The following is a 72,089-nucleotide window of genomic DNA, read 5'->3' on the forward strand; positions in this document are numbered from 1 at the left end:
TAACACAATAATATTCTCACGACGTTTCAGCCACAACACAAGCGGCCTTCATCAGGTGAAGGGACGAGACTGTCTGGAGGACAGCGCTGGAGTGAAAAAGCCGCGTTCAGATCACGACCTTCAAGCTTCGAGTTGGGGCATCTCTTCAGAAAGGTGAGAGACTCGATTAGTTGAGTCTTCTTATCCCGGTGTCTGTTGAATGGTCTTAAGGATGTGTGGAATCCCTCTCCGTAGAGGCAGATAAATTTTGATTTAAAGCTTTCGTGACTGCAGGTATTCATGTTCTTTGGTTCTTTCGGTAAAGTCACGAAGAATGAGAATGAAATATTAAATTGATAAAATAAAATAACACAATAATATTCTCACGACGTTTCAGCCACAACACAAGCGGCCTTCATCAGGTGAAGGGACGAGACTGTATGGAGGACAGCGCTGGAGTGAAAAAGCTACGTTCAGATCACGACCTTTAAGCATAGAGTCGCGGCATCTCTTCAGAAAGGTGAGAGACTCGATTAGTTGAGCCTTCTTATCCCGGAGTCTGTTGAATGATCTTAAGGTTGTGTGGAATCCCTCTCCGTAGAGGCGGTTAAATTTCGATTTAAAGATTGCGTGACTGCATGGATTCATCTTCTTTGGTTCTTTCGGTAAAGTCACGTAGAATGAGAATAAAATAATAAATTTATAAAATAAAATAACACAATAATATTCTCACGACGTTTCAGCCACAACACAAGCGGCCTTCATCAGGTGAAGGGATGAGACTGTATGGAGGACAGCGCTGGAGTGAAAAAACCACGTTCAGATCACGACCTTTAAGCATAGAGTCGCGGCATCTCTTCAGAAAGGTGAGAGACTCGATTAGTTGAGCCTTCTTATCCCGGAGTCTGTTGAATGATCTTAAGGTTGTGTGGAATCCCTCTCCGTAGAGGCAGTTAAATTTCGATTTAAAGCTTGCGTGAGAGCAAGGATTCATCTTCTTTGGTTCAATCGGTAAAGTCACATAGAATGGGAATAAAATAATAAATTTATAAAATAAAATAACACAATAATATTCTCACGACGTTTCAGCCACAACACAAGCGGCCTTCATCAGGTGAAGGGACGAGACTGTCTGGAGGACAGCGCTGGAGTGAAAAAGCCACGTTCAGATCACGACCTTCAAGCTTCGAGTTGGGGCATCTCTTCAGAAAGGTGAGAGACTCGATTAGTTGAGTCTTCTTATCCCGGTGTCTGTTGAATGGTCTTAAGGATGTGTGGAATCCCTCTCCGTAGAGGCAGTTAAATTTTGATTTAAAGCTTTCGTGACTGCAGGTATTCATGTTCTTTGGTTCTTTCGGTAAAGTCACGAAGAATGAGAATAAAATAATAAATTGATAAAATAAAATAACACAATAATAATCTCACGACGTTTAGGCCACAACACAAGCGGCCTTCATCAGGTGAAGGGACGAGACTGTCTGGAGGACAGCGCTGGAGTGAAAAAGCCACGTTCACATCACGACCTTTAAGCTTAGAGTCGCGGCATGTCTTCAGAAAGGTGAGAGACAAGATTAGTTTAGCCGTCTTATCCCGGAGTCTGTTGAATGATCTTAAGGTTGTGTGGAATCCCTCTCCGTAGAGGCGGTTAAATTTCGATTTAAAGATTGTGTGACTGCATGGATTCATCTTCTTTGGTTCTTTCGGTAAAGTCACGTAGAATGAGAATAAAATAATAAATTTATAAAATAAAATAACACAATAATATTCTCACGACATTTCGGCCACAACACAAGCGGCCTTCATCAGGTGAAGGGACGAGACTGTCTGGAGGACAGCGCTGGAGTGAAAAAGCCACGTTCAGATCACGACCTTTAAGCATAGAGTCGCGGCATCTCTTCAGAAAGCTGAGAGACACGATTAGTTGAGCCTTCTTATCCCGGAGTCTGTTGAATGATCCTAAGGTTGTGTGGAATCCCTCTCCGTAGAGGCAGTTAAATTTTCGATTTAAAGCTTGCGTGAGTGCAAGGATTCATCTTCTTTGGTTCTTTCGGTAAAGTCACATAGAATGAGAATGAAATAATAAATTGATAAAATAAAATAACACAATAATATTCTCACGACGTTTCAGCCACAACACAAGCGGCCTTCATCAGGTGAAGGGACGAGACTGTATGGAGGACAGCGCTGGAGTGAAAAAGCCACGTTCAGATCACGACCTTTAAGCATAGAGTCGCGGCATCTCTTCAGAAAGGTGAGAGACTTGATTAGTTGAGCCTTCTTATCCCGGAGTCTGTTGAATGATCTTAAGGTTGTGTGGAATCCCTCTCCGTAGAGGCAGTTAAATTTCGATTTAAAGCTTGCGTGATAGCAAGGATTCATCTTCTTTGGTTCAATCGGTAAAGTCACATAGAATGGGAATAAAATAATAAATTGATAAAATAAAATAACACAATAATATTCTCACGACGTTTCAGCCACAACACAAGCGGCCTTCATCAGGTGAAGGGACGAGACTGTCTGGAGGACAGCGCTGGAGTGAAAAAGCCACGTTCAGATCACGACCTTCAAGCTTCGAGTTGGGGCATCTCTTCAGAAAGGTGAGAGACTCGATTAGTTGAGTCTTCTTATCCCGGAGTCTGTTGAATGGTCTTAAGGATGTGTGGAATCCCTCTCCGTAGAGGCAGTTAAATTTTGATTTAAAGCTTTCGTGACTGCAGGTATTCATGTTCTTTGGTTCTTTCGGTAAAGTCACGAAGAATGAGAATAAAATAATAAATTGATAAAATAAAATAACACAATAATAATCTCACGACGTTTAGGCCACAACACAAGCGGCCTTCATCAGGTGAAGGGACGAGACTGTCTGGAGGACAGCGCTGGAGTGAAAAAGCCACGTTCACATCACGACCTTTAAGCTTAGAGTCGCGGCATCTCTTCAGAAAGGTGAGAGACAAGATTAGTTTAGCCGTCTTATCCCGGAGTCTGTTGAATGATCTTAAGGTTGTGTGGAATCCCTCTCCGTAGAGGCGGTTAAATTTCGATTTAAAGATTGCGTGACTGCATGGATTCATCTTCTTTGGTTCTTTCGGTAAAGTCACGTAGAATGAGAATAAAATAATAAATTGATAAAATAAAATAACACAATAATATTCTCACGACGTTTCAGCCACAACACAAGCGGCCTTCATCAGGTGAAGGGACGAGACTGTCTGGAGGACAGCGCTGGAGTGAAAAAGCCACGTTCAGATCACGACCTTCAAGCTTCGAGTTGGGGCATCTCTTCAGAAAGGTGAGAGACTCGATTAGTTGAGTCTTCTTATCCCGGAGTCTGTTGAATGGTCTTAAGGATGTGTGGAATCCCTCTCCGTAGAGGCAGTTAAATTTTGATTTAAAGCTTTCGTGACTGCAGGTATTCATGTTCTTTGGTTCTTTCGGTAAAGTCACGAAGAATGAGAATAAAATAATAAATTGATAAAATAAAATAACACAATAATAATCTCACGACGTTTAGGCCACAACACAAGCGGCCTTCATCAGGTGAAGGGACGAGACTGTCTGGAGGACAGCGCTGGAGTGAAAAAGCCACGTTCACATCACGACCTTTAAGCTTAGAGTCGCGGCATCTCTTCAGAAAGGTGAGAGACAAGATTAGTTTAGCCGTCTTATCCCGGAGTCTGTTGAATGATCTTAAGGTTGTGTGGAATCCCTCTCCGTAGAGGCGGTTAAATTTCGATTTAAAGATTGCGTGACTGCATGGATTCATCTTCTTTGGTTCTTTCGGTAAAGTCACGTAGAATGAGAATAAAATAATAAATTTATAAAATAAAATAACACAATAATATTCTCACGACGTTTCGGCCACAACACAAGCGGCCTTCATCTGGTGAAGGGACGAGACTGTCTGGAGGACAGCGCTGGAGTGAAAAAGCCACGTTCAGATCCCGACCTTTAAGCATAGAGTCGCGGCATCTCTTCAGAAAGGTGAGAGACACGATTAGTTGAGCCTTCTTATCCCGGAGTCTGTTGAATGATCCTAAGGTTGTGTGGAATCCCTCTCCGTAGAGGCAGTTAAATTTCGATTTAAAGCTTGCGTGAGTGCAAGGATTCATCTTCTTTGGTTCTTTGGGTAAAGTCACATAGAATGAGAATGAAATAATAAATTGATAAAATAAAATAACACAATAATATTCTCACGACGTTTCAGCCACAACACAAGCGGCCTTCATCAGGTGAAGGGACGAGACTGTATGGAGGACAGCGCTGGAGTGAAAAAGCCACGTTCAGATCACGACCTTTAAGCATAGAGTCGCGGCATCTCTTCAGAAAGGTGAGAGACTCGATTACTTGAGCCTTCTTATCCCGGAGTCTGTTGAATGATCTTAAGGTTGTGTGGAATCCCTCTCCGTAGAGGCAGTTAAATTTCGATTTAAAGCTTGCGTGAGTGCAAGGATTCATCTTCTTTGGTTCTTTCGGTAAAGTCACATAGAATGAGAATAAAATAATAAATTGATAAAATAAAATAACACAATAATATTATCACGACGTTTCAGCCACAAAACAAGCGGCCTTCATCAGGTGAAGGGACGAGACTGTCTGGAGGACAGCGCTGGAGTGAAAAAGCCACGTTCAGATCACGACCTTCAAGCTTCGAGTCGGGGCATCTCTTCAGAAAGGTGAGAGACTCGATTAGTTGAGTATTCTTATCCCGGAGTCTGTTGAATGGTCTTAAGGATGTGTGGAATCCCTCTCCGTAGAGGCAGTTAAATTTTGATTTAAAGCTTTCGTGACTGCAGGTATTCATCTTCTTTGGTTCAATCGGTAAAGTCACATAGAATGGGAATAAAATAATAAATTGATAAAATAAAATAACACAATAATATTCTCACGACGTTTCAGCCACAACACAAGCGGCCTTCATCAGGTGAAGGGACGAGACTGTCTGGAGGACAGCGCTGGAGTGAAAAAGCCGCGTTCAGATCACGACCTTCAAGCTTCGAGTTGGGGCATCTCTTCAGAAAGGTGAGAGACTCGATTAGTTGAGTCTTCTTATCCCGGTGTCTGTTGAATGGTCTTAAGGATGTGTGGAATCCCTCTCCGTAGAGGCAGATAAATTTTGATTTAAAGCTTTCGTGACTGCAGGTATTCATGTTCTTTGGTTCTTTCGGTAAAGTCACGAAGAATGAGAATGAAATATTAAATTGATAAAATAAAATAACACAATAATATTCTCACGACGTTTCAGCCACAACACAAGCGGCCTTCATCAGGTGAAGGGACGAGACTGTATGGAGGACAGCGCTGGAGTGAAAAAGCTACGTTCAGATCACGACCTTTAAGCATAGAGTCGCGGCATCTCTTCAGAAAGGTGAGAGACTCGATTAGTTGAGCCTTCTTATCCCGGAGTCTGTTGAATGATCTTAAGGTTGTGTGGAATCCCTCTCCGTAGAGGCGGTTAAATTTCGATTTAAAGATTGCGTGACTGCATGGATTCATCTTCTTTGGTTCTTTCGGTAAAGTCACGTAGAATGAGAATAAAATAATAAATTTATAAAATAAAATAACACAATAATATTCTCACGACGTTTCAGCCACAACACAAGCGGCCTTCATCAGGTGAAGGGATGAGACTGTATGGAGGACAGCGCTGGAGTGAAAAAACCACGTTCAGATCACGACCTTTAAGCATAGAGTCGCGGCATCTCTTCAGAAAGGTGAGAGACTCGATTAGTTGAGCCTTCTTATCCCGGAGTCTGTTGAATGATCTTAAGGTTGTGTGGAATCCCTCTCCGTAGAGGCAGTTAAATTTCGATTTAAAGCTTGCGTGAGAGCAAGGATTCATCTTCTTTGGTTCAATCGGTAAAGTCACATAGAATGGGAATAAAATAATAAATTTATAAAATAAAATAACACAATAATATTCTCACGACGTTTCAGCCACAACACAAGCGGCCTTCATCAGGTGAAGGGACGAGACTGTCTGGAGGACAGCGCTGGAGTGAAAAAGCCACGTTCAGATCACGACCTTCAAGCTTCGAGTTGGGGCATCTCTTCAGAAAGGTGAGAGACTCGATTAGTTGAGTCTTCTTATCCCGGTGTCTGTTGAATGGTCTTAAGGATGTGTGGAATCCCTCTCCGTAGAGGCAGTTAAATTTTGATTTAAAGCTTTCGTGACTGCAGGTATTCATGTTCTTTGGTTCTTTCGGTAAAGTCACGAAGAATGAGAATAAAATAATAAATTGATAAAATAAAATAACACAATAATAATCTCACGACGTTTAGGCCACAACACAAGCGGCCTTCATCAGGTGAAGGGACGAGACTGTCTGGAGGACAGCGCTGGAGTGAAAAAGCCACGTTCACATCACGACCTTTAAGCTTAGAGTCGCGGCATGTCTTCAGAAAGGTGAGAGACAAGATTAGTTTAGCCGTCTTATCCCGGAGTCTGTTGAATGATCTTAAGGTTGTGTGGAATCCCTCTCCGTAGAGGCGGTTAAATTTCGATTTAAAGATTGTGTGACTGCATGGATTCATCTTCTTTGGTTCTTTCGGTAAAGTCACGTAGAATGAGAATAAAATAATAAATTTATAAAATAAAATAACACAATAATATTCTCACGACATTTCGGCCACAACACAAGCGGCCTTCATCAGGTGAAGGGACGAGACTGTCTGGAGGACAGCGCTGGAGTGAAAAAGCCACGTTCAGATCACGACCTTTAAGCATAGAGTCGCGGCATCTCTTCAGAAAGCTGAGAGACACGATTAGTTGAGCCTTCTTATCCCGGAGTCTGTTGAATGATCCTAAGGTTGTGTGGAATCCCTCTCCGTAGAGGCAGTTAAATTTTCGATTTAAAGCTTGCGTGAGTGCAAGGATTCATCTTCTTTGGTTCTTTCGGTAAAGTCACATAGAATGAGAATGAAATAATAAATTGATAAAATAAAATAACACAATAATATTCTCACGACGTTTCAGCCACAACACAAGCGGCCTTCATCAGGTGAAGGGACGAGACTGTATGGAGGACAGCGCTGGAGTGAAAAAGCCACGTTCAGATCACGACCTTTAAGCATAGAGTCGCGGCATCTCTTCAGAAAGGTGAGAGACTTGATTAGTTGAGCCTTCTTATCCCGGAGTCTGTTGAATGATCTTAAGGTTGTGTGGAATCCCTCTCCGTAGAGGCAGTTAAATTTCGATTTAAAGCTTGCGTGATAGCAAGGATTCATCTTCTTTGGTTCAATCGGTAAAGTCACATAGAATGGGAATAAAATAATAAATTGATAAAATAAAATAACACAATAATATTCTCACGACGTTTCAGCCACAACACAAGCGGCCTTCATCAGGTGAAGGGACGAGACTGTCTGGAGGACAGCGCTGGAGTGAAAAAGCCACGTTCAGATCACGACCTTCAAGCTTCGAGTTGGGGCATCTCTTCAGAAAGGTGAGAGACTCGATTAGTTGAGTCTTCTTATCCCGGAGTCTGTTGAATGGTCTTAAGGATGTGTGGAATCCCTCTCCGTAGAGGCAGTTAAATTTTGATTTAAAGCTTTCGTGACTGCAGGTATTCATGTTCTTTGGTTCTTTCGGTAAAGTCACGAAGAATGAGAATAAAATAATAAATTGATAAAATAAAATAACACAATAATAATCTCACGACGTTTAGGCCACAACACAAGCGGCCTTCATCAGGTGAAGGGACGAGACTGTCTGGAGGACAGCGCTGGAGTGAAAAAGCCACGTTCACATCACGACCTTTAAGCTTAGAGTCGCGGCATCTCTTCAGAAAGGTGAGAGACAAGATTAGTTTAGCCGTCTTATCCCGGAGTCTGTTGAATGATCTTAAGGTTGTGTGGAATCCCTCTCCGTAGAGGCGGTTAAATTTCGATTTAAAGATTGCGTGACTGCATGGATTCATCTTCTTTGGTTCTTTCGGTAAAGTCACGTAGAATGAGAATAAAATAATAAATTTATAAAATAAAATAACACAATAATATTCTCACGACGTTTCGGCCACAACACAAGCGGCCTTCATCTGGTGAAGGGACGAGACTGTCTGGAGGACAGCGCTGGAGTGAAAAAGCCACGTTCAGATCCCGACCTTTAAGCATAGAGTCGCGGCATCTCTTCAGAAAGGTGAGAGACACGATTAGTTGAGCCTTCTTATCCCGGAGTCTGTTGAATGATCCTAAGGTTGTGTGGAATCCCTCTCCGTAGAGGCAGTTAAATTTCGATTTAAAGCTTGCGTGAGTGCAAGGATTCATCTTCTTTGGTTCTTTCGGTAAAGTCACATAGAATGAGAATGAAATAATAAATTGATAAAATAAAATAACACAATAATATTCTCACGACGTTTCAGCCACAACACAAGCGGCCTTCATCAGGTGAAGGGACGAGACTGTATGGAGGACAACGCTGGAGTGAAAAAGCCACGTTCAGATCACGACCTTTAAGCATAGAGTCGCGGCATCTCTTCAGAAAGGTGAGAGACTTGATTAGTTGAGCCTTCTTATCCCGGAGTCTGTTGAATGATCTTAAGGTTGTGTGGAATCCCTCTCCGTAGAGGCAGTTAAATTTCGATTTAAAGCTTGCGTGATAGCAAGGATTCATCTTCTTTGGTTCAATCGGTAAAGTCACATAGAATGGGAATAAAATAATAAATTGATAAAATAAAATAACACAATAATATTCTCACGACGTTTCAGCCACAACACAAGCGGCCTTCATCAGGTGAAGGGACGAGACTGTCTGGAGGACAGCGCTGGAGTGAAAAAGCCACGTTCAGATCACGACCTTCAAGCTTCGAGTTGGGGCATCTCTTCAGAAAGGTGAGAGACTCGATTAGTTGAGTCTTCTTATCCCGGAGTCTGTTGAATGGTCTTAAGGATGTGTGGAATCCCTCTCCGTAGAGGCAGTTAAATTTTGATTTAAAGCTTTCGTGACTGCAGGTATTCATGTTCTTTGGTTCTTTCGGTAAAGTCACGAAGAATGAGAATAAAATAATAAATTGATAAAATAAAATAACACAATAATAATCTCACGACGTTTAGGCCACAACACAAGCGGCCTTCATCAGGTGAAGGGACGAGACTGTCTGGAGGACAGCGCTGGAGTGAAAAAGCCACGTTCACATCACGACCTTTAAGCTTAGAGTCGCGGCATCTCTTCAGATAGGTGAGAGACAAGATTAGTTTAGCCGTCTTATCCCGGAGTCTGTTGAATGATCTTAAGGTTGTGTGGAATCCCTCTCCGTAGAGGCGGTTAAATTTCGATTTAAAGATTGCGTGACTGCATGGATTCATCTTCTTTGGTTCTTTCGGTAAAGTCACGTAGAATGAGAATAAAATAATAAATTTATAAAATAAAATAACACAATAATATTCTCACGACGTTTCGGCCACAACACAAGCGGCCTTAATCTGGTGAAGGGACGAGACTGTCTGGAGGACAGCGCTGGAGTGAAAAAGCCACGTTCAGATCCCGACCTTTAAGCATAGAGTCGCGGCATCTCTTCAGAAAGGTGAGAGACACGATTAGTTGAGCCTTCTTATCCCGGAGTCTGTTGAATGATCCTAAGGTTGTGTGGAATCCCTCTCCGTAGAGGCAGTTAAATTTCGATTTAAAGCTTGCGTGAGTGCAAGGATTCATCTTCTTTGGTTCTTTCGGTAAAGTCACATAGAATGAGAATGAAATAATAAATTGATAAAATAAAATAACACAATAATATTCTCACGACGTTTCAGCCACAACACAAGCGGCCTTCATCAGGTGAAGGGACGAGACTGTATGGAGGACAGCGCTGGAGTGAAAAAGCCACGTTCAGATCACGACCTTTAAGCATAGAGTCGCGGCATCTCTTCAGAAAGGTGAGAGACTCGATTACTTGAGCCTTCTTATCCCGGAGGCTGTTGAATGATCTTAAGGTTGTGTGGAATCCCTCTCCGTAGAGGCAGTTAAATTTTGATTTAAAGCTTGCGTGAGTGCAAGGATTCATCTTCTTTGGTTCTTTCGGTAAAGTCACATAGAATGAGAATAAAATAATAAATTGATAAAATAAAATAACACAATAATATTATCACGACGTTTCAGCCACAAAACAAGCGGCCTTCATCAGGTGAAGGGACGAGACTGTCTGGAGGACAGCGCTGGAGTGAAAAAGCCACGTTCAGATCACGACCTTCAAGCTTCGAGTCGGGGCATCTCTTCAGAAAGGTGAGAGACTCGATTAGTTGAGTATTCTTATCCCGGAGTCTGTTGAATGGTCTTAAGGATGTGTGGAATCCCTCTCCGTAGAGGCAGTTAAATTTTGATTTAAAGCTTTCGTGACTGCAGGTATTCATCTTCTTTGGTTCAATCGGTAAAGTCACATAGAATGGGAATAAAATAATAAATTGATAAAATAAAATAACACAATAATATTCTCACGACGTTTCAGCCACAACACAAGCGGCCTTCATCAGGTGAAGGGACGAGACTGTCTGGAGGACAGCGCTGGAGTGAAAAAGCCACGTTCAGATCACGACCTTCAAGCTTCGAGTTGGGGCATCTCTTCAGAAAGGTGAGAGACTCGATTAGTTGAGTCTTCTTATCCCGGTGTCTGTTGAATGGTCTTAAGGATGTGTGGAATCCCTCTCCGTAGAGGCAGATAAATTTTGATTTAAAGCTTTCGTGACTGCAGGTATTCATGTTCTTTGGTTCTTTCGGTAAAGTCACGAAGAATGAGAATAAAATAATAAATTGATAAAATAAAATAACACAATAATAATCTCACGACGTTTAGGCCACAACACAAGCGGCCTTCATCAGGTGAAGGGACGAGACTGTCTGGAGGACAGCGCTGGAGTGAAAAAGCCACGTTCACATCACGACCTTTAAGCTTAGAGTCACGGCATGTCTTCAGAAAGGTGAGAGACAAGATTAGTTTAGCCGTCTTATCCCGGAGTCTGTTGAATGATCTTAAGGTTGTGTGGAATCCCTCTCCGTAGAGGCGGTTAAATTTCGATTTAAAGATTGCGTGACTGCATGGATTCATCTTCCTTGGTTCTTTCGGTAAAGTCACGTAGAATGAGAATAAAATAATAAATTTATAAAATAAAATAACACAATAATATTCTCACGACGTTTCGGCCACAACACAAGCGGCCTTCATCAGGTGAAGGGACGAGACTGTCTGGAGGACAGCGCTGGAGTGAAAAAGCCACGTTCAGATCACGACCTTTAAGCATAGAGTCGCGGCATCTCTTCAGAAAGGTGAGAGACACGATTAGTTGAGCCTTCTTATCCCGGAGTCTGTTGAATGATCCTAAGGTTGTGTGGAATCCCTCTCCGTAGAGGCAGTTAAATTTTCGATTTAAAGCTTGCGTGAGTGCAAGGATTCATCTTCTTTGGTTCAATCGGTAAAGTCACATAGAATGGGAATAAAATAATAAATTGATAAAATAAAATAACACAATAATATTCTCACGACGTTTCAGCCACAACACAAGCGGCCTTCATCAGGTAAAGGGACGAGACTGTCTGGAGGACAGCGCTGGAGTGAAAAAGCCACGTTCAGATCACGACCTTCAAGCTTCGAGTTGGGGCATCTCTTCAGAAAGGTGAGAGACTCGATTAGTTGAGTCTTCTTATCCCGGAGTCTGTTGAATGGTCTTAAGGATGTGTGGAATCCCTCTCCGTAGAGGCAGTTAAATTTTGATGTAAAGCTTTCGTGACTGCAGGTATTCATGTTCTTTGGTTCTTTCGGTAAAGTCACGAAGAATGAGAATAAAATAATAAATTGATAAAATAAAATAACACAATAATAATCTCACGACGTTTAGGCCACAACACAAGCGGCCTTCATCAGGTGAAGGGACGAGACTGTCTGGAGGACAGCGCTGGAGTGAAAAAGCCACGTTCACATCACGACCTTTAAGCTTAGAGTCGCGGCATCTCTTCAGAAAGGTGAGAGACAAGATTAGTTTAGCCGTCTTATCCCGGAGTCTGTTGAATGATCTTAAGGTTGTGTGGAATCCCTCTCCGTAGAGGCGGTTAAATTTCGATTTAAAGATTGCGTGACTGCATGGATTCATCTTCTTTGGTTCTTTCGGTAAAGTCACGTAGAATGAGAATAAAATAATACATTTATAAAATAAAATAACACAATAATATTCTCACGACGTTTCGGCCACAACACAAGCGGCCTTCATCTGGTGAAGGGACGAGACTGTCTGGAGGACAGCGCTGGAGTGAAAAAGCCACGTTCAGATCACGACCTTTAAGCATAGAGTCGCGGCATCTCTTCAGAAAGGTGAGAGACACGATTAGTTGAGCCTTCTTATCCCGGAGTCTGTTGAATGATCCTAAGGTTGTGTGGAATCCCTCTCCGTAGAGGCAGTTAAATTTCGATTTAAAGCTTGCGTGAGTGCAAGGATTCATATTCTTTGGTTCTTTCGGTAAAGTCACATAGAATGAGAATGAAATAATAAATTGATAAAATAAAATAACACAATAATATTCTCACGACGTTTCAGCCACAACACAAGCGGCCTTCATCAGGTGAAGGGACGAGACTGTATGGAGGACAGCGCTGGAGTGAAAAAGCCACGTTCAGATCACGACCTTTAAGCATAGAGTCGCGGCATCTCTTCAGAAAGGTGAGAGACTCGTTTACTTGAGCCTTCTTATCCCGGAGTCTGTTGAATGATCTTAAGGTTGTGTGGAATCCCTCTCCGTAGAGGCAGTTAAATTTCGATTTAAAGCTTGCGTGAGTGCAAGGATTCATCTTCTTTGGTTCTTTCGGTAAAGTCACATAGAATGAGAATAAAATAATAAATTGATAAAATAAAATAACACAATAATATTATCACGACGTTTCAGCCACAAAACAAGCGGCCTTCATCAGGTGAAGGGACGAGACTGTCTGGAGGACAGTGCTGGAGTGAAAAAGCCACGTTCAGATCACGACCTTCAAGCTTCGAGTCGGGGCATCTCTTCAGAAAGGTGAGAGACTCGATTAGTTGAGTATTCTTATCCCGGAGTCTGTTGAATGGTCTTAAGGATGTGTGGAATCCCTCTCCGTAGAGGCAGTTAAATTTTGATTTAAAGCTTTCGTGACTGCAGGTATTCATCTTCTTTGGTTCAATCGGTAAAGTCACATAGAATGGGAATAAAATAATAAATTGATAAAATAAAATAACACAATAATATTCTCACGACGTTTCAGCCACAACACAAGCGGCCTTCATCAGGTGAAGGGACGAGACTGTCTGGAGGACAGCGCTGGAGTGAAAAAGGCACGTTCAGATCACGACCTTCAAGCTTCGAGTTGGGGCATCTCTTCAGAAAGGTGAGAGACTCGTTTACTTGAGCCTTCTTATCCCGGAGTCTGTTGAATGATCTTAAGGTTGTGTGGAATCCCTCTCCGTAGAGGCAGTTAAATTTCGATTTAAAGCTTGCGTGAGTGCAAGGATTCATCTTCTTTGGTTCTTTCGGTAAAGTCACATAGAATGAGAATAAAATAATAAATTGATAAAATAAAATAACACAATAATATTATCACGACGTTTCAGCCACAAAACAAGCGGCCTTCATCAGGTGAAGGGACGAGACTGTCTGGAGGACAGTGCTGGAGTGAAAAAGCCACGTTCAGATCACGACCTTCAAGCTTCGAGTCGGGGCATCTCTTCAGAAAGGTGAGAGACTCGATTAGTTGAGTATTCTTATCCCGGAGTCTGTTGAATGGTCTTAAGGATGTGTGGAATCCCTCTCCGTAGAGGCAGTTAAATTTTGATTTAAAGCTTTCGTGACTGCAGGTATTCATCTTCTTTGGTTCAATCGGTAAAGTCACATAGAATGGGAATAAAATAATAAATTGATAAAATAAAATAACACAATAATATTCTCACGACGTTTCAGCCACAACACAAGCGGCCTTCATCAGGTGAAGGGACGAGACTGTCTGGAGGACAGCGCTGGAGTGAAAAAGGCACGTTCAGATCACGACCTTCAAGCTTCGAGTTGGGGCATCTCTTCAGAAAGGTGAGAGACTCGATTAGTTGAGTCTTCTTATCCCGGAGTCTGTTGAATGGTCTTAAGGATGTGTGGAATCCCTCTCCGTAGAGGCAGTTAAATTTTGATTTAAAGCTTTCGTGACTGCAGGTATTCATGTTCTTTGGTTCTTTCGGTAAAGTCACGAAGAATGAGAATAAAATAATAAATTGATAAAATAAAATAACACAATAATAATCTCACGACGTTTAGGCCACAACACAAGCGGCCTTCATCAGGTGAAGGGACGAGACTGTCTGGAGGACAGCGCTGGAGTGAAAAAGCCATGTTCACATCACGACCTTTAAGCTTAGAGTCGTGGCATCTCTTCAGAAAGGTGAGAGACAAGATTAGTTTAGCCGTCTTATCCCGGAGTCTGTTGAATGATCTTAAGGTTGTGTGGAATCCCTCTCCATAGAGGCGGTTAAATTTCAATTTAAAGATTTCGTGACTGCATGTATTCATCTTCTTTGGTTCTTTCGGTAAAGTCACGTAGAATGAGAATAAAATAATAAATTTATAAAATAAAATAACACAATAATATTCTCACGACGTTTCGGCCACAACACAAGCGGCCTTCATCAGGTGAAGGGACGAGACTGTCTGGAGGACAGCGCTGGAGTGAAAAAGCCACGTTCAGATCACGACCTTTAAGCATAGAGTCGCGGCATCTCTTCAGAAAGGTGAGAGACACGATTAGTTGAGCCTTCTTATCCTGGAGTCTGTTGAATGATCCTAAGGTTGTGTGGAATCCCTCTCCGTAGAGGCAGTTAAATTTCGATTTAAAGCTTGCGTGAGTGCAAGGATTCATCTTCTTTGGTTCTTTCGGTAAAGTCACATAGAATGAGAATGAAATAATAAATTGATAAAATAAAATAACACAATAATATTCTCACGACGTTTCAGCCACAACACAAGCGGCCTTCATCAGGTGAAGGGACGAGACTGTCTGGAGGACAGCGCTGGAGTGAAAAAGCCACGTTCAGATCACGACCTTCAAGCTTCGAGTTGAGGCATCTCTTCAGAAAGGTGAGAGACTCGATTAGTTGAGCCTTCTTATCCTGGAGTCTGTTGAATGATCCTAAGGTTGTGTGGAATCCCTCTCCGTAGAGGCAGTTCAATTTCGATTTAAAGCTTGCGTGAGTGCAAGGATTCATCTTCTTTGGTTCTTTCGGTAAAGTCACATAGAATGAGAATGAAATAATAAATTGATAAAATAAAATAACACAATAATATTCTCACGACGTTTCAGCCACAACACAAGCGGCCTTCATCAGGTGAAGGGACGAGACTGTCTGGAGGACAGCGCTGGAGTGAAAAAGCCACGTTCAGATCACGACCTTCAAGCTTCGAGTCGGGGCATCTCTTCAGAAAGGTGAGAGACTCGATTAGTTGAGTATTCTTATCCCGGAGTCTGTTGAATGGTCTTAAGGATGTGTGGAATCCCTCTCCGTAGAGGCAGTTAAATTTTGATTTAAAGCTTTCGTGACTGCAGGTATTCATCTTCTTTGGTTCAATCGGTAAAGTCACATAGAATGGGAATAAAATAATAAATTGATAAAATAAAATAACACAATAATATTCTCACGACGTTTCAGCCACAACACAAGCGGCCTTCATCAGGTGAAGGGACGAGACTGTCTGGAGGACAGCGCTGGAGTGAAAGAGCCACGTTCAGATCACGACCTTCAAGCTTCGAGTTGGGCATCTCTTCAGAAAGGTGAAAGACTCGATTAGTTGAGTCTTCTTATCCCGGAGTCTGTTGAATGGTCTTAAGGATGTGTGGAATCCCTCTCCGTAGAGGCAGTTAAATTTTGATTTAAAGCTTTCGTGACTGCAGGTATTCATGTTCTTTGGTTCTTTCGGTAAAGTCACGAAGAATGAGAATAAAATAATACATTGATAAAATAAAATAACACAATAATAATCTCACGACGTTTAGGCCACAACACAAGCGGCCTTCATCAGGTGAAGGGACGAGACTGTCTGGAGGACAGCGCTGGAGTGAAAAAGCCACGTTCACATCACGACCTTTAAGCTTAGAGTCGCGGCATCTCTTCAGAAAGGTGAGAGACAAGATTAGTTTAGCCGTCTTATCCCGGAGTCTGTTGAATGATCTTAAGGTTGTGTGGAATCCCTCTCCATAGAGGCGGTTAAATTTCAATTTAAAGATTGCGTGACTGCATGTATTCATCTTCTTTGGTTCTTTCGGTAAAGTCACGTAGAATGAGAATAAAATAATAAATTTATAAAATAAAATAACACAATAATATTCTCACGACGTTTCGGCCACAACACAAGCAGCCTTCATCAGGTGAAGGGACGAGACTCTCTGGAGGACAGCGCTGGAGTGAAAAAGCCACGTTCAGATCACGACCTTTAGGCATAGAGTCGCGGCATCTCTTCAGAAAGGTGAGAGACACGATTAGTTGAGCCTTCTTATCCTGGAGTCTGTTGAATGATCCTAAGGTTGTGTGGAATCCCTCTCCGTAGAGGCAGTTAAATTTCGATTTAAAGCTTGCGTGAGTGCAAGGATTCATCTTCTTTGGTTCTTTCGGTAAAGTCACATAGAATGAGAATGAAATAATGAATTGATAAAATAAAATAACACAATAATATTCTCACGACGTTTCAGCCACAACACAAGCGGCCTTCATCAGGTGAAGGGACGAGACTGTATGGAGGACAGCGCTGGAGTGAAAAAGCCACGTTCAGATCACGACCTTTAAGCATAGAGTCGCGGCATCTCTTCAGAAAGGTGAGAGACTCGATTAGTTGAGTATTTTTATCCCGGAGTCTGTTGAATGGTCTTAAGGATGTGTGGAATCCCTCTCCGTAGAGGCAGTTAAATTTTGATTTAAAGCTTTCGTGACTGCAGGTATTCATTTTCTTTGGTTCAATAGGTAAAGTCACATAGAATGGGAATAAAATAATAAATTGATAAAATAAAATAACACAATAATATTCTCACGACGTTTCAGCCACAACACAAGCGGCCTTCATCAGGTGAAGGGACGAGACTGTCTGGAGGACAGCGCTGGAGTGAAAAAGCCACGTTCAGAGCACGACCTTCAAGCTTCGAGTTGGGGCAACTCTTCAGAAAGGTGAGAGACTCGATTAGTTGAGCCTTCTTATCCTGGAGTCTGTTGAATGATCCTAAGGTTGTGTGGAATCCCTCTCCGTAGAGGCAGTTAAATTTCGATTTAAAGCTTGCGTGAGTGCAAGGATTCATCTTCTTTGGTTCTTTCGGTAAAGTCACATAGAATGAGAATGAAATAATAAATTGATAAAATAAAATAACACAATAATATTCTCACGACGTTTCAGCCACAACACAAGCTGCCTTCATCAGGTGAAGGGACGAGACTGTCTGGAGGACAGCGCTGGAGTGAAAAAGCCACGTTCAGATCACGACCTTCAAGCTTCGAGTCGGGGCATCTCTTCAGAAAGGTGAGAGACTCGATTAGTTGAGTATTCTTATCCCGGAGTCTGTTGAATGGTCTTAAGGATGTGTGGAATCCCTCTCCGTAGAGGCAGTTAAATTTTGATTTAAAGCTTTCGTGACTGCAGGTATTCATCTTTTTTGGTTCAATCGGTAAAGTCACATAGAATGGGAATAAAATAATAAATTGATAAAATAAAATAACACAATAATATTCTCACGACGTTTCAGCCACAACACAAGCGGCCTTCATCAGGTGAAGGGACGAGACTGTCTGGAGGACAGCGCTGGAGTGAAAGAGCCACGTTCAGATCACGACCTTCAAGCTTCGAGTTGGGGCATCTCTTCAGAAAGGTGAGAGACTCGATTAGTTGAGTCTTCTTATCCCGGAGTCTGTTGAATGGTCTTAAGGATGTGTGGAATCCCTCTCCGTAGAGGCAGTTAAATTTTGATTTAAAGCTTTCGTGACTGCAGGTATTCATGTTCTTTGGTTCTTTCGGTAAAGTCACGAAGAATGAGAATAAAATAATACATTGATAAAATAAAATAACACAATAATAATCTCACGACGTTTAGGCCACAACACAAGCAGCCTTCATCAGGTGAAGGGACGAGACTGTCTGGAGGACAGCGCTGGAGTGAAAAAGCCACGTTCACATCACGACCTTTAAGCTTAGAGTCGCGGCATCTCTTCAGAAAGGTGAGAGACAAGATTAGTTTAGCCGTCTTATCCCGGAGTCTGTTGAATGATCTTAAGGTTGTGTGGAATCCCTCTCCATAGAGGCGGTTAAATTTCAATTTAAAGATTGCGTGACTGCATGTATTCATCTTCTTTGGTTCTTTCGGTAAAGTCACGTAGAATGAGAATAAAATAATAAATTTATAAAATAAAATAACACAATAATATTCTCACGACGTTTCGGCCACAACACAAGCAGCCTTCATCAGGTGAAGGGACGAGACTGTCTGGAGGACAGCGCTGGAGTGAAAAAGCCACGTTCAGATCACGACCTTTAAGCATAGAGTCGCGGCATCTCTTCAGAAAGGTGAGAGACACGATTAGTTGAGCCTTCTTATCCTGGAGTCTGTTGAATGATCCTAAGGTTGTGTGGAATCCCTCTCCGTAGAGGCAGTTAAATTTCGATTTAAAGCTTGCGTGAGTGCAAGGATTCATCTTCTTTGGTTCTTTCGGTAAAGTCACATAGAATGAGAATGAAATAATGAATTGATAAAATAAAATAACACAATAATATTCTCACGACGTTTCAGCCACAACACAAGCGGCCTTCATTAGGTGAAGGGACGAAACTGTATGGAGGACAGCGCTGGAGTGAAAAAGCCACGTTCAGATCACGACCTTTAAGCATAGAGTCGCGGCATCTCTTCAGAAAGGTGAGAGACTCGATTACTTGAGCCTTCTTATCCCGGAGTCTGTTGAATGATCTTAAGGTTGTGTGGAATCCCTCTCCGTAGAGGCATTTAAATTTCGATTTAAAGCTTGCGTGAGTGCAAGGATTCATCTTCTTTGGTTCTTTCGATAAAGTCACATAGAATGAGAATAAAATAATAAATTGATAAAATAAAATAACACAATAATATTATCACGCCGTTTCAGCCACAAAACAAGCGGCCTTCATCAGGTGAAGGGAAGAGACTGTCTGGAGGACAGCGCTGGAGTGAAAAAGCCACGTTCAGATCACGACCTTCAAGCTTCGAGTCGGGGCATCTCTTCAGAAAAGTGAGAGACTCGATTAGTTGAGTATTCTTATCCCGGAGTCTGTTGAATGGTCTTAAGGATGTGTGGAATCCCTCTCCATAGAGGCAGTTAAATTTTGATTTAAAGCTTTCGTGACTGCAGGTATTCATGTTCTTTGGTTCTTTCGGTAAAGTCACGTAGAATGAGAATAAAAAAATAAATTGATAAAATAAAATAACACAATAATATTCTCACGACGTTTAGGCCACAACACAAGCGGCCTTCATCAGGTGAAGGGACGAGACTGTCTGGAGGACAGCGCTGGAGTGAAAAAGCCACGTTCAGATCACGACCTTTAAGCTTCGAGTCGCGGCATCTCTGCAGAAAGGTGAGAAACTCGATTAGTTGAGCCTTCGTATCCCTGAGTCTGTTGAATGGTCTTAAGGTTGTGTGGAATCCCTCTCAGTAGAGGCGGTTAAATTTCGATTTAAATCTTTCGTGACTGCAAGGATTCATGTTCTTTGGTTCTTTCGGTAAAGTCACGTAGAATGAGAATAAAATAATAAATTGATAAAATAAAATAACACAATAATAGTCTCACGACGTCAACGCCACAACACAAGCGGCCTTCATCAGGTGAAGGGACGAGACTGTCTGGAGTACAGCGCTGGAGTGAAAAAGCCACGTTCAGATCACGACCTTTAAGATTAGAGTCGCGGCATCTCTACAGAAAGGTAAGAGACACGATTAGTTGAGCCTTTTTATCCCAGAGTCTGTTGAATGATCTTAAGGTTGTGTGGAATCCCTCTCCGTATATGTGGTTAAATTTCGATTTAAAGCTTTCGTGACTGCAAGGATTCATCTTCTTTGGTTCTTTCGGTAAAGTCACGTAGAATGAGAATAAAAAAATAAATTGATAAAATAAAATTACGCAATAATATTCTCACGACGTTTCGGCCACAACACAAGCGGCCTTCAACAGGTGAAGGGACGAGACTGTCTGGAGGACAGCCCTGGAGTGAAAAAGCCACGTTCAGATCACGACCTTTAAGCTTCGAGTCGCGGCATCTCTGCAGAAAGGTGAGAAACTCAATTAGTTGAGCCTTCGTATCCCGGAGTCTGTTGAATGGTCTTAAGGTTGTGTGGAATCCCTCTCAGTAGAGGCGGTTAAATTTCGATTTAAATCTTTCGTGACTGCAAGGATTCATGTTCTTTGGTTCTTTCAGGTAAAGTCACGTAGAATGAGAATAAAATAATAAATTGATAAAATAAAATAACACAATAATAGTCTCACGACATCAACGCCACAACACAAGCGGCCTTCATCAGGTGAAGGGACGAGACTGTCTGGAGTACAGCGCTGGAGTGAAAAAGCCACGTTCAGATCACGACCTTTAAGATTAGAGTCGCGGCATCTCTTCAGAAAGGTAAGAGACACGATTAGTTGAGCCTTTTTATCCCAGAGTCTGTTGAATGATCTTAAGGTTGTGTGGAATCCCTCTCCGTATATGCGGTTAAATTTCGATTTAAAGCTTTCGTGACTGCAAGGATTCATCTTCTTTGGTTCTTTCGGTAAAGTCACATAGAATGAGAATAAAATAATAAATTCATAAAATAAAATTACGCAATAATATTCTCACGACGTTTCGGCCACAACACAAGCGGCCTTCAACAGGTGAAGGGACGAGACTGTCTGGAGGACAGCGCTGGAGTGAAAAAGCCACGTTCAGATCACGACCTTTAAGCATAGAGTCGCGACATCTCTTCAGAAAGGTGAGAGACACGATTAGTTGAGCCTTCTTATCCCGGAGTCTGTTGAATGATCCTAAGGTTGTGTGGAATCCCTCTCAGTAGAGGCGGTTAAATTTCGACTTAAATCTTTCGTGACTGCAAGGATTCATGTTCTTTGGTTCTTTCGGTAAAGTCACGTAGAATGAGAATAAAAAAATAAATTGATAAAATAAAATTACGCAATAATATTCTCACGACGTTTCGGCCACAACACAAGCGGCCTTCAACAGGTGAAGGGACGAGACTGTCTGGAGGACAGCGCTGGAGTGAAAAAGCCACGTTCAGATCACGACCTTTATGCTTCGAGTCGCGGCATCTCTGCAGAAAGGTGAGAAACTCGATTAGTTGAGCCTTCGTATCCCGGAGTCTGTTGAATGGTCTTAAGGTTGTGTGGAATCCCTCTCAGTAGAGGCGGTTAAATTTCGATTTAAATCTTTCGTGACTGCAAGGATTCATGTTCTTTGGTTCTTTCGGTAAAGTCACGTAGAATGAGAATAAAATAATAAATTGATAAAATAAAATAACACAATAATAGTCTCACGACGTCAACGCCACAACACAAGCGGCCTTCATCAGGTGAAGGGACGAGACTGTCTGGAGTACAGCGCTGGAGTGAAAAAGCCACGTTCAGATCACGACCTTTAAGATTAGAGTCGCGGCATCTCTTCAGAAAGGTAAGAGACACGATTAGTTGAGCCTTTTTATCCCAGAGTCTGTTGAATGATCTTAAGGTTGTGTGGAATCCCTCTCCGTATATGCGGTTAAATTTCGATTTAAAGCTTTTGTGACTGCAAGGATTCATCTTCTTTGGTTCTTTCGGTAAAGTCACATAGAATGAGAATAAAATAATAAATTCATAAAATAAAATTACGCAATAATATTCTCACGACGTTTCGGCCACAACACAAGCGGCCTTCAACAGGTGAAGGGACGAGACTGTCTGGAGGACAGCGCTGGAGTGAAAAAGCCACGTTCAGATCACGACCTTTAAGCATAGAGTCGCGGCATCTCTTCAGAAAGGTGAGAGACACGATTAGTTGAGCCTTCTTATCCCGGAGTCTGTTGAATGATCCTAAGGTTGTGTGGAATCCCTCTCAGTAGAGGCGGTTAAATTTCGATTTAAATCTTTCGTGACTGCAAGGATTCATGTTCTTTGGTTCTTTAGGTAAAGTCACGTAGAATGAGAATAAAATAATAAATTGATAAAATAAAATAACACAATAATAGTCTCACGACGTCAACGCCACAACACAAGCGGCCTTCATCAGGTGAAGGGACGAGACTGTCTGGAGTACAGCACTGGAGTGAAAAAGCCACGTTCAGATCACGACCTTTAAGATTAGAGTCGCGGCATCTCTTCAGAAAGGTAAGAGACACGATTAGTTGAGCCTTTTTATCCCAGAGTCTGTTGAATGATCTTAAGGTTGTGTGGAATCCCTCTCCTTATATGCGGTTAAATTTCGATTTAAAGCTTTCGTGACTGCAAGGATTCATCTTCTTTGGTTCTTTCGGTAAAGTCACGTAGAATGAGAATAAAAAAATAAATTGATAAAATAAAATAACACAATAATATTCTCACGACGATTCGGCCAAAACACAAGCGGCCTTCATCAGGTGAAGGGACGAGGCTGTCTGGAGGACAGCGCTGGAGTGAAAAAGCCTCGTTCATATCACGACCTTTAAGCTTAGAGTCGCGGCATCTCTTCAGAAAGGTGAGAGACTCGATTAGTTGAGCCTTCTTATCCCGGAGTCTGTTGAATGATCTTAAGGTTGTGTGGAATCCCTCTCCATAGAGGCAGTTAAATTTCGATTTAAAGCTTGCGTGAGTGCAAGGATTCATCTTCTTTGGTTCTTTCGGTAAAGTCACATAGAATGAGAATGAAATAATAAATTGATAAAATAAAATAACACAATAAAAGTCTCACGACGTCAATGCCACAACACAAGCGGCCTTCATCAGGTGAAGGGACGAGACTGTCTGGAGTACAGTGCTGGAGTGAAAAAGCCACGTTCAGATCAAGACCTTTAAGATTAGAGTCGCGGCATCTCTTCAGAAAGGTAAGAGACACAATTAGTTGAGCCTTTTTATCCCAGAGTCTGTTGAATGATCTTAAGGTTGTGTGGAATCCCTCTCCGTATATGCGGTTAAATTTCGATTTAAAGCTTTCGTGACTGCAAGGATTAATCTTCTTTGGTTTTTCGGGTAAAGTCACGTAGAATGAGAATAAAAAAATAAATTGATAAAATAAAATAACACAATAATATTCTCACGACGATTCGGCCAAAACACAAGCGGCCTTCATCAGGTGAAGGGACGAGGCTGTCTGGAGGACAGCGCTGGAGTGAAAAAGCCTCGTTCATATCACGACCTTTAAGCATAGAGTCGCGGCATCTCTTCAGAAAGGTGAGAGACTCGATTAGTTGAGTATTTTTATCCCGGAGTCTGTTGAATGGTCTTAAGGATGTGTGGAATCCCTCTCCGTAGAGGCAGTTAAATTTTGATTTAAAGCTTTCGTGACTGCAGGTATTCATTTTCTTTGGTTCAATCGGTAAAGTCACATAGAATGGGAATAAAATAATAAATTGATAAAATAAAATAACACAATAATATTCTCACGACGTTTCAGCCACAACACAAGCGGCCTTCATCAGGTGAAGGGACGAGACTGTCTGGAGGACAGCGCTGGAGTGAAAAAGCCACGTTCAGAGCACGACCTTCAAGCTTCGAGTTGGGGCAACTCTTCAGAAAGGTGAGAGACTCGATTAGTTGAGCCTTCTTATCCTGGAGTCTGTTGAATGATCCTAAGGTTGTGTGGAATCCCTCTCCGTAGAGGCAGTTAAATTTCGATTTAAAGCTTGCGTGAGTGCAAGGATTCATCTTCTTTGGTTCTTTCGGTAAAGTCACATAGAATGAGAATGAAATAATAAATTGATAAAATAAAATAACACAATAATATTCTCACGACGTTTCAGCCACAACACAAGCTGCCTTCATCAGGTGAAGGGACGAGACTGTCTGGAGGACAGCGCTGGAGTGAAAAAGCCACGTTCAGATCACGACCTTCAAGCTTCGAGTCGGGGCATCTCTTCAGAAAGGTGAGAGACTCGATTAGTTGAGTATTCTTATCCCGGAGTCTGTTGAATGGTCTTAAGGATGTGTGGAATCCCTCTCCGTAGAGGCAGTTAAATTTTGATTTAAAGCTTTCGTGACTGCAGGTATTCATCTTTTTTGGTTCAATCGGTAAAGTCACATAGAATGGGAATAAAATAATAAATTGATAAAATAAAATAACACAATAATATTCTCACGACGTTTCAGCCACAACACAAGCGGCCTTCATCAGGTGAAGGGACGAGACTGTCTGGAGGACAGCGCTGGAGTGAAAGAGCCACGTTCAGATCACGACCTTCAAGCTTCGAGTTGGGGCATCTCTTCAGAAAGGTGAGAGACTCGATTAGTTGAGTCTTCTTATCCCGGAGTCTGTTGAATGGTCTTAAGGATGTGTGGAATCCCTCTCCGTAGAGGCAGTTAAATTTTGATTTAAAGCTTTCGTGACTGCAGGTATTCATGTTCTTTGGTTCTTTCGGTAAAGTCACGAAGAATGAGAATAAAATAATACATTGATAAAATAAAATAACACAATAATAATCTCACGACGTTTAGGCCACAACACAAGCAGCCTTCATCAGGTGAAGGGACGAGACTGTCTGGAGGACAGCGCTGGAGTGAAAAAGCCACGTTCACATCACGACCTTTAAGCTTAGAGTCGCGGCATCTCTTCAGAAAGGTGAGAGACAAGATTAGTTTAGCCGTCTTATCCCGGAGTCTGTTGAATGATCTTAAGGTTGTGTGGAATCCCTCTCCATAGAGGCGGTTAAATTTCAATTTAAAGATTGCGTGACTGCATGTATTCATCTTCTTTGGTTCTTTCGGTAAAGTCACGTAGAATGAGAATAAAATAATAAATTTATAAAATAAAATAACACAATAATATTCTCACGACGTTTCGGCCACAACACAAGCAGCCTTCATCAGGTGAAGGGACGAGACTGTCTGGAGGACAGCGCTGGAGTGAAAAAGCCACGTTCAGATCACGACCTTTAAGCATAGAGTCGCGGCATCTCTTCAGAAAGGTGAGAGACACGATTAGTTGAGCCTTCTTATCCTGGAGTCTGTTGAATGATCCTAAGGTTGTGTGGAATCCCTCTCCGTAGAGGCAGTTAAATTTCGATTTAAAGCTTGCGTGAGTGCAAGGATTCATCTTCTTTGGTTCTTTCGGTAAAGTCACATAGAATGAGAATGAAATAATGAATTGATAAAATAAAATAACACAATAATATTCTCACGACGTTTCAGCCACAACACAAGCGGCCTTCATTAGGTGAAGGGACGAAACTGTATGGAGGACAGCGCTGGAGTGAAAAAGCCACGTTCAGATCACGACCTTTAAGCATAGAGTCGCGGCATCTCTTCAGAAAGGTGAGAGACTCGATTACTTGAGCCTTCTTATCCCGGAGTCTGTTGAATGATCTTAAGGTTGTGTGGAATCCCTCTCCGTAGAGGCATTTAAATTTCGATTTAAAGCTTGCGTGAGTGCAAGGATTCATCTTCTTTGGTTCTTTCGATAAAGTCACATAGAATGAGAATAAAATAATAAATTGATAAAATAAAATAACACAATAATATTATCACGCCGTTTCAGCCACAAAACAAGCGGCCTTCATCAGGTGAAGGGAAGAGACTGTCTGGAGGACAGCGCTGGAGTGAAAAAGCCACGTTCAGATCACGACCTTCAAGCTTCGAGTCGGGGCATCTCTTCAGAAAGGTGAGAGACTCGATTAGTTGAGTATTCTTATCCCGGAGTCTGTTGAATGGTCTTAAGGATGTGTGGAATCCCTCTCCATAGAGGCAGTTAAATTTTGATTTAAAGCTTTCGTGACTGCAGGTATTCATGTTCTTTGGTTCTTTCGGTAAAGTCACGTAGAATGAGAATAAAAAAATAAATTGATAAAATAAAATAACACAATAATATTCTCACGACGTTTAGGCCACAACACAAGCGGCCTTCATCAGGTGAAGGGACGAGACTGTCTGGAGGAGAGCGCTGGAGTGAAAAAGCCACGTTCAGATCACGACCTTTAAGCTTCGAGTCGCGGCATCTCTGCAGAAAGGTGAGAAACTCGATTAGTTGAGCCTTCGTATCCCTGAGTCTGTTGAATGGTCTTAAGGTTGTGTGGAATCCCTCTCAGTAGAGGCGGTTAAATTTCGATTTAAATCTTTCGTGACTGCAAGGATTCATGTTCTTTGGTTCTTTCGGTAAAGTCACGTAGAATGAGAATAAAATAATAAATTGATAAAATAAAATAACACAATAATAGTCTCACGACGTCAACGCCACAACACAAGCGGCCTTCATCAGGTGAAGGGACGAGACTGTCTGGAGTACAGCGCTGGAGTGAAAAAGCCACGTTCAGATCACGACCTTTAAGATTAGAGTCGCGGCATCTCTACAGAAAGGTAAGAGACACGATTAGTTGAGCCTTTTTATCCCAGAGTCTGTTGAATGATCTTAAGGTTGTGTGGAATCCCTCTCCGTATATGTGGTTAAATTTCGATTTAAAGCTTTCGTGACTGCAAGGATTCATCTTCTTTGGTTCTTTCGGTAAAGTCACGTAGAATGAGAATAAAAAAATAAATTGATAAAATAAAATTACGCAATAATATTCTCACGACGTTTCGGCCACAACACAAGCGGCCTTCAACAGGTGAAGGGACGAGACTGTCTGGAGGACAGCCCTGGAGTGAAAAAGCCACGTTCAGATCACGACCTTTAAGCTTCGAGTCGCGGCATCTCTGCAGAAAGGTGAGAAACTCAATTAGTTGAGCCTTCGTATCCCGGAGTCTGTTGAATGGTCTTAAGGTTGTGTGGAATCCCTCTCAGTAGAGGCGGTTAAATTTCGATTTAAATCTTTCGTGACTGCAAGGATTCATGTTCTTTGGTTCTTTCAGGTAAAGTCACGTAGAATGAGAATAAAATAATAAATTGATAAAATAAAATAACACAATAATAGTCTCACGACATCAACGCCACAACACAAGCGGCCTTCATCAGGTGAAGGGACGAGACTGTCTGGAGTACAGCGCTGGAGTGAAAAAGCCACGTTCAGATCACGACCTTTAAGATTAGAGTCGCGGCATCTCTTCAGAAAGGTAAGAGACACGATTAGTTGAGCCTTTTTATCCCAGAGTCTGTTGAATGATCTTAAGGTTGTGTGGAATCCCTCTCCGTATATGCGGTTAAATTTCGATTTAAAGCTTTCGTGACTGCAAGGATTCATCTTCTTTGGTTCTTTCGGTAAAGTCACATAGAATGAGAATAAAATAATAAATTCATAAAATAAAATTACGCAATAATATTCTCACGACGTTTCGGCCACAACACAAGCGGCCTTCAACAGGTGAAGGGACGAGACTGTCTGGAGGACAGCGCTGGAGTGAAAAAGCCACGTTCAGATCACGACCTTTAAGCATAGAGTCGCGACATCTCTTCAGAAAGGTGAGAGACACGATTAGTTGAGCCTTCTTATCCCGGAGTCTGTTGAATGATCCTAAGGTTGTGTGGAATCCCTCTCAGTAGAGGCGGTTAAATTTCGACTTAAATCTTTCGTGACTGCAAGGATTCATGTTCTTTGGTTCTTTCGGTAAAGTCACGTAGAATGAGAATAAAAAAATAAATTGATAAAATAAAATTACGCAATAATATTCTCACGACGTTTCGGCCACAACACAAGCGGCCTTCAACAGGTGAAGGGACGAGACTGTCTGGAGGACAGCGCTGGAGTGAAAAAGCCACGTTCAGATCACGACCTTTAAGCTTCGAGTCGCGGCATCTCTGCAGAAAGGTGAGAAACTCGATTAGTTGAGCCTTCGTATCCCGGAGTCTGTTGAATGGTCTTAAGGTTGTGTGGAATCCCTCTCAGTAGAGGCGGTTAAATTTCGATTTAAATCTTTCGTGACTGCAAGGATTCATGTTCTTTGGTTCTTTCGGTAAAGTCACGTAGAATGAGAATAAAATAATAAATTGATAAAATAAAATAACACAATAATAGTCTCACGACGTCAACGCCACAACACAAGCGGCCTTCATCAGGTGAAGGGACGAGACTGTCTGGAGTACAGCGCTGGAGTGAAAAAGCCACGTTCAGATCACGACCTTTAAGATTAGAGTCGCGGCATCTCTTCAGAAAGGTAAGAGACACGATTAGTTGAGCCTTTTTATCCCAGAGTCTGTTGAATGATCTTAAGGTTGTGTGGAATCCCTCTCCGTATATGCGGTTAAATTTCGATTTAAAGCTTTTGTGACTGCAAGGATTCATCTTCTTTGGTTCTTTCGGTAAAGTCACATAGAATGAGAATAAAATAATAAATTCATAAAATAAAATTATGCAATAATATTCTCACGACGTTTCGGCCACAACACAAGCGGCCTTCAACAGGTGAAGGGACGAGACTGTCTGGAGGACAGCGCTGGAGTGAAAAAGCCACGTTCAGATCACGACCTTTAAGCATAGAGTCGCGGCATCTCTTCAGAAAGTTGAGAGACACGATTAGTTGAGCCTTCTTATCCCGGAGTCTGTTGAATGATCCTAAGGTTGTGTGGAATCCCTCTCAGTAGAGGCGGTTAAATTTCGATTTAAATCTTTCGTGACTGCAAGGATTCATGTTCTTTGGTTCTTTAGGTAAAGTCACGTAGAATGAGAATAAAATAATAAATTGATAAAATAAAATAACACAATAATAGTCTCACGACGTCAACGCCACAACACAAGCGGCCTTCATCAGGTGAAGGGACGAGACTGTCTGGAGTACAGCACTGGAGTGAAAAAGCCACGTTCAGATCACGACCTTTAAGATTAGAGTCGCGGCATCTCTTCAGAAAGGTAAGAGACACGATTAGTTGAGCCTTTTTATCCCAGAGTCTGTTGAATGATCTTAAGGTTGTGTGGAATCCCTCTCCGTATATGCGGTTAAATTTCGATTTAAAGCTTTCGTGACTGCAAGGATTCATCTTCTTTGGTTCTTTCGGTAAAGTCACGTAGAATGAGAATAAAAAAATAAATTGATAAAATAAAATAACACAATAATATTCTCACGACGATTCGGCCAAAACACAAGCGGCCTTCATCAGGTGAAGGGACGAGGCTGTCTGGAGGACAGCGCTGGAGTGAAAAAGCCTCGTTCATATCACGACCTTTAAGCTTAGAGTCGCGGCATCTCTTCAGAAAGGTGAGAGACTCGATTAGTTGAGCCTTCTTATCCCGGAGTCTGTTGAATGATCTTAAGGTTGTGTGGAATCCCTCTCCGTAGAGGCAGTTAAATTTCGATTTAAAGCTTGCGTGAGTGCAAGGATTCATCTTCTTTGGTTCTTTCGGTAAAGTCACATAGAATGAGAATGAAATAATAAATTGATAAAATAAAATAACACAATAAAAGTCTCACGACGTCAATGCCACAACACAAGCGGCCTTCATCAGGTGAAGGGACGAGACTGTCTGGAGTACAGTGCTGGAGTGAAAAAGCCACGTTCAGATCAAGACCTTTAAGATTAGAGTCGCGGCATCTCTTCAGAAAGGTAAGAGACACAATTAGTTGAGCCTTTTTATCCCAGAGTCTGTTGAATGATCTTAAGGTTGTGTGGAATCCCTCTCCGTATATGCGGTTAAATTTCGATTTAAAGCTTTCGTGACTGCAAGGATTAATCTTCTTTGGTTTTTCGGGTAAAGTCACGTAGAATGAGAATAAAAAAATAAATTGATAAAATAAAATAACACAATAATATTCTCACGACGATTCGGCCAAAACACAAGCGGCCTTCATCAGGTGAAGGGACGAGGCTGTCTGGAGGACAGCGCTGGAGTGAAAAAGCCTCGTTCATATCACGACCTTTAAGCTTAGAGTCGCGGCATCTCTTCAAAAAGGTGAGAGACTCGATTAGTTGAGCCTTCTTATCCCGGAGTCTGTTGAATGATCTTAAGGTTGTCTGGAATCCCTCTCCGTAGAGGCAGATAAATTTCGATTTAAAGCTTGCGTGAGTGCAAGGATTCATCTTCTTTGGTTCTTTCGGTAAAGTCACATAGAATGAGAATGAAATAATAAATTGATAAATTAAAATAACACAATAATAGTCTCACGACGTCAACGCCACAACACAAGCGGCCTTCATCAGGTGAAGGGACGAGACTGTCTGGAGTACAGCGCTGGAGTGAAAAAGCCACGTTCAGATCACGACCTTTAAGATTAGAGTCGCGGCATCTCTTCAGAAAGGTAAGAGACACAATTAGTTGAGCCTTTTTATCCCAGAGTCTGTTGAATGATCTTAAGGTTGTGTGGAATCCCTCTCCGTATATGCGGTTAAATTTCGATTTAAAGCTTTCGTGACTGCAAGGATTAATCTTCTTTGGTTCTTTCGGTAAAGTCATGTAGAATGAGAATAAAAAAATAAATTGATAAAATAAAATAACACAATAATATTCTCACGACGATTCGGCCAAAACACAAGCGGCCTTCATCAGGTGAAGGGACGAGGCTGTCTGGAGGACAGCGCTGGAGTGAAAAAGCCTCGTTCATATCACGACCTTTAAGCTTAGAGTCGCGGCATCTCTTCAGAAAGGTGAGAGACAAGATTAGTTTAGCCGTCTTAATCTGGAGTCTGTTGAATGATCTTAAGGTTGTGTGGAATCCCTCTCCGTAGAGGCGGTTAAATTTCGATTTAAAGATTGCGTGACTGCATGGATTCATCTTCTTTGGTTCTTTCGGTAAAGTCACGTAGAATGAGAATAAAATAATACATTTATAAAATAAAATAACACAATAATATTCTCACGACGTTTCAGCCACAACACAAGCGGCCTTCATCAGGTGAAGGGACGAGACTGTCTGGAGGACAGCGCTGGAGTGAAAAAGCCTCGTTCATATCACGACCTTTAAGCTTAGAGTCGCGGCATCTCTTCAAAAAGGTGAGAGACTCGATTAGTTGAGCCTTCTTATCCCGGAGTCTGTTGAATGATCTTAAGGTTGTCTGGAATCCCTCTCCGTAGAGGCAGATAAATTTCGATTTAAAGCTTGCGTGAGTGCAAGGATTCATCTTCTTTGGTTCTTTCGGTAAAGTCACATAGAATGAGAATGAAATAATAAATTGATAAAATAAAATAACACAATAATAGTCTCACGACGTCAACGCCACAACACAAGCGGCCTTCATCAGGTGAAGGGACGAGACTGTCTGGAGTACAGCGCTGGAGTGAAAAAGCCACGTTCAGATCACGACCTTTAAGATTAGAGTCGCGGCATCTCTTCAGAAAGGTAAGAGACACAATTAGTTGAGCCTTTTTATCCCAGAGTCTGTTGAATGATCTTAAGGTTGTGTGGAATCCCTCTCCGTAGAGGCATTTAAATTTCGATTTAAAGCTTGCGTGAGTGCAAGGATTCATCTTCTTTGGTTCTTTCGATAAAGTCACATAGAATGAGAATAAAATAATAAATTGATAAAATAAAATAACACAATAATATTATCACGCCGTTTCAGCCACAAAACAAGCGGCCTTCATCAGGTGAAGGGAAGAGACTGTCTGGAGGACAGCGCTGGAGTGAAAAAGCCACGTTCAGATCACGACCTTCAAGCTTCGAGTCGGGGCATCTCTTCAGAAAGGTGAGAGACTCGATTAGTTGAGTATTCTTATCCCGGAGTCTGTTGAATGGTCTTAAGGATGTGTGGAATCCCTCTCCATAGAGGCAGTTAAATTTTGATTTAAAGCTTTCGTGACTGCAGGTATTCATGTTCTTTGGTTCTTTCGGTAAAGTCACGTAGAATGAGAATAAAAAAATAAATTGATAAAATAAAATAACACAATAATATTCTCACGACGTTTAGGCCACAACACAAGCGGCCTTCATCAGGTGAAGGGACGAGACTGTCTGGAGGAGAGCGCTGGAGTGAAAAAGCCACGTTCAGATCACGACCTTTAAGCTTCGAGTCGCGGCATCTCTGCAGAAAGGTGAGAAACTCGATTAGTTGAGCCTTCGTATCCCTGAGTCTGTTGAATGGTCTTAAGGTTGTGTGGAATCCCTCTCAGTAGAGGCGGTTAAATTTCGATTTAAATCTTTCGTGACTGCAAGGATTCATGTTCTTTGGTTCTTTCGGTAAAGTCACGTAGAATGAGAATAAAATAATAAATTGATAAAATAAAATAACACAATAATAGTCTCACGACGTCAACGCCACAACACAAGCGGCCTTCATCAGGTGAAGGGACGAGACTGTCTGGAGTACAGCGCTGGAGTGAAAAAGCCACGTTCAGATCACGACCTTTAAGATTAGAGTCGCGGCATCTCTACAGAAAGGTAAGAGACACGATTAGTTGAGCCTTTTTATCCCAGAGTCTGTTGAATGATCTTAAGGTTGTGTGGAATCCCTCTCCGTATATGTGGTTAAATTTCGATTTAAAGCTTTCGTGACTGCAAGGATTCATCTTCTTTGGTTCTTTCGGTAAAGTCACGTAGAATGAGAATAAAAAAATAAATTGATAAAATAAAATTACGCAATAATATTCTCACGACGTTTCGGCCACAACACAAGCGGCCTTCAACAGGTGAAGGGACGAGACTGTCTGGAGGACAGCCCTGGAGTGAAAAAGCCACGTTCAGATCACGACCTTTAAGCTTCGAGTCGCGGCATCTCTGCAGAAAGGTGAGAAACTCAATTAGTTGAGCCTTCGTATCCCGGAGTCTGTTGAATGGTCTTAAGGTTGTGTGGAATCCCTCTCAGTAGAGGCGGTTAAATTTCGATTTAAATCTTTCGTGACTGCAAGGATTCATGTTCTTTGGTTCTTTCAGGTAAAGTCACGTAGAATGAGAATAAAATAATAAATTGATAAAATAAAATAACACAATAATAGTCTCACGACATCAACGCCACAACACAAGCGGCCTTCATCAGGTGAAGGGACGAGACTGTCTGGAGTACAGCGCTGGAGTGAAAAAGCCACGTTCAGATCACGACCTTTAAGATTAGAGTCGCGGCATCTCTTCAGAAAGGTAAGAGACACGATTAGTTGAGCCTTTTTATCCCAGAGTCTGTTGAATGATCTTAAGGTTGTGTGGAATCCCTCTCCGTATATGTGGTTAAATTTCGATTTAAAGCTTTCGTGACTGCAAGGATTCATCTTCTTTGGTTCTTTCGGTAAAGTCACATAGAATGAGAATAAAATAATAAATTCATAAAATAAAATTACGCAATAATATTCTCACGACGTTTCGGCCACAACACAAGCGGCCTTCAACAGGTGAAGGGACGAGACTGTCTGGAGGACAGCGCTGGAGTGAAAAAGCCACGTTCAGATCACGACCTTTAAGCATAGAGTCGCGACATCTCTTCAGAAAGGTGAGAGACACGATTAGTTGAGCCTTCTTATCCCGGAGTCTGTTGAATGATCCTAAGGTTGTGTGGAATCCCTCTCAGTAGAGGCGGTTAAATTTCGACTTAAATCTTTCGTGACTGCAAGGATTCATGTTCTTTGGTTCTTTCGGTAAAGTCACGTAGAATGAGAATAAAAAAATAAATTGATAAAATAAAATTACGCAATAATATTCTCACGACGTTTCGGCCACAACACAAGCGGCCTTCAACAGGTGAAGGGACGAGACTGTCTGGAGGACAGCGCTGGAGTGAAAAAGCCACGTTCAGATCACGACCTTTAAGCTTCGAGTCGCGGCATCTCTGCAGAAAGGTGAGAAACTCGATTAGTTGAGCCTTCGTATCCCGGAGTCTGTTGAATGGTCTTAAGGTTGTGTGGAATCCCTCTCAGTAGAGGCGGTTAAATTTCGATTTAAATCTTTCGTGACTGCAAGGATTCATGTTCTTTGGTTCTTTCGGTAAAGTCACGTAGAATGAGAATAAAATAATAAATTGATAAAATAAAATAACACAATAATAGTCTCACGACGTCAACGCCACAACACAAGCGGCCTTCATCAGGTGAAGGGACGAGACTGTCTGGAGTACAGCGCTGGAGTGAAAAAGCCACGTTCAGATCACGACCTTTAAGATTAGAGTCGCGGCATCTCTTCAGAAAGGTAAGAGACACGATTAGTTGAGCCTTTTTATCCCAGAGTCTGTTGAATGATCTTAAGGTTGTGTGGAATCCCTCTCCGTATATGCGGTTAAATTTCGATTTAAAGCTTTTGTGACTGCAAGGATTCATCTTCTTTGGTTCTTTCGGTAAAGTCACATAGAATGAGAATAAAATAATAAATTCATAAAATAAAATTATGCAATAATATTCTCACGACGTTTCGGCCACAACACAAGCGGCCTTCAACAGGTGAAGGGACGAGACTGTCTGGAGGACAGCGCTGGAGTGAAAAAGCCACGTTCAGATCACGACCTTTAAGCATAGAGTCGCGGCATCTCTTCAGAAAGTTGAGAGACACGATTAGTTGAGCCTTCTTATCCCGGAGTCTGTTGAATGATCCTAAGGTTGTGTGGAATCCCTCTCAGTAGAGGCGGTTAAATTTCGATTTAAATCTTTCGTGACTGCAAGGATTCATGTTCTTTGGTTCTTTAGGTAAAGTCACGTAGAATGAGAATAAAATAATAAATTGATAAAATAAAATAACACAATAATAGTCTCACGACGTCAACGCCACAACACAAGCGGCCTTCATCAGGTGAAGGGACGAGACTGTCTGGAGTACAGCACTGGAGTGAAAAAGCCACGTTCAGATCACGACCTTTAAGATTAGAGTCGCGGCATCTCTTCAGAAAGGTAAGAGACACGATTAGTTGAGCCTTTTTATCCCAGAGTCTGTTGAATGATCTTAAGGTTGTGTGGAATCCCTCTCCGTATATGCGGTTAAATTTCGATTTAAAGCTTTCGTGACTGCAAGGATTCATCTTCTTTGGTTCTTTCGGTAAAGTCACGTAGAATGAGAATAAAAAAATAAATTGATAAAATAAAATAACACAATAATATTCTCACGACGATTCGGCCAAAACACAAGCGGCCTTCATCAGGTGAAGGGACGAGGCTGTCTGGAGGACAGCGCTGGAGTGAAAAAGCCTCGTTCATATCACGACCTTTAAGCTTAGAGTCGCGGCATCTCTTCAGAAAGGTGAGAGACTCGATTAGTTGAGCCTTCTTATCCCGGAGTCTGTTGAATGATCTTAAGGTTGTGTGGAATCCCTCTCCGTAGAGGCAGTTAAATTTCGATTTAAAGCTTGCGTGAGTGCAAGGATTCATCTTCTTTGGTTCTTTCGGTAAAGTCACATAGAATGAGAATGAAATAATAAATTGATAAAATAAAATAACACAATAAAAGTCTCACGACGTCAATGCCACAACACAAGCGGCCTTCATCAGGTGAAGGGACGAGACTGTCTGGAGTACAGTGCTGGAGTGAAAAAGCCACGTTCAGATCAAGACCTTTAAGATTAGAGTCGCGGCATCTCTTCAGAAAGGTAAGAGACACAATTAGTTGAGCCTTTTTATCCCAGAGTCTGTTGAATGATCTTAAGGTTGTGTGGAATCCCTCTCCGTATATGCGGTTAAATTTCGATTTAAAGCTTTCGTGACTGCAAGGATTAATCTTCTTTGGTTTTTCGGGTAAAGTCACGTAGAATGAGAATAAAAAAATAAATTGATAAAATAAAATAACACAATAATATTCTCACGACGATTCGGCCAAAACACAAGCGGCCTTCATCAGGTGAAGGGACGAGGCTGTCTGGAGGACAGCGCTGGAGTGAAAAAGCCTCGTTCATATCACGACCTTTAAGCTTAGAGTCGCGGCATCTCTTCAAAAAGGTGAGAGACTCGATTAGTTGAGCCTTCTTATCCCGGAGTCTGTTGAATGATCTTAAGGTTGTCTGGAATCCCTCTCCGTAGAGGCAGATAAATTTCGATTTAAAGCTTGCGTGAGTGCAAGGATTCATCTTCTTTGGTTCTTTCGGTAAAGTCACATAGAATGAGAATGAAATAATAAATTGATAAATTAAAATAACACAATAATAGTCTCACGACGTCAACGCCACAACACAAGCGGCCTTCATCAGGTGAAGGGACGAGACTGTCTGGAGTACAGCGCTGGAGTGAAAAAGCCACGTTCAGATCACGACCTTTAAGATTAGAGTCGCGGCATCTCTTCAGAAAGGTAAGAGACACAATTAGTTGAGCCTTTTTATCCCAGAGTCTGTTGAATGATCTTAAGGTTGTGTGGAATCCCTCTCCGTATATGCGGTTAAATTTCGATTTAAAGCTTTCGTGACTGCAAGGATTAATCTTCTTTGGTTCTTTCGGTAAAGTCATGTAGAATGAGAATAAAAAAATAAATTGATAAAATAAAATAACACAATAATATTCTCACGACGATTCGGCCAAAACACAAGCGGCCTTCATCAGGTGAAGGGACGAGGCTGTCTGGAGGACAGCGCTGGAGTGAAAAAGCCTCGTTCATATCACGACCTTTAAGCTTAGAGTCGCGGCATCTCTTCAGAAAGGTGAGAGACAAGATTAGTTTAGCCGTCTTAATCTGGAGTCTGTTGAATGATCTTAAGGTTGTGTGGAATCCCTCTCCGTAGAGGCGGTTAAATTTCGATTTAAAGATTGCGTGACTGCATGGATTCATCTTCTTTGGTTCTTTCGGTAAAGTCACGTAGAATGAGAATAAAATAATACATTTATAAAATAAAATAACACAATAATATTCTCACGACGTTTCAGCCACAACACAAGCGGCCTTCATCAGGTGAAGGGACGAGACTGTCTGGAGGACAGCGCTGGAGTGAAAAAGCCTCGTTCATATCACGACCTTTAAGCTTAGAGTCGCGGCATCTCTTCAAAAAGGTGAGAGACTCGATTAGTTGAGCCTTCTTATCCCGGAGTCTGTTGAATGATCTTAAGGTTGTCTGGAATCCCTCTCCGTAGAGGCAGATAAATTTCGATTTAAAGCTTGCGTGAGTGCAAGGATTCATCTTCTTTGGTTCTTTCGGTAAAGTCACATAGAATGAGAATGAAATAATAAATTGATAAAATAAAATAACACAATAATAGTCTCACGACGTCAACGCCACAACACAAGCGGCCTTCATCAGGTGAAGGGACGAGACTGTCTGGAGTACAGCGCTGGAGTGAAAAAGCCACGTTCAGATCACGACCTTTAAGATTAGAGTCGCGGCATCTCTTCAGAAAGGTAAGAGACACAATTAGTTGAGCCTTTTTATCCCAGAGTCTGTTGAATGATCTTAAGGTTGTGTGGAATCCCTCTCCGTATATGCGGTTAAATTTCGATTTAAAGCTTTCGTGACTGCAAGGATTAATCTTCTTTGGTTCTTTCGGTAAAGTCACGTAGAATGAGAATAAAAAAATAAATTGATAAAATAAAATAACACAATAATATTCTCACGACGATTCGGCCAAAACACAAGCGGCCTTCATCAGGTGAAGGGACGAGGCTGTCTGGAGGACAGCGCTGGAGTGAAAAAGCCTCGTTCATATCACGACCTTTAAGCTTAGAGTCGCGGCATCTCTTCAGAAAGGTGAGAGACAAGATTAGTTTAGCCGTCTTAATCTGGAGTCTGTTGAATGATCTTAAGGTTGTGTGGAATCCCTCTCCGTATATGCGGTTAAATTTCGATTTAAAGCTTTTGTGACTGCAAGGATTCATCTTCTTTGGTTCTTTCGGTAAAGTCACATAGAATGAGAATAAAATAATAAATTCATAAAATAAAATTATGCAATAATATTCTCACGACGTTTCGGCCACAACACAAGCGGCCTTCAACAGGTGAAGGGACGAGACTGTCTGGAGGACAGCGCTGGAGTGAAAAAGCCACGTTCAGATCACGACCTTTAAGCATAGAGTCGCGGCATCTCTTCAGAAAGTTGAGAGACACGATTAGTTGAGCCTTCTTATCCCGGAGTCTGTTGAATGATCCTAAGGTTGTGTGGAATCCCTCTCAGTAGAGGCGGTTAAATTTCGATTTAAATCTTTCGTGACTGCAAGGATTCATGTTCTTTGGTTCTTTAGGTAAAGTCACGTAGAATGAGAATAAAATAATAAATTGATAAAATAAAATAACACAATAATAGTCTCACGACGTCAACGCCACAACACAAGCGGCCTTCATCAGGTGAAGGGACGAGACTGTCTGGAGTACAGCACTGGAGTGAAAAAGCCACGTTCAGATCACGACCTTTAAGATTAGAGTCGCGGCATCTCTTCAGAAAGGTAAGAGACACGATTAGTTGAGCCTTTTTATCCCAGAGTCTGTTGAATGATCTTAAGGTTGTGTGGAATCCCTCTCCGTATATGCGGTTAAATTTCGATTTAAAGCTTTCGTGACTGCAAGGATTCATCTTCTTTGGTTCTTTCGGTAAAGTCACGTAGAATGAGAATAAAAAAATAAATTGATAAAATAAAATAACACAATAATATTCTCACGACGATTCGGCCAAAACACAAGCGGCCTTCATCAGGTGAAGGGACGAGGCTGTCTGGAGGACAGCGCTGGAGTGAAAAAGCCTCGTTCATATCACGACCTTTAAGCTTAGAGTCGCGGCATCTCTTCAGAAAGGTGAGAGACTCGATTAGTTGAGCCTTCTTATCCCGGAGTCTGTTGAATGATCTTAAGGTTGTGTGGAATCCCTCTCCGTAGAGGCAGTTAAATTTCGATTTAAAGCTTGCGTGAGTGCAAGGATTCATCTTCTTTGGTTCTTTCGGTAAAGTCACATAGAATGAGAATGAAATAATAAATTGATAAAATAAAATAACACAATAAAAGTCTCACGACGTCAATGCCACAACACAAGCGGCCTTCATCAGGTGAAGGGACGAGACTGTCTGGAGTACAGTGCTGGAGTGAAAAAGCCACGTTCAGATCAAGACCTTTAAGATTAGAGTCGCGGCATCTCTTCAGAAAGGTAAGAGACACAATTAGTTGAGCCTTTTTATCCCAGAGTCTGTTGAATGATCTTAAGGTTGTGTGGAATCCCTCTCCGTATATGCGGTTAAATTTCGATTTAAAGCTTTCGTGACTGCAAGGATTAATCTTCTTTGGTTTTTCGGGTAAAGTCACGTAGAATGAGAATAAAAAAATAAATTGATAAAATAAAATAACACAATAATATTCTCACGACGATTCGGCCAAAACACAAGCGGCCTTCATCAGGTGAAGGGACGAGGCTGTCTGGAGGACAGCGCTGGAGTGAAAAAGCCTCGTTCATATCACGACCTTTAAGCTTAGAGTCGCGGCATCTCTTCAAAAAGGTGAGAGACTCGATTAGTTGAGCCTTCTTATCCCGGAGTCTGTTGAATGATCTTAAGGTTGTCTGGAATCCCTCTCCGTAGAGGCAGATAAATTTCGATTTAAAGCTTGCGTGAGTGCAAGGATTCATCTTCTTTGGTTCTTTCGGTAAAGTCACATAGAATGAGAATGAAATAATAAATTGATAAATTAAAATAACACAATAATAGTCTCACGACGTCAACGCCACAACACAAGCGGCCTTCATCAGGTGAAGGGACGAGACTGTCTGGAGTACAGCGCTGGAGTGAAAAAGCCACGTTCAGATCACGACCTTTAAGATTAGAGTCGCGGCATCTCTTCAGAAAGGTAAGAGACACAATTAGTTGAGCCTTTTTATCCCAGAGTCTGTTGAATGATCTTAAGGTTGTGTGGAATCCCTCTCCGTATATGCGGTTAAATTTCGATTTAAAGCTTTCGTGACTGCAAGGATTAATCTTCTTTGGTTCTTTCGGTAAAGTCATGTAGAATGAGAATAAAAAAATAAATTGATAAAATAAAATAACACAATAATATTCTCACGACGATTCGGCCAAAACACAAGCGGCCTTCATCAGGTGAAGGGACGAGGCTGTCTGGAGGACAGCGCTGGAGTGAAAAAGCCTCGTTCATATCACGACCTTTAAGCTTAGAGTCGCGGCATCTCTTCAGAAAGGTGAGAGACAAGATTAGTTTAGCCGTCTTAATCTGGAGTCTGTTGAATGATCTTAAGGTTGTGTGGAATCCCTCTCCGTAGAGGCGGTTAAATTTCGATTTAAAGATTGCGTGACTGCATGGATTCATCTTCTTTGGTTCTTTCGGTAAAGTCACGTAGAATGAGAATAAAATAATACATTTATAAAATAAAATAACACAATAATATTCTCACGACGTTTCAGCCACAACACAAGCGGCCTTCATCAGGTGAAGGGACGAGACTGTCTGGAGGACAGCGCTGGAGTGAAAAAGCCTCGTTCATATCACGACCTTTAAGCTTAGAGTCGCGGCATCTCTTCAAAAAGGTGAGAGACTCGATTAGTTGAGCCTTCTTATCCCGGAGTCTGTTGAATGATCTTAAGGTTGTCTGGAATCCCTCTCCGTAGAGGCAGATAAATTTCGATTTAAAGCTTGCGTGAGTGCAAGGATTCATCTTCTTTGGTTCTTTCGGTAAAGTCACATAGAATGAGAATGAAATAATAAATTGATAAAATAAAATAACACAATAATAGTCTCACGACGTCAACGCCACAACACAAGCGGCCTTCATCAGGTGAAGGGACGAGACTGTCTGGAGTACAGCGCTGGAGTGAAAAAGCCACGTTCAGATCACGACCTTTAAGATTAGAGTCGCGGCATCTATTCAGAAAGGTAAGAGACACAATTAGTTGAGCCTTTTTATCCCAGAGTCTGTTGAATGATCTTAAGGTTGTGTGGAATCCCTCTCCGTATATGCGGTTAAATTTCGATTTAAAGCTTTCGTGACTGCAAGGATTAATCTTCTTTGGTTCTTTCGGTAAAGTCACGTAGAATGAGAATAAAAAAATAAATTGATAAAATAAAATAACACAATAATATTCTCACGACGATTCGGCCAAAACACAAGCGGCCTTCATCAGGTGAAGGGACGAGGCTGTCTGGAGGACAGCGCTGGAGTGAAAAAGCCTCGTTCATATCACGACCTTTAAGCTTAGAGTCGCGGCATCTCTTCAGAAAGGTGAGAGACAAGATTAGTTTAGCCGTCTTAATCTGGAGTCTGTTGAATGATCTTAAGGTTGTGTGGAATCCCTCTCCGTAGAGGCGGTTAAATTTCGATTTAAAGATTGCGTGACTGCATGGATTCATCTTCTTTGGTTCTTTCGGTAAAGTCACGTAGAATGAGAATAAAATAATACATTTATAAAATAAAATAACACAATAATATTCTCACGACGTTTCAGCCACAACACAAGCGGCCTTCATCAGGTGAAGGGACGAGACTGTCTGGAGGACAGCGCTGGAGTGAAAAAGCCATGTTCAGATCACGCCTTTAAGCTTCGAGTCGCGGCATCTCTTCAGAAAGTTGAGAGACTCGATTAGTTGAGCCTTCTTATCCCGGAGTCTGTTGAATGGTCTTAAGGTTGTGTGGAATCCCTCTCCGTAGAGGCGGTTAAATTTCGATTTAAAGCTTTCGTGGCTGCAAGGATTCATGTTCTTTGGTTCTTTCGGTAAAGTCACGTAGAATGAGAATAAAATAATACATTGATAAAATAAAATAACACAATAATATTCTCACGACGTTTCGGCCACAACACAAGTGGCCTTCATCAGGTGAAGAGACGAGACTATATGGAGGACAGCGCTGGAGTGAAAAAGCCACGTGCAGATCACGACCTTTAAACATAGAGTCGCGGCATCTCTTCAGAAAGGTGAGAGACACGATTAGTTGAGCCTTCTTATCCCGGAATCTGTTGAATGATCTTAAGGTTGTGTGGAATCCCTCTCCGTAGAGGCAGTTAAATTTCGATTTAAAGCTTGCGTGAGTGCAAGGATTCATCTTCTTTGGTTCTTTCGGTAAAGTCACATAGAATGAGAATAAAATAATAAATTGATAAAATAAAATAACACAGTAATATTCTCACGACGTTTCGGCCACAACACAAGCAGCCTTCATCAGGTGAAGGGACAATACTGTCTGGAGGACAGCGCTGGAGTGAAAAAGCCACGTTCAGATCACGACCTTTAAGCATAGAGTCGCGACATCTCTTCAGAAAGGTGAGAGACACGATTAGTTGAGCCTTCTTATCCCGAAGTCTGTTGAATGATCTTAAGGTTGTGTGAAATCCCTCTCCGTAGAGGCAGTTAAATTTCGATTTAAAGCTTGCGTGAGTGCAAGCGTTCATCTTCTTTGGTTCTTTCGGTAAAGTCACATAGAATGAGAATAAAATAATAAATTGATCAAATAAAATAACACAATAATATTCTCACGACGTTTCGGCCACAACACAAGCGGCCTTCATCAGGTGAAGGGACGAGACTGTCTGGAGGACAGCGCTGGAGTGAAAAAGCCACGTTCAGATCACGACCTTCAAGCTTCGAGTCGCGGCATCTCTTCAGAAAGGTGAGAGACTCAATTAGTTGAGCCTTCTTATCCCGGAGTCTGTTGAATGGTCTTAAGGTTGTGTGGAATCCCTCTCCGTAGAGGCGGTTAAATTTCGATTTAAAGCTTTTGTGACTGCAGGGATTCATGTTCTTTGGTTCATTTGGTAAAGTCACGTAGAATGAGAATAAAAAAATAAATTGATAAAATAAAATAACACAATAATATTCTCACGAAGATTCGGTCACAACACAAGCGGCCTTCATCAGGTGAAGGGACGAGGCTGTCTGGAGGACAGCGCTGGAGTGAAAAAGCCACGTTCAGATCACGACCTTTAAGATTAGAGTCGCGGCATCTCTTCAGAAAAGTAAGAGACACGATTAGTTGAGCCTTTTTATCCCAGAGTCTGTTGAATGATCTTAAGGTTGTGTGGAATCCCTCTCCGTATATGCGGTTAAATTTCGATTTAAAGCTTTCGTGACTGCAAGGATTCATCTTCTTTGGTTCTTTCGGTAAAGTCACGTAGAATGAGAATAAAAAAATAAATTGATAAAATAAAATAACACAATAATATTCTCATGACGATTCGGCCAAAACACAAGCGGCCTTCATCAGGTGAAGGGACGAGGCTGTCTGGAGGACAGCGCTGGAGTGAAAAAGCCTCGTTCATATCACGACCTTTAAGCTTAGAGTCGCGGCATCTCTTCAGAAAGGTGAGAGACTCGATTAGTTGAGCCTTCTTATCCCGGAGTCTGTTGAATGATCTTAAGGTTGTGTGGAATCCCTCTCCGTAGAGGCAGTTAAATTTCGATTTAAAGCTTGCGTGAGTGCAAGGATTCATCTTCTTTGGTTCTTTCGGTAAAGTCACATAGAATGAGAATGAAATAATAAATTGATAAAATAAAATAACACAATAATAGTCTCACGACGTCAACGCCACAACACAAGCGGCCTTCATCAGGTGAAGGGACGAGACTGTCTGGAGTACAGCGCTGGAGTGAAAAAGCCACGTTCAGATCACGACCTTTAAGATTAGAGTCGCGGCATCTCTTCAGAAAGGTAAGAGACACAATTAGTTGAGCCTTTTTATCCCAGAGTCTGTTGAATGATCTTAAGGTTGTGTGGAATCCCTCTCCGTATATGCGGTTAAATTTCGATTTAAAGCTTTCGTGACTGCAAGGATTAATCCTCTTTGGTTCTTTCGGTAAAGTCACGTAGAATGAGAATAAAAAAATTAATTGATAAAATAAAATAACACAATAATATTCTCACGACGATTCGGCCAAAACACAAGCGGCCTTCATCAGGTGAAGGGACGAGGCTGTCTGGAGGACAGCGCTGGAGTGAAAAAGCCTCGTTCATATCACGACCTTTAAGCTTAGAGTCGCGGCATCTCTTCAGAAAGGTGAGAGACAAGATTAGTTTAGCCATCTTATCCCGGAGTCTGTTGAATGATCTTAAGGTTGTGTGGAATCCCTCTCCGTAGAGGCGGTTAAATTTCGATTTAAAGATTGCGTGACTGCATGGATTCATCTTCTTTGGTTCTTTCGGTAAAGTCACGTAGAATGAGAATAAAATAATACATTTATAAAATAAAATAACACAATAATATTCTCACGACGTTTCAGCCACAACACAAGTGGCCTTCATCAGGTGAAGGGACAAGACTGTCTGGAGGACAGCGCTGGAGTGAAAAAGCCACGTTCAGATCACGCCTTTAAGCTTCGAGTCGCGGCATCTCTTCAGAAAGTTGAGAGACTCGATTAGTTGAGCCTTCTTATCCCGGAGTCTGTTGAATGGTCTTAAGGTTGTGTGGAATCCCTCTCCGTAGAGGCGGTTAAATTTCGATTTAAAGCTTTCGTGGCTGCAAGGATTCATGTTCTTTGGTTCTTTCGGTAAAGTCACGTAGAATGAGAATAAAATAATACATTGATAAAATAAAATAACACAATAATATTCTCACGACTTTTCGGCCACAACACAAGTGGCCTTCATCAGGTGAAGAGACGAGACTATATGGAGGACAGCGCTGGAGTGAAAAAGCCACGTGCAGATCACGACCTTTAAACATAGAGTCGCGGCATCTCTTCAGAAAGGTGAGAGACACGATTAGTTGAGCCTTCTTATCCTGGAATCTGTTGAATGATCTTAAGGTTGTGTGGAATCCCTCTCCGTAGAGGCAGTTAAATTTCGATTTAAAGCTTGCGTGAGTGCAAGGATTCATCTTCTTTGGTTCTTTCGCTAAAGTCACATAGAATGAGAATAAAATAATAAATTGATAAAATAAAATAACACAGTAATATTCTCACGACGTTTCGGCCACAACACAAGCGGCCTTCATCAGGTGAAGGGACAATACTCTCTGGAGGACAGCGCTGGAGTGAAATAGCCACGTTCAGATCACGACCTTTAAGCATAGAGTCGCGGCATCTCTTCAGAAAGGTGAGAGACACGATTAGTTGAGCCTTCTTATCCCGAAGTCTGTTGAATGATCTTAAGGTTGTGTGAAATCCCTCTCCGTAGAGGCAGTTAAATTTCGATTTAAAGCTTGCGTGAGTGCAAGTGTTCATCTTCTTTGGTTCTTTCGGTAAAGTCACATAGAATGAGAATAAAATAATAAATTGATCAAATAAAATAACACAATAATATTCTCACGACGTTTCGGCCACAACACAAGCGGCCTTCATCAGGTGAAGGGACGAGACTGTCTGGAGGACAGCGCTGGAGTGATAAAGCCACGTTCAGATCACGACCTTCAAGCTTCGAGTCGCGGCATCTCTTCAGAAAGGTGAGAGACTTAATTAGTTGAGCCTTCTTATCCCGGAGTCTGTTGAATGGTCTTAAGGTTGTGTGGAATCCCTCTCCGTAGAGGCGGTTAAATTTCGATTTAAAGCTTTCGTGACTGCAGGGATGCATGTTCTTTGGTTCATTTGGTAAAGTCATGTAGAATGAGAATAAAATAATAAATTGATAAAATAAAATAACACAATAATATTCTCACGAAGATTCGGTCACAACACAAGCGGCCTTCATCAGGTGAAGGGACGAGGCTGTCTGGAGGACAGCGCTGGAGTGAAAAAGCCACGTGCAGATCACGACCTTTAAGCATAGAGTCGCGGCATCTCTTCAGAAAGGTGAGAGACACGATTAGTTGAGCCTTCTTATCCTGGAATCTGTTCAATGATCTTAAGGTTGTGTGGAATCCTTCTCTGTAGAGGCAGTTAAATTTCGATTTAAAGCTTGCGTGAGTGCAAGGATTCATCTTCTTTGGTTCTTTCGGTAAAGTCACATAGAATGAGAATAAAATAATAAATTGATAAAATAAAATAACACAATAATATTCTCACGACGATTCGGCCAAAACACAAGCGGCCTTCATCAGGTGAAGGGACGAGGCTGTCTGGAGGACAGCGCTGGAGTGAAAAAGCCTCGTTCATATCACGACCTTTAAGCTTAGAGTCGCGGCATCTCTTCAGAAAGGTGAGAGACTCGATTAGTTGAGCCTTCTTATCCCGGAGTCTGTTGAATGATCTTAAGGTTGTGTGGAATCCCTCTCCGTAGAGGCAGTTAAATTTCGATTTAAAGCTTGCGTGAGTGCAAGGATTCATCTTCTTTGGTTCTTTCGGTAAAGTCACATAGAATGAGAATGAAATAATAAATTGATAAAATAAAATAACACAATAATAGTCTCACGACGTCAACGCCACAACACAAGCGGCCTTCATCAGGTGAAGGGACGAGACTGTCTGGAGTACAGCGCTGGAGTGAAAAAGCCACGTTCAGATCACGACCTTTAAGATTAGAGTCGCGGCATCTCTTCAGAAAGGTAAGAGACACAATTAGTTGAGCCTTTTTATCCCAGAGTCTGTTGAATGATCTTAAGGTTGTGTGGAATCCCTCTCCGTATATGCGGTTAAATTTCGATGTAAAGCTTTCGTGACTGCAAGGATTAATCCTCTTTGGTTCTTTCGGTAAAGTCACGTAGAATGAGAATAAAAAAATAAATTGATAAAATAAAATAACACAATAATATTCTCACGACGATTCGGCCAAAACACAAGCGGCCTTCATCAGGTGAAGGGACGAGGCTGTCTGGAGGACAGCGCTCGAGTGAAAAAGCCTCGTTCATATCACGACCTTTAAGCTTAGAGTCGCGGCATCTCTTCAGAAAGGTGAGAGACAAGATTAGTTTAGCCATCTTATCCCGGAGTCTGTTGAATGATCTTAAGGTTGTGTGGAATCCCTCTCCATAGAGGCAGTTAAATTTCGATTTAAAGATTGCGTGACTGCATGGATTCATCTTCTTTGGTTCTTTCGGTAAAGTCACGTAGAATGAGAATAAAATAATACATTTATAAAATAAAATAACACAATAATATTCTCACGACGTTTCAGCCACAACACAAGCGGCCTTCATCAGGTGAAGGGACGAGACTGTCTGGAGGACAGCGCTGGAGTGAAAAAGCCACGTTCAGATCACGCCTTTAAGCTTCGAGTCGCGGCATCTCTTCAGAAAGTTGAGAGACTCGATTAGTTGAGCCTTCTTATCCCGGAGTCTGTTGAATGGTCTTAAGGTTGTGTGGAATCCCTCTCCGTAGAGGCGGTTAAATTTCGATTTAAAGCTTTCGTGGCTGCAAGGATTCATGTTCTTTGGTTCTTTCGGTAAAGTCACGTAGAATGAGAATAAAATAATACATTGATAAAATAAAATAACACAATAATATTCTCACGACGTTTCGGCCACAACACAAGTGGCCTTCATCAGGTGAAGAGACGAGACTATATGGAGGACAGCGCTGGAGTGAAAAAGCCACGTGCAGATCACGACCTTTAAACATAGAGTCGCGGCATCTCTTCAGAAAGGTGAGAGACACGATTAGTTGAGCCTTCTTATCCCGGAATCTGTTGAATGATCTTAAGGTTGTGTGGAATCCCTCTCCGTAGAGGCAGTTAAATTTCGATTTAAAGCTTGCGTGAGTGCAAGGATTCATCTTCTTTGGTTCTTTCGCTAAAGTCACATAGAATGAGAATAAAATAATAAATTGATAAAATAAAATAACACAGTAATATTCTCACGACGTTTCGGCCACAACACAAGCGGCCTTCATCAGGTGAAGGGACAATACTCTCTGGAGGACAGCGCTGGAGTGAAAAAGCCACGTTCAGATCACGACCTTTAAGCATAGAGTCGCGGCATCTCTTCAGAAAGGTGAGAGACACGATTAGTTGAGCCTTCTTATCCCGAAGTCTGTTGAATGATCTTAAGGTTGTGTGAAATCCCTCTCCGTAGAGGCAGTTAAATTTCGATTTAAAGCTTTCGTGACTGCAGGGATGCATGTTCTTTGGTTCATTTGGTAAAGTCACGTAGAATGAGAATAAAATAATAAATTGATAAAATAAAATAACACAATAATATTCTCACGAAGATTCGGTCACAACACAAGCGGCCTTCATCAGGTGAAGGGACGAGGCTGTCTGGAGGACAGCGCTGGAGTGAAAAAGCCACGTGCAGATCACGACCTTTAAGCATAGAGTCGCGGCATCTCTTCAGAAAGGTGAGAGACACGATTAGTTGAGCCTTCTTATCCTGGAATCTGTTCAATGATCTTAAGGTTGTGTTTAATCCTTCTCTGTAGAGGCAGTTAAATTTCGATTTAAAGCTTGCGTGAGTGCAAGGATTCATCTTCTTTGGTTCTTTCGGTAAAGTCACATAGAATGAGAATAAAATAATAAATTGATAAAATAAAATAACACAGTAATATTCTCACGACGTTTCGGCCACAACACAAGCGGCCTTCATCAGGTGAAGGGACAATACTGTCTGGAGGACAGCGCTGGAGTGAAAAAGCCACGTTCAGATCACGACCTTCAAGCTTCGAGTCGGGGCATCTCTTCAGAAAGGTGAGAAACTCGATTAGTTGAGTATTCTTATCCCGGAGTATGTTGAATGGTCTTAAGGATGTGTGGAATCCCTCTCCGTAGAGGCAGTTACATTTTGATTTAAAGCTTTCGTGACTGCAGGTATTCATGTTCTTTGGTTCTTTCGGTAAAGTCACGTAGAATGAGAATAAAATAATAAATTGATAAAATAAAATAACACAATAATATTCTCACGACGTTTAGGCCACAACACAAGCGGCCTTCATCAGGTGAAGGGACGAGACTGTCTGGAGGACAGCGCTGGAGTGAAAAAGCCACGTTCAGATCACGACCTTTAAGCTTCGAGTCGCGGCATCTCTGCAGAAAGGTGAGAAACTCGATTAGTTGAGCCTTCGTATCCCTGAGTCTGTTGAATGGTCTTAAGGTTGTGTGGAATCCCTCTCAGTAGAGGCGGTTAAATTTCGATTTAAATCTTTCGTGACTGCAAGGATTCATGTTCTTTGGTTCTTTCGGTAAAGTCACATAGAATGAGAATAAAATAATAAATTGATAAAATAAAATAACACAATAATAGTCTCACGACGTCAACGCCACAACACAAGCGGCCTTCATCAGGTGAAGGGACGAGACTGTCTGGAGTACAGCGCTGGAGTGAAAAAGCCACGTTCAGATCACGACCTTTAAGATTAGAGTCGCGGCATCTCTTCAGAAAGGTAAGAGACACGATTAGTTGAGCCTTTTTATCCCAGAGTCTGTTGAATGATCTTAAGGTTGTGTGGAATCCCTCTCCGTATATGCGGTTAAATTTCGATTTAAAGCTTTCGTGACTGCAAGGATTAATCTTCCTTGGTTCTTTCGGTAAAGTCACGTAGAATGAGAATAAAAAAATAAATTGATAAAATAAAATAACACAATAATATTCTCACGACGATTCGGCCAAAACACAAGCGGCCTTCATCAGGTGAAGGGACGAGGCTGTCTGGAGGACAGCGCTGGAGTGAAAAAGCCTCGTTCATATCACGACCTTTAAGCTTAGAGTCGCGGCATCTCTTCAGAAAGGTGAGAGACTCGATTAGTTGAGCCTTCTTATCCCGGAGTCTGTTGAATGATCTTAAGGTTGTGTGGAATCCCTCTCCGTAGAGGCAGTTAAATTTCGATTTAAAGCTTGCGTGAGTGCAAGGATTCATCTTCTTTGGTTCTTTCGGTAAAGTCACATAGAATGAGAATGAAATAATAAATTGATAAAATAAAATAACACAATAAAAGTATCACGACGTCAACGCCACAACACAAGCGGCCTTCATCAGGTGAAGGGACGAGACTGTCTGGAGTACAGTGCTGGAGTGAAAAAGCCACGTTCAGATCACGACCTTTAAGATTAGAGTCGCGGCATCTCTTCAGAAAGGTAAGAGACACAATTAGTTGAGCCTTTTTATCCCAGAGTCTGTTGAATGATCTTAAGGTTGTGTGGAATCCCTCTCCGTATATGCGGTTAAATTTCGATTTAAAGCTTTCGTGACTGCAAGGATTAATCTTCCTTGGTTCTTTCGGTAAAGTCACGTAGAATGAGAATAAAAAAATAAATTGATAAAATAAAATAACACAATAATATTCTCACGACGATTCGGCCAAAACACAAGCGGCCTTCATCAGGTGAAGGGACGAGGCTGTCTGGAGGACAGCGCTGGAGTGAAAAAGCCTCGTTCATATCACGACCTTTAAGCTTAGAGTCGCGGCATCTCTTCAGAAAGGTGAGAGACTCGATTAGTTGAGCCTTCTTATCCCGGAGTCTGTTGAATGATCTTAAGGTTGTGTGGAATCCCTCTCCGTAGAGGCAGTTAAATTTCGATTTAAAGCTTGCGTGAGTGCAAGGATTCATCTTCTTTGGTTCTTTCGGTAAAGTCACATAGAATGAGAATGAAATAATAAATTGATAAAATAAAATAACACAATAATAGTCTCACGACGTCAACGCCACAACACAAGCGGCCTTCATCAGGTGAAGGGACGAGACTGTCTGGAGTACAGCGCTGGAGTGAAAAAGCCACGTTCAGATCACGACCTTTAAGATTAGAGTCGCGGCATCTCTTCAGAAAGGTAAGAGACACAATTAGTTGAGCCTTTTTATCCCAGAGTCTGTTGAATGATCTTAAGGTTGTGTGGAATCCCTCTCCGTAGAGGCAGTTAAATTTCGATTTAAAGCTTGCGTGAGTGCAAGGATTCATCTTCTTTGGTTCTTTCGCTAAAGTCACATAGAATGAGAATAAAATAATAAATTGATAAAATAAAATAACACAGTAATATTCTCACGACGTTTCGGCCACAACACAAGCGGCCTTCATCAGGTGAAGGGACAATACTCTCTGGAGGACAGCGCTGGAGTGAAAAAGCCACGTTCAGATCACGACCTTTAAGCATAGAGTCGCGGCATCTCTTCAGAAAGGTGAGAGACACGATTAGTTGAGCCTTCTTATCCCGAAGTCTGTTGAATGATCTTAAGGTTGTGTGAAATCCCTCTCCGTAGAGGCAGTTAAATTTCGATTTAAAGCTTGCGTGAGTGCAAGTGTTCATCTTCTTTGGTTCTTTCGGTAAAGTCACATAGAATGAGAATAAAATAATAAATTGATCAAATAAAATAACACAATAATATTCTCACGACGTTTCGGCCACAACACAAGCGGCCTTCATCAGGTGAAGAGACGAGACTGTCTGGAGGACAGCGCTGGAGTGATAAAGCCACGTTCAGATCACGACCTTCAAGCTTCGAGTCGCGGCATCTCTTCAGAAAGGTGAGAGACTTAATTAGTTGAGCCTTCTTATCCCGGAGTCTGTTGAATGGTCTTAAGGTTGTGTGGAATCCCTCTCCGTAGAGGCGGTTAAATTTCGATTTAAAGCTTTCGTGACTGCAGGGATGCATGTTCTTTGGTTCATTTGGTAAAGTCACGTAGAATGAGAATAAAATAATAAATTGATAAAATAAAATAACACAATAATATTCTCACGAAGATTCGGTCACAACACAAGCGGCCTTCATCAGGTGAAGGGACGAGGCTGTCTGGAGGACAGCGCTGGAGTGAAAAAGCCACGTGCAGATCACGACCTTTAAGCATAGAGTCGCGGCATCTCTTCAGAAAGGTGAGAGACACGATTAGTTGAGCCTTCTTATCCTGGAATCTGTTCAATGATCTTAAGGTTGTGTGGAATCCTTCTCTGTAGAGGCAGTTAAATTTCGATTTAAAGCTTGCGTGAGTGCAAGGATTCATCTTCTTTGGTTCTTTCGGTAAAGTCACATAGAATGAGAATAAAATAATAAATTGATAAAATAAAATAACACAGTAATATTCTCACGACGTTTCGGCCACAACACAAGCGGCCTTCATCAGGTGAAGGGACAATACTGTCTGGAGGACAGCGCTGGAGTGAAAAAGCCACGTTCAGATCACGACCTTCAAGCTTCGAGTCGGGGCATCACTTCAGAAAGGTGAGAAACTCGATTAGTTGAGTATTCTTATCCCGGAGTATGTTGAATGGTCTTAAGGATGTGTGGAATCCCTCTCCGTAGAGGCAGTTAAATTTTGATTTAAAGCTTTCGTGACTGCAGGTATTCATGTTCTTTGGTTCTTTCGGTAAAGTCACGTAGAATGAGAATAAAATAATAAATTGATAAAATAAAATAACACAATAATATTCTCACGACGTTTAGGCCACAACACAAGCGGCCTTCATCAGGTGAAGGGACGAGACTGTCTGGAGGACAGCGCTGGAGTGAAAAAGCCACGTTCAGATCACGACCTTTAAGCTTCGAGTCGCGGCATCTCTGCAGAAAGGTGAGAAACTCGATTAGTTGAGCCTTCGTATCCCTGAGTCTGTTGAATGGTCTTAAGGTTGTGTGGAATCCCTCTCAGTAGAGGCGGTTAAATTTCGATTTAAATCTTTCGTGACTGCAAGGATTCATGTTCTTTGGTTCTTTCGGTAAAGTCACGTAGAATGAGAATAAAATAATAAATTGATAAAATAAAATAACACAATAATAGTCTCACGACGTCAACGCCACAACACAAGCGGCCTTCATCAGGTGAAGGGACGAGACTGTCTGGAGTACAGCGCTGGAGTGAAAAAGCCACGTTCAGATCACGACCTTTAAGATTAGAGTCGCGGCATCTCTTCAGAAAGGTAAGAGACACGATTAGTTGAGCCTTTTTATCCCAGAGTCTGTTGAATGATCTTAAGGTTGTGTGGAATCCCTCTCCGTATATGCGGTTAAATTTCGATTTAAAGCTTTCGTGACTGCAAGGATTAATCTTCCTTGGTTCTTTCGGTAAAGTCACGTAGAATGAGAATAAAAAAATAAATTGATAAAATAAAATAACACAATAATATTCTCACGACGATTCGGCCAAAACACAAGCGGCCTTCATCAGGTGAAGGGACGAGGCTGTCTGGAGGACAGCGCTGGAGTGAAAAAGCCTCGTTCATATCACGACCTTTAAGCTTAGAGTCGCGGCATCTCTTCAGAAAGGTGAGAGACTCGATTAGTTGAGCCTTCTTATCCCGGAGTCTGTTGAATGATCTTAAGGTTGTGTGGAATCCCTCTCCGTAGAGGCAGTTAAATTTCGATTTAAAGCTTGCGTGAGTGCAAGGATTCATCTTCTTTGGTTCTTTCGGTAAAGTCACATAGAATGAGAATGAAATAATAAGTTGATAAAATAAAATAACACAATAAAAGTATCACGACGTCAACGCCACAACACAAGCGGCCTTCATCAGGTGAAGGGACGAGACTGTCTGGAGTACAGTGCTGGAGTGAAAAAGCCACGTTCAGATCACGACCTTTAAGATTAGAGTCGCGGCATCTCTTCAGAAAGGTAAGAGACACAATTAGTTGAGCCTTTTTATCCCAGAGTCTGTTGAATGATCTTAAGGTTGTGTGGAATCCCTCTCCGTATATGCGGTTAAATTTCGATTTAAAGCTTTCGTGACTGCAAGGATTAATCTTCCTTGGTTCTTTCGGTAAAGTCACGTAGAATGAGAATAAAAAAATAAATTGATAAAATAAAATAACACAATAATATTCTCACGACGATTCGGCCAAAACACAAGCGGCCTTCATCAGGTGAAGGGACGAGGCTGTCTGGAGGACAGCGCTGGAGTGAAAAAGCCTCGTTCATATCACGACCTTTAAGCTTAGAGTCGCGGCATCTCTTCAGAAAGGTGAGAGACTCGATTAGTTGAGCCTTCTTATCCCGGAGTCTGTTGAATGATCTTAAGGTTGTGTGGAATCCCTCTCCGTAGAGGCAGTTAAATTTCGATTTAAAGCTTGCGTGAGTGCAAGGATTCATCTTCTTTGGTTCTTTCGGTAAAGTCACATAGAATGAGAATGAAATAATAAATTGATAAAATAAAATAACACAATAATAGTCTCACGACGTCAACGCCACAACACAAGCGGCCTTCATCAGGTGAAGGGACGAGACTGTCTGGAGTACAGCGCTGGAGTGAAAAAGCCACGTTCAGATCACGACCTTTAAGATTAGAGTCGCGGCATCTCTTCAGAAAGGTAAGAGACACAATTAGTTGAGCCTTTTTATCCCAGAGTCTGTTGAATGATCTTAAGGTTGTGTGGAATCCCTCTCCGTATATGCGGTTAAATTTCGATTTAAAGCTTTCGTGACTGCAAGGATTAATCTTCTTTGGTTCTTTCGGTAAAGTCACGTAGAATGAGAATAAAAAAATAAATTGATAAAATAAAATAACACAATAATATTCTCACGACGATTCGGCCAAAACACAAGCGGCCTTCATCAGGTGAAGGGACGAGGCTGTCTGGAGGACAGCGCTGGAGTGAAAAAGCCTCGTTCATATCACGACCTTTAAGCTTAGAGTCGCGGCATCTCTTCAGAAAGGTGAGAGACTCGATTAGTTGAGCCTTTTTATCCCAGAGTCTGTTGAATGATCTTAAGGTTGTGTGGAATCCCTCTCCGTAGAGGCAGTTAAATTTTGATTTAAAGCTTTCGTGACTGCAGGTATTCATGTTCTTTGGTTCTTTCGGTAAAGTCACGTAGAATGAGAATAAAATAATAAATTGATAAAATAAAATAACACAATAATATTCTCACGACGTTTAGGCCACAACACAAGCGGCCTTCATCAGGTGAAGGGACGAGACTGTCTGGAGGACAGCGCTGGAGTGAAAAAGCCACGTTCAGATCACGACCTTTAAGCTTCGAGTCGCGGCATCTCTGCAGAAAGGTGAGAAACTCGATTAGTTGAGCCTTCGTATCCCTGAGTCTGTTGAATGGTCTTAAGGTTGTGTGGAATCCCTCTCAGTAGAGGCGGTTAAATTTCGATTTAAATCTTTCGTGACTGCAAGGATTCATGTTCTTTGGTTCTTTCGGTAAAGTCACGTAGAATGAGAATAAAATAATAAATTGATAAAATAAAATAACACAATAATAGTCTCACGACGTCAACGCCACAACACAAGCGGCCTTCATCAGGTGAAGGGACGAGACTGTCTGAAGTACAGCGCTGGAGTGAAAAAGCCACGTTCAGATCACGACCTTTAAGATTAGAGTCGCGGCATCTCTTCAGAAAGGTAAGAGACACGATTAGTTGAGCCTTTTTATCCCAGAGTCTGTTGAATGATCTTAAGGTTGTGTGGAATCCCTCTCCGTATATGCGGTTAAATTTCGATTTAAAGCTTTCGTGACTGCAAGGATTAATCTTCCTTGGTTCTTTCGGTAAAGTCACGTAGAATGAGAATAAAAAAATAAATTGATAAAATAAAATAACACAATAATATTCTCACGACGATTCGGCCAAAACACAAGCGGCCTTCATCAGGTGAAGGGACGAGGCTGTCTGGAGGACAGCGCTGGAGTGAAAAAGCCTCGTTCATATCACGACCTTTAAGCTTAGAGTCGCGGCATCTCTTCAGAAAGGTGAGAGACTCGATTAGTTGAGCCTTCTTATCCCGGAGTCTGTTGAATGATCTTAAGGTTGTGTGGAATCCCTCTCCGTAGAGGCAGTTAAATTTCGATTTAAAGCTTGCGTGAGTGCAAGGATTCATCTTCTTTGGTTCTTTCGGTAAAGTCACATAGAATGAGAATGAAATAATAAGTTGATAAAATAAAATAACACAATAAAAGTATCACGACGTCAACGCCACAACACAAGCGGCCTTCATCAGGTGAAGGGACGAGACTGTCTGGAGTACAGTGCTGGAGTGAAAAAGCCACGTTCAGATCACGACCTTTAAGATTAGAGTCGCGGCATCTCTTCAGAAAGGTAAGAGACACAATTAGTTGAGCCTTTTTATCCCAGAGTCTGTTGAATGATCTTAAGGTTGTGTGGAATCCCTCTCCGTATATGCGGTTAAATTTCGATTTAAAGCTTTCGTGACTGCAAGGATTAATCTTCCTTGGTTCTTTCGGTAAAGTCACGTAGAATGAGAATAAAAAAATAAATTGATAAAATAAAATAACACAATAATATTCTCACGACGATTCGGCCAAAACACAAGCGGCCTTCATCAGGTGAAGGGACGAGGCTGTCTGGAGGACAGCGCTGGAGTGAAAAAGCCTCGTTCATATCACGACCTTTAAGCTTAGAGTCGCGGCATCTCTTCAGAAAGGTGAGAGACTCGATTAGTTGAGCCTTCTTATCCCGGAGTCTGTTGAATGATCTTAAGGTTGTGTGGAATCCCTCTCCGTAGAGGCAGTTAAATTTCGATTTAAAGCTTGCGTGAGTGCAAGGATTCATCTTCTTTGGTTCTTTCGGTAAAGTCACATAGAATGAGAATGAAATAATAAATTGATAAAATAAAATAACACAATAATAGTCTCACGACGTCAACGCCACAACACAAGCGGCCTTCATCAGGTGAAGGGACGAGACTGTCTGGAGTACAGCGCTGGAGTGAAAAAGCCACGTTCAGATCACGACCTTTAAGATTAGAGTCGCGGCATCTCTTCAGAAAGGTAAGAGACACAATTAGTTGAGCCTTTTTATCCCAGAGTCTGTTGAATGATCTTAAGGTTGTGTGGAATCCCTCTCCGTATATGCGGTTAAATTTCGATTTAAAGCTTTCGTGACTGCAAGGATTAATCTTCTTTGGTTCTTTCGGTAAAGTCACGTAGAATGAGAATAAAAAAATAAATTGATAAAATAAAATAACACAATAATATTCTCACGACGAATCGGCCAAAACACAAGCGGCCTTCATCAGGTGAAGGGACGAGGCTGTCTGGAGGACAGCGCTGGAGTGAAAAAGCCTCGTTCATATCACGACCTTTAAGCTTAGAGTCGCGGCATCTCTTCAGAAAGGTGAGAGACTCGATTAGTTGAGCCTTCTTATCCCGCAGTCTGTTGAATGATCTTAAGGTTGTGTGGAATCCCTCTCCGTAGAGGCAGTTAAATTTCGATTTAAAGCTTGCGTGAGTGCAAGGATTCATCTTCTTTGGTTCTTTCGGTAAAGTCACATAGAATGAGAATGAAATAATAAATTGATAAAATAAAATAACACAATAAAAGTCTCACGACGTCAACGCCACAACACAAGCGGCCTTCATCAGGTGAAGGGACGAGACTGTCTGGAGTACAGTGCTGGAGTGAAAAAGCCACGTTCAGATCACGACCTTTAAGATTAGAGTCGCGGCATCTCTTCAGAAAGGTAAGAGACACAATTAGTTGAGCCTTTTTATCCCAGAGTCTGTTGAATGATCTTAAGGTTGTGTGGAATCCCTCTCCGTATATGCGGTAAAATTTCGATTTAAAGCTTTCGTGACTGCAAGGATTAATCTTCCTTGGTTCTTTCGGTAAAGTCACGTAGAATGAGAATAAAAAAATAAATTGATAAAATAAAATAACACAATAATATTCTCACGACGATTCGGCCAAAACACAAGCGGCCTTCATCAGGTGAAGGGACGAGGCTGTCTGGAGGACAGCGCTGGAGTGAAAAAGCCTCGTTCATATCACGACCTTTAAGCTTAGAGTCGCGGCATCTCTTCAGAAAGGTGAGAGACTCGATTAGTTGAGCCTTCTTATCCCGGAGTCTGTTGAATGATCTTAAGGTTGTGTGGAATCCCTCTCCGTAGAGGCAGTTAAATTTCGATTTAAAGCTTGCGTGAGTGCAAGGATTCATCTTCTTTGGTTCTTTCGGTAAAGTCACATAGAATGAGAATGAAATAATAAATTGATAAAATAAAATAACACAATAATAGTCTCACGACGTCAACGCCACAACACAAGCGGCCTTCATCAGGTGAAGGGACGAGACTGTCTGGAGTACAGCGCTGGAGTGAAAAAGCCACGTTCAGATCACGACCTTTAAGATTAGAGTCGCGGCATCTCTTCAGAAAGGTAAGAGACACAATTAGTTGAGCCTTTTTATCCCAGAGTCTGTTGAATGATCTTAAGGTTGTGTGGAATCCCTCTCCGTATATGCGGTTAAATTTCGATTTAAAGCTTTCATGACTGCAAGGATTAATCTTCTTTGGTTCTTTCGGTAAAGTCACGTAGAATGAGAATAAAAAAATAAATTGATAAAATAAAATAACACAATAATATTCTCACGACGATTCGGCCAAAACACAAGTGGCCTTCATCAGGTGAAGGGACGAGGCTGTCTGGAGGACAGCGCTGGAGTGAAAAAGCCTCGTTCATATCACGACCTTTAAGCTTAGAGTCGCGGCATCTCTTCAGAAAGGTGAGAGACAAGATTAGTTTAGCCGTCTTATCCCGGAGTCTGTTGAATGATCTTAAGGTTGTGTGGAATCCCTCTCCGTAGAGGCGGTTAAATTTCGATTTAAAGATTGCGTGACTGCATGGATTCATCTTCTTTGGTTCTTTCGGTAAAGTCACGTAGAATGAGAATAAAATAATACATTTATAAAATAAAATAACACAATAATATTCTCACGACGTTTCAGCCACAACACAAGCGGCCTTCATCAGGTGAAGGGACGAGACTGTCTGGAGGACAGCGCTGGAGTGAAAAAGCCACGTTCAGATCACGCCTTTAAGCTTCGAGTCGCGGCATCTCTTCAGAAAGTTGAGAGACTCGATTAGTTGAGCCTTCTTATCCCGGAGTCTGTTGAATGGTCTTAAGGTTGTGTGGAATCCCTCTCCGTAGAGGCGGTTAAATTTCGATTTAAAGCTTTCGTGGCTGCAAGGATTCATGTTCTTTGGTTCTTTCGGTAAAGTCACGTAGAATGAGAATAAAATAATACATTGATAAAATAAAATAACACAATAATATTCTCACGACGTTTCGGCCACAACACAAGTGGCCTTCATCAGGTGAAGAGACGAGACTATATGGAGGACAGCGCTGGAGTGAAAAAGCCACGTGCAGATCACGACCTTTAAACATAGAGTCGCGGCATCTCTTCAGAAAGGTGAGAGACACGATTAGTTGAGCCTTCTTATCCCGGAATCTGTTGAATGATCTTAAGGTTGTGTGGAATCCCTCTCCGTAGAGGCAGTTAAATTTCGATTTAAAGCTTGCATGAGTGCAAGGATTCATCTTCTTTGGTTCTTTCGGTAAAGTCACATAGAATGAGAATAAAATAATAAATTGATAAAATAAAATAACACAGTAATATTCTCACGACGTTTCGGCCACAACACAAGCGGCCTTCATCAGGTGAAGGGACAATACTGTCTGGAGGACAGCGCTGGAGTGAAAAAGCCACGTTCAGATCACGACCTTTAAGCATGGAGTCGCGGCATCTCTTCAGAAAGGTGAGAGACACGATTAGTTGAGCCTTCTTATCCCGAAGTCTGTTGAATGATCTTAAGGTTGTTTGAAATCCCTGTCCGTAGAGGCACTTAAATTTCGATTTAAAGCTTGCGTGAGTGCAAGTGTTCATCTTCTTTGGTTCTTTCGGTAAAGTCACGTAGAATGAAAATAAAATAATAAATTGATCAAATAAAATAACACAATAATATTCCCACGACGTTTCGGCCACAACACAAGCGGCCTTCATCAGGTGAAGGGACGAGGCTGTCTGGAGGACAGCGCTGGAGTGAAAAAGCCTCGTTCATATCACGACCTTTAAGCTTAGAGTCGCGGCATCTCTTCAGAAAGGTGAGAGACTCGATTAGTTGAGCCTTCTTATCCCGGAGTCTGTTGAATGATCTTAAGGTTGTGTGGAATCCCTCTCCGTAGAGGCAGTTAAATTTCGATTTAAAGCTTGCGTGAGTGCAAGGATTCATCTTCTTTGGTTCTTTCGGTAAAGTCACATAGAATGAGAATAAAATAATACATTGATAAAATAAAATAACACAATAATATTCTCACGACGTTTCGGCCACAACACAAGTGGCCTTCATCAGGTGAAGAGACGAGACTATATGGAGGACAGCGCTGGAGTGAAAAAGCCACGTGCAGATCACGACCTTTAAACATAGAGTCGCGGCATCTCTTCAGAAAGGTGAGAGACACGATTAGTTGAGCCTTCTTATCCCGGAATCTGTTGAATGATCTTAAGGTTGTGTGGAATCCCTCTCCGTAGAGGCAGTTAAATTTCGATTTAAAGCTTGCGTGAGTGCAAGTGTTCATCTTCTTTGGTTCTTTCGGTAAAGTCACATAGAATGAGAATAAAATAATAAATTGATCAAATAAAATAACACAATAATATTCTCACGACGTTTCGGCCACAACACAAGCGGCCTTCATCAGGTGAAGGGACGAGACTGTCTGGAGGACAGCGCTGGAGTGATAAAGCCACGTTCAGATCACGACCTTCAAGCTTCGAGTCGCGGCATCTCTTCAGAAAGGTGAGAGACTTAATTAGTTGAGCCTTCTTATCCCGGAGTCTGTTGAATGGTCTTAAGGTTGTGTGGAATCCCTCTCCGTAGAGGCGGTTAAATTTCGATTTAAAGCTTTCGTGACTGCAGGGATTCATGTTCTTTGGTTCATTTGGTAAAGTCACGTAGAATGAGAATAAAATAATAAATTGATAAAATAAAATAACACAATAATATTCTCACGAAGATTCGGTCACAACACAAGCGGCCTTCATCAGGTGAAGGGACGAGGCTGTCTGGAGGACAGCGCTGGAGTGAAAAAGCGACGTGCAGATCACGACCTTTAAGCATAGAGTCGCGGCATCTCTTCAGAAAGGTGAGAGACACGATTAGTTGAGCCTTCTTATCCTGGAATCTGTTCAATGATCTTAAGGTTGTGTGGAATCCTTCTCTGTAGAGGCAGTTAAATTTCGATTTAAAGCTTGCGTGAGTGCAAGGATTCATCTTCTTTGGTTCTTTCGGTAAAGTCACATAGAATGAGAATAAAATAATAAATTGATAAAATAAAATAACACAGTAATATTCTCACGACGTTTCGGCCACAACACAAGCGGCCTTCATCAGGTGAAGGGACAATACTGTCTGGAGGACAGCGCTGGAGTGAAAAAGCCACGTTCAGATCACGACCTTCAAGCTTCGAGTCGGGGCATCTCTTCAGAAAGGTGAGAAACTCGATTAGTTGAGTATTCTTATCCAGGAGTCTGTTGAATGGTCTTAAGGATGTGTGGAATCCCTCTCCGTAGAGGCAGTTAAATTTTGATTTAAAGCTTTCGTGACTGCAGGTATTCATGTTCTTTGGTTCTTTCGGTAAAGTCACGTAGAATGAGAATAAAATAATAAATTGATAAAATAAAATAACACAATAAAATTCTCACGACGTTTAGGCCACAACACAAGCGGCCTTCATCAGGTGAAGGGACGAGACTGTCTGGAGGACAGCGCTGGAGTGAAAAAGCCACGTTCAGATCACGACCTTTAAGCTTCGAGTCGCGGCATCTCTGCAGAAAGGTGAGAAACTCGATTAGTTGAGCCTTCGTATCCCTGAGTCTGTTGAATGGTCTTAAGGTTGTGTGGAATCCCTCTCAGTAGAGGCGGTTAAATTTCGATTTAAATCTTTCGTGACTGCAAGGATTCATGTTCTTTGGTTCTTTCGGTAAAGTCACGTAGAATGAGAATAAAATAATAAATTGATAAAATAAAATAACACAATAATAGTCTCACGACGTCAACGCCACAACACAAGCGGCCTTCATCAGGTGAAGGGACGAGACTGTCTGGAGTACAGCGCTGGAGTGAAAAAGCCACGTTCAGATCACGACCTTTAAGATTAGAGTCGCGGCATCTCTTCAGAAAGGTAAGAGACACGATTAGTTGAGCCTTTTTATCCCAGAGTCTGTTGAATGATCTTAAGGTTGTGTGGAATCCCTCTCCGTATATGTGGTTAAATTTCGATTTAAAGCGTTCGTGACTGCAAGGATTCATCTTCTTTGGTTCTTTCGGTAAAGTCACGTAGAATGAGAATAAAAAAATAAATTGATAAAATAAAATTACGCAATAATATTCTCACGACGTTTTGGCCACAACACAAGCGGCCTTCAACAGGTGAAGGGACGAGACTGTCTGGAGGACAGCGCTGGAGTGAAAAAGCCACGTTCAGATCACGACCTTTAAGCTTCGAGTCGCGGCATCTCTGCAGAAAGGTGAGAAACTTGATTAGTTGAGCCTTCGTATCCCGGAGTCTGTTGAATGGTCTTAAGGTTGTGTGGAATCCCTCTCAGTAGAGGCGGTTAAATTTCGATTTAAATCTTTCGTGACTGCAAGGATTCATGTTCTTTGGTTCTTTCGGTAAAGTCACGTAGAATGAGAATAAAATAACAAATTGATAAAATAAAATAACACAATAATAGTCTCACGACGTCAACGCCACAACACAAGCGGCCTTCATCAGGTGAAGGGACGAGACTGTCTGGAGTACAGCGCTGGAGTGAAAAAGCCACGTTCAGATCACGACCTTTAAGATTAGAGTCGCGGCATCTCTTCAGAAAGGTAAGAGACACGATTAGTTGAGCCTTTTTATCCCAGAGTCTGTTGAATGATCTTAAGGTTGTGTGTAATCCCTCTCCGTATATGCGGTTAAATTTCGATTTAAAGCTTTCGTGACTGCAAGGATTAATCTTCCTTGGTTCTTTCGGTAAAGTCACGTAGAATGAGAATAAAAAAATAAATTGATAAAATAAAATAACACAATAATATTCTCACGACGATTCGGCCAAAACACAAGCGGCCTTCATCAGGTGAAGGGACGAGGCTGTCTGGAGGACAGCGCTGGAGTGAAAAAACCTCGTTCATATCACGACCTTTAAGCTTATAGTCGCGGCATCTCTTCAGAAAGGTGAGAGACTCGATTAGTTGAGCCTTCTTATCCCGGAGTCTGTTGAATGATCTTAAGGTTGTGTGGAATCCCTCTCCGTAGAGGCAGTTAAATTTCGATTTAAAGCTTGCGTGAGTGCAAGGATTCATCTTCTTTGGTTCTTTCGGTAAAGTCACATAGAATGAGAATTAAATAATAAATTGTTAAAATAAAATAACACAATAATAGTCTCACGACGTCACCGCCACAACACAAGCGGCCTTCATCAGGTGAAGGGACGAGACTGTCTGGAGTACAGCGCTGGAGTGAAAAAGCCACGTTCAGATCACGACCTTTAAGATTAGAGTCGCGGCATCTCTTCAGAAAGGTAAGAGACACAATTAGTTGAGCCTTTTTATCCCAGAGTCTGTTGAATGATCTTAATGTTGTGTGGAATCCCTCTCCGTATATGCGGTTAAATTTCGATTTAAAGCTTTCGTGACTGCAAGGATTAATCTTCTTTGGTTCTTTCGGTAAAGTCACGTAGAATGAGAATAAAAAAATAAATTGATAAAATAAAATAACACAATAATATTCTCACGACGATTCGGCCAAAACACAAGCGGCCTTCATCAGGTGAAGGGACGAGGCTGTCTGGAGGACAGCGCTGGAGTGAAAAAGCCTCGTTCATATCACGACCTTTAAGCTTAGAGTCGCGGCATCTCTTCAGAAAGGTGAGAGACAAGATTAGTTTAGCCGTCTTATCCCGGAGTCTGTTGAATGATCTTAAGGTTGTGTGGAATCCCTCTCCGTAGAGGCGGTTAAATTTCGATTTAAAGATTGCGTGACTGCATGGATTCATCTTCTTTGGTTCTTTCGGTAAAGTCACGTAGAATGAGAATAAAATAATACATTTATAAAATAAAATAACACAATAATATTCTCACGACGTTTCAGCCACAACACAAGCGGCCTTCATCAGGTGAAGGGACGAGACTGTCTGGAGGACAGCGCTGGAGTGAAAAAGCCACGTTCAGATCACGCCTTTAAGCTTCGAGTCGCGGCATCTCTTCAGAAAGTTGAGAGACTCGATTAGTTGAGCCTTCTTATCCCGGAGTCTGTTGAATGGTCTTAAGGTTGTGTGGAATCCCTCTCCGTAGAGGCGGTTAAATTTCGATTTAAAGCTTTCGTGGCTGCAAGGATTCATGTTCTTTGGTTCTTTCGGTAAAGTCACGTAGAATGAGAATAAAATAATACATTGATAAAATAAAATAACACAATAATATTCTCACGACGTTTCGGCCACAACACAAGTGGCCTTCATCAGGTGAAGAGACGAGACTATATGGAGGACAGCGCTGGAGTGAAAAAGCCACGTGCAGATCACGACCTTTAAACATAGAGTCGCGGCATCTCTTCAGAAAGGTGAGAGACACGATTAGTTGAGCCTTCTTATCCCGGAATCTGTTGAATGATCTTAAGGTTGTGTGGAATCCCTCTCCGTAGAGGCAGTTAAATTTCGATTTAAAGCTTGCGTGAGTGCAAGGATTCATCTTCTTTGGTTCTTTCGGTAAAGTCACATAGAATGAGAATAAAATAATAAATTGATAAAATAAAATAACACAGTAAAATTCTCACGACGTTTCGGCCACAACACAAGCGGCCTTCATCAGGTGAAGGGACAATACTGTCTGGAGGACAGCGCTGGAGTGAAAAAGCCACGTTCAGATCACGACCTTTAAGCATGGAGTCGCGGCATCTCTTCAGAAAGGTGAGAGACACGATTAGTTGAGCCTTCTTATCCCGAAGTCTGTTGAATGATCTTAAGGTTGTTTGAAATCCCTCTCCGTAGAGGCACTTAAATTTCGATTTAAAGCTTGCGTGAGTGCAAGTGTTCATCTTCTTTGGTTCTTTCGGTAAAGTCACATAGAATGAGAATAAAATAATAAATTGATCAAATAAAATAACACAATAATATTCTCACGACGTTTCGGCCACAACACAAGCAGCCTTCATCAGGTGAAGGGACGAGACTGTCTGGAGGACAGCTCTGGAGTGAAAAAGCCACGTTCAGATCACGACCTTCAAGCTTCGAGTCGCGGCATCTCTTCAGAAAGGTGAGAGACTCAATTAGTTGAGCCTTCTTATCCCGGAGTCTGTTGAATGGTCTTAAGGTTGTGTGGAATCCCTCTCCGTAGAGGCGGTTAAATTTCGATTTAAAGCTTTCGTGACTGCAGGGGTTCATGTTCTTTGGTTCATTTGGTAAAGTCACGTAGAATGAGAATAAAATAATAAATTGATAAAATAAAATAACACAATAATATTCTCACGAAGATTCGGTCACAACACAAGCGGCCTTCATCAGGTGAAGGGACGAGGCTGTCTGGAGGACAGCGCTGGAGTGAAAAAGCCACGTGCAGATCACGACCTTTAAGCATAGAGTCGCGGCATCTCTTCAGAAAGGTGAGAGACACGATTAGTTGAGCCTTCTTATCCTGGAATCTGTTGAATGATCTTAAGGTTGTGTGGAATCCTTCTCTGTAGAGGCAGTTAAATTTCGATTTAAAGCTTGCGTGAGTGCAAGGATTCATCTTCTTTGGTTCTTTCGGTAAAGTCACATAGAATGAGAATAAAATAATAAATTGATAAAATAAAATAACACAGTAATATTTTCACGACGTTTCGGCCACAACACAAGCGGCCTTCATCAGGTGAAGGGACGAGGCTGTCTGGAGGACAGCGCTGGAGTGAAAAAGCCTCGTTCATATCACGACCTTTAAGCTTAGAGTCGCGGCATCTCTTCAGAAAGGTGAGAGACAAGATTAGTTTAGCCGTCTTATCCCGGAGTCTGTTGAATGATCTTAAGGTTGTGTGGAATCCCTCTCCGTAGAGGCGGTTAAATTTCGATTTAAAGATTGCGTGACTGCATGGATTCATCTTCTTTGGTTCTTTCGGTAAAGTCACGTAGAATGAGAATAAAATAATACATTTATAAAATAAAATAACACAATAATATTCTCACGACGTTTCAGCCACAACACAAGCGGCCTTCATCAGGTGAAGGGACGAGACTGTCTGGAGGACAGCGCTGGAGTGAAAAAGCAACGTTCAGATCACGCCTTTAAGCTTCGAGTCGCGGCATCTCTTCAGAAAGTTGAGAGACTCGATTAGTTGAGCCTTCTTATCCCGGAGTCTGTTGAATGGTCTTAAGGTTGTGTGGAATTCCTCTCCGTAGAGGCGGTTAAATTTCGATTTAAAGCTTTCGTGGCTGCAAGGATTCATGTTCTTTGGTTCTTTCGGTAAAGTCACGTAGAATGAGAATAAAATAATACATTGATAAAATAAAATAACACAATAATATTCTCACGACGTTTCGGCCACAACACAAGTGGCCTTCATCAGGTGAAGAGACGAGACTATATGGAGGACAGCGCTGGAGTGAAAAAGCCACGTGCAGATCACGACCTTTAAACATAGAGTCGCGGCATCTCTTCAGAAAGGTGAGAGACACGATTAGTTGAGCCTTCTTATCCCGGAATCTGTTGAATGATCTTAAGGTTGTGTGGAATCCCTCTCCGTAAAGGCGGTTAAATTTCGATTTAAAGATTGCGTGACTGCATGTATTCATCTTCTTTGGTTCTTTCGGTAAAGTCACGTAGAATGAGAATAAAATAATACATTTATAAAATAAAATAACACAATAATATTCTCACGACGTTTCAGCCACAACACAAGCGGCCTTCATCAGGTGAAGGGACGAGACTGTCTGGAGGACAGCTCTGGAGTGAAAAAGCCACGTTCAGATCACGCCTTTAAGCTTCGAGTCGCGGCATCTCTTCAGAAAGTTGAGAGACTCGATTAGTTGAGCCTTCTTATCCTGGAGTCTGTTGAATGGTCTTAAGGTTGTGTGGAATCCCTCTCCGTAGAGGCGGTTAAATTTCGATTTAAAGCTTTCGTGGCTGCAAGGATTCATGTTCTTTGGTTCTTTCGGTAAAGTCACGTAGAATGAGAATAAAATAATACATTGATAAAATAAAATAACACAATAATATTCTCACGACGTTTCGGCCACAACACAAGTGGCCTTCATCAGGTGAAGAGACGAGACTATATGGAGGACAGCGCTGGAGTGAAAAAGCCACGTGCAGATCACGACCTTTAAACATAGAGTCGCGGCATCTCTTCAGAAAGGTGAGAGACACGATTAGTTGAGCCTTCTTATCCCGGAATCTGTTGAATGATCTTAAGGTTGTGTGGAATCCCTCTCCGTAGAGGCAGTTAAATTTCGATTTAAAGCTTGCGTGAGTGCAAGGATTCATCTTCTTTGGTTATTTCGGTAAAGTCACATAGAATGAGAATAAAATAATACATTGATAAAATAAAATAACACAGTAATATTCTCACGACGTTTCGGCCACAACACAAGCGGCCTTCATCAGGTGAAGGGACAATACTGTCTGGAGGACAGCGCTGGAGTGAAAAAGCCACGTTCAGATCACGACCTTTAAGCATGGAGTCGCGGCATCTCTTCAGAAAGGTGAGAGACACGATTAGTTGTGCCTTCTTATCCCGAAGTCTGTTGAATGATCTTAAGGTTGTGTGAAATCCCTCTCCGTAGAGGCAGTTAAATTTCGATTTAAAGCTTGCGTGAGTGCAAGTGTTCATCTTCTTTGGTTCTTTCGGTAAAGTCACATAGAATGAGAATAAAATAATAAATTGATCAAATAGAATAACACAATAATATTCTCACGACGTTTCGGCCACAACACAAGCGGCCTTCATCAGGTGAAGGGACGAGACTGTCTGGAGGACAGCGCTGGAGTGAAAAAGCCACGTTCAGATCACGACCTTCAAGCTTCGAGTCGCGGCATCTCTTCAGAAAGGTGAGAGACTCAATTAGTTGAGCCTTCTTATCCCGGAGTCTGTTGAATTGTCTTAAGGTTGTGTGGAATCCCTCTCCGTAGAGGCGGTTAAATTTCGATTTAAAGCTTTCGTGGCTGCAGGGATTCATGTTCTTTGGTTAATTTGGTAAAGTCACGTAGAATGAGAATAAAATAATAAATTGATAAAATAAAATAACACAATAATATTCTCACGAAGATTCGGTCACAACACAAGCGGCCTTCATCAGGTGAAGGGACGAGGCTGTCTGGAGGACAGCGCTGGAGTGAAAAAGCCTCGTTCATATCACGACCTTTAAGCTTAGAGTCGCGGCATCTCTTCAGAAAGGTGAGAGACTCGATTAGTTGAGCCTTCTTATCCCGGAGTCTGTTGAATGATCTTAAGGTTGTGTGGAATCCCTCTCCGTAGAGGCAGTTAAATTTCGATTTAAAGCTTGCGTGAGTGCAAGGATTCATCTTCTTTGGTTCTTTCGGTAAAGTCACATAGAATGAGAATGAAATAATAAATTGATAAAATAAAATAACACAATAATAGTCTCACGACGTCAACGCCACAACACAAGCGGCCTTCATCAGGTGAAGGGACGAGACTGTCTGGAGTACAGCGCTGGAGTGAAAAAGCCACGTTCAGATCACGACCTTTAAGATTAGAGTCGCGGCATCTCTTCAGAAAGGTAAGAGACACAATTAGTTGAGCCTTTTTATCCCAGAGTCTGTTGAATGATCTTAAGGTTGTGTGGAATCCCTCTCCGTATATGCGGTTAAATTTTGATTTAAAGCTTTCGTGACTGCAAGGATTAATCTTCTTTGGTTCTTTCGGTAAAGTCACGTAGAATGAGAATAAAAAAATAAATTGATAAAATAAAATAACACAATAATATTCTCACGACGATTCGGCCAAAACACAAGCGGCCTTCATCAGGTGAAGGGACGAGGCTGTCTGGAGGACAGCGCTGGAGTGAAAAAGCCTCGTTCATATCACGACCTTTAAGCTTAGAGTCGCGGCATCTCTTCAGAAAGGTGAGAGACAAGATTAGTTTAGCCGTCTTATCCCGGAGTCTGTTGAATGATCTTAAGGTTGTGTGGAATCCCTCTCCGTAGAGGCGGTTAAATTTCGATTTAAAGATTGCGTGACTGCATGGATTCATCTTCTTTGGTTCTTTCGGTAAAGTCACGTAGAATGAGAATAAAATAATACATTTATAAAATAAAATAACACAATAATATTCTCACGACGTTTCAGCCACAACACAAGCGGCCTTCATCAGGTGAAGGGACGAGACTGTCTGGAGGACAGCGCTGGAGTGAAAAAGCCACGTTCAGATCACGCCTTTAAGCTTCGAGTCGCGGCATCTCTTCAGAAAGTTGAGAGACTCGATTAGTTGAGCCTTCTTATCCCGGAGTCTGTTGAATGGTCTTAAGGTTGTGTGGAATCCCTCTCCGTAGAGGCGGTTAAATTTCGATTTAAAGCTTTCGTGGCTGCAAGGATTCATGTTCTTTGGTTCTTTCGGTAAAGTCACGTAGAATGAGAATAAAATAATACATTGATAAAATAAAATAACACAATAATATTCTCACGACGTTTCGGCCACAACACAAGTGGCCTTCATCAGGTGAAGAGACGAGACTATATGGAGGACAGCGCTGGAGTGAAAAAGCCACGTGCAGATCACGACCTTTAAACATAGAGTCGCGGCATCTCTTCAGAAAGGTGAGAGACACGATTAGTTGAGCCTTCTTATCCCGGAATCTGTTGAATGATCTTAAGGTTGTGTGGAATCCTTCTCTGTAGAGGCAGTTAAATTTCGATTTAAAGCTTGCGTGAGTGCAAGGATTCATCTTCTTTGGTTCTTTCGGTAAAGTCACATAGAATGAGAATAAAATAATAAATTGATAAAATAAATAACACAGTAATATTCTCACGACGTTTCGGCCACAACACAAGCGGCCTTCATCAAGTGAAGGGACAATACTGTCTGGAGGACAGCGCTGGAGTGAAAAAGCCACGTTCAGATCACGACCTTTAAGCATAGAGTCGCGGCATCTCTTCAGAAAGGTGAGAGACACGATTAGTTGAGCCTTCTTATCCCGAAGTCTGTTGAATGATCTTAAGGTTATGTGAAATCCCTCTCCGTAGAGGCGGTTAAATTTCGATTTAAAGCTTTCGTGACTGCAGGGATTCATGTACTTTGGTTCATTTGGTAAAGTCACGTAGAATGAGAATAAAATAATAAATTGATAAAATAAAATAACACAATAATATTCTCACGAAGATTCGGTCACAACACAAGCGGCCTTCATCAGGTGAAGGGATGAGGCTGTCTGGAGGACAGCGCTGGAGTGAAAAAGCCACGTGCAGATCACGACCTTTAAGCATAGAGTCGCGGCATCTCTTCAGAAAGGTGAGAGACACGATTAGTTGAGCCTTCTTATCCTGGAATCTGTTGAATGATCTTAAGGTTGTGTGGAATCCTTCTCTGTAGAGGCAGTTAAATTTCGATTTAAAGCTTGCGTGAGTGCAAGGATTCATCTTCTTTGGTTCTTTCGGTAAAGTCACATAGAATGAGAATAAAATAATAAATTGATAAAATAAAATAACACAGTAATATTCTCACAACGTTTCGGCCACAACACAAGCGGCCTTCATCAGGTGAAGGGAAAATACTGTCTGGAGGACAGCGCTGGAGTGAAAAAGCCACGTTCAGATCACGACCTTTAAGCATAGAGTCGCGGCATCTCTTCAGAAAGGTGAGAGACTCCATTAGTTGAGCCTTCTTATCCCGGAGTCTGTTGAATGGTCTTAAGGTTGTGTGGAATCCCTCTCCGTAGAGGCGGTTAAATTTCGATTTAATGCTTTCGTGACTGCAGGGATTCATGTTCTTTGGTTCTTTCCGTAAAGTCACGTAGAATGAGAATAAAATGATAAATTGATAAAATAAAATAACACAATAATATTCTCACGACGTTTAGGCCACAACACAAGCGGCCTTCATCAGGTGAAGGGACGAGACTGTCTGGAGGACAGCGCTGGAGTAAAAAAGCCACGTTCAGATCACGACCTTTAAGCTTCGAGTCGCGGCATCTCTTCATAAATGTGAGAGACTCGATTAGTTGAGCCTTCTTTTCCCGGAGTCTGTTGAATGTTCTTAAGGTTGTGTGGAATCCCTCTCCGTAGAGGCGGTTAAATTTCGATTTAAATCTTTCGTGACTGCAAGGATTCATGTTCTTTGGTTCTTTCGGTAAAGTCACGTAGAATGAGAATAAAATAAAAAATTGATAAAATAAAATAACACAATAATATTCTCATGACGCAAACGCCACAACACAAGCGGCCTTCATCAGGTGAAGGGACGAGACTGTCTGGAGGACAGCGCTGGAGTGAAAAAGCCACGTTCAGATCACGACCTTTAAGATTAGAGTCGCGGCATCTCTTCAGAAAGGTGAGAGACACGATTACTTGAGCCTTCTTATCCCGGAGTCTGTTGAATGATCTTAAGGTTGTGTGGAATCCCTCTCCGTATATGCGGTTAAATTTCGATTTAAAGCTTTCGTGACTGCAAGGATTCATCTTCTTTGGTTCTTTGGGTAAAGTCACGTAGAATGAGAATAAAAAAATAAATTGATGAAATAAAATAACACAATAATATTCTCACGACGATTCGGCCAAAACACAAGCGGCCTTCATCAGGTGAAGGGACGAGGCTGTCTGGAGGACAGCGCTGGAGGGAAAAGCCTCGTTCATATCGCGACCTTTAAGCTTAGAGTCGCAGCATCTCTTCAGAAAAGTGAGAGACAAGATTAGTTTAGCCTTCTTATCCCGGAGTCTGTTGAATGATCTTAAGGTTGTGTGGAATCCCTCTCCGTAGAGGCGGTTAAATTTCGATTTAAAGATTGCGTGACTGCATGGATTCATCTTCTTTGGTTCTTTTGGTAAAGTCACGTAGAATGAGAATAAAATAATAAATTTATAAAATAAAATAACACAATAATATTCTCACGACGTTTCGGCCACAACACAAGCGGCCTTCATCAGGTGAAGGGACGAGACTGTCTGGAGGACAGCGCTGGAGTGAAAAAGCCACGTTCAGATCACGACCTTTAAGCTTCGAGTCCCGGCATCTCTTCAGAAATGTGAGAGACTCGATTAGTTGAGACTTCTTATCCCGGAGTCTGTTGAATGGTCTTAAGGTTGTGTGGAATCCCTCTCCGTAGAGGCGGTTAAATTTCGATTTAAAGCTTTCGTGACTGCAAGGATTCATGTTCTTTGGTTCTTTCGGTAAAGTCACGTAGAATGAGAATAAAATAATAATTTGATAAAATAAAATAACACAATGATATTCTCACGACGTTTCGGCCAAAACACAAGTGGCCTTCATCAGGTGAAGGGACGAGACTATCTGGAGGACAGCGCTGGAGTGAAAAAGCCACGTTCAGATCACGACCTTTAAGATTAGAGTCGCGGCATCTCTTCAGAAAGGTGAGAGACACGATTACTTGAGCCTTCTTATCCCGGAGTCTGTTGAATGATCTTAAGGTTGTGTGGAATCCCTCTCCGTAGAGGCAGTTACATTTCGATTTAAAGCTTGCGTGAGTGCAAGGATTCATATTCTTTGGTTCTTACGGTAAAGTCACATAGAATGAGAATAAAATAATAAATTGATAAAATAAAATAACACAATAATATTCTCACGACGTTTCGGCCACAACACAAGCGGCCTTCATCAGGTGAAGGGACGAGACTGTCTGGAGGACTGCGCTGGAGTGAAAAAGCCTCGTTCAGATCACGACCTTTAAGC

Source organism: Petromyzon marinus, chromosome 68 (genome assembly GCF_048934315.1).
Source record: "Petromyzon marinus isolate PM22_M1 ecotype Great Lakes invasive population chromosome 68, UKy_Petmar_22M1.pri1.0, whole genome shotgun sequence".
Taxonomy (NCBI): Eukaryota; Metazoa; Chordata; class Hyperoartia; order Petromyzontiformes; family Petromyzontidae; genus Petromyzon; species Petromyzon marinus.